The sequence below is a fragment of the Eptesicus fuscus genome, chromosome 3 (genome assembly GCF_027574615.1).
Source record: "Eptesicus fuscus isolate TK198812 chromosome 3, DD_ASM_mEF_20220401, whole genome shotgun sequence".
In the NCBI taxonomy this organism is placed as follows: domain Eukaryota; kingdom Metazoa; phylum Chordata; class Mammalia; order Chiroptera; family Vespertilionidae; genus Eptesicus; species Eptesicus fuscus.
In genome coordinates, this window is record NC_072475.1 from 37,033,898 (window position 1) to 37,105,986 (window position 72,089).

The following is a 72,089-nucleotide window of genomic DNA, read 5'->3' on the forward strand; positions in this document are numbered from 1 at the left end:
ACAACTGCATGTGAAGATTATGCAATTTCCGCACTCTGCTGGGTGAAGCCCAAACCGCAGATAGAAATGTGCACGACAGGTTGTGAGAAGATGGAACTTAACACGTTACTTGGAGAGGGTGTCTAAGGAAACTGGGTCAGTGGCAACCTGGGCCTTCTTTTGGTAGCTTTCATTCTCTCAGCTCTGTTTCTGAGCCAGAGGGCATCTCGAACCGATGCCCAGCATACTATTTTTCTCCTCTTTGACCCTCTTTCCCAACAAGGAATGAAGATAAAGAGAAGGATTAGTGGGGGTACATATGGTGGTTTCCTTTTAATTTTTAAAGTCCCATCTCAATCCTAAAAGGTAGCTTTCTGTCCATATGACATACACATCACTTGGATCTTTTTTAGAAATGGCCTACTATGACAAACAACTATAGGTCAGTATTCTACTTTTTATTGAGGTCATAATAAATCACTCCTGTTATTTAAAGAAGATAGCTAAAGAAAACAGTTTTAAATGGGCATATGGGTTAAAGAGATGCTTTCTCAGTGGAAAATAGACAAAGTGATTTAACATTTTGAAAAATCGCATTCTGACCTAATTTTACATGCCATCAGTAAATTAAAGATGCATTCCATTTGTGCCTGATTTGCTTGCAAAGGACACAAGAACCTGGATATATATTCACAGGTGTTGTTTTTTGTTGTTGTTGGTTTCTTTGCAGTTGGACCAGAGGGGTGAGCACAGGGAGGAGAAAGACAGCCCAGTGTGGTTAGATCACGTCCTTCTCCTGCCTTGTGCTTACATGTGGCATTTACTAGTATGAATTATATGAGGAAGATAGTGTTTAGATGGATCATTGGAATACAGGTCAACATGTTGTTGGGAAAGTTTGCTTCTAAAGAACTGTATAACTTGGCCAAAGAAAAGGTTACTGGATTTCAGCCATCTTTGCGATGAGGAAGTGGCCTCCGTGGTCACCAGCTTGGGCACAGTTTTGATGGGTGGGAATGCTGTCTGGTTTCCAGCACGTCTGGACAGAAGAGGACAAATATACTGGGAGAAAAGAGGATGAAGACAGTGTCTGTTTTTCTGGTCCTTACTGGTAAGGGAAATTGGGTGTCTGTTGGGGAGCTCACGTGTCATCTTTGTGGCAATGGCCATGGTAGGGAAGAACGGGCGGCATCAGAAGTGGGGAGCTTGGGGCCAGGGGAAGTGCTCCAGACAGTCCCAGCTACGCCCTGGCACTGCCTTTTGGTAAACCATGGCATTGCCACAAAACTGTTGTGCCATAAAACCATGGGGATACTCAGCTGTGTCAATATATTTTTCATATTAACTTTCACACTTTTTAAAAGTAAAAAAAATACCTTTTGTTGTTGCAAAAGCACTTTTTAATTTTTGAATTGTTAATGTGAAAGTACAGGTAAAGAAAATGATAACACTTGTAATCACACTTGTAAGAATTAAGCATGACTAACACTTTGGGGTGGGTATATATTTCCCAATATTGCTTTGAAATATTCTTCATTTAGTAATACATTGTGGACGTAATTTATAGCTCAGTTAGATCGGAGTGCATTTCTATGGAGGAGGAGCTTTCCCTTTCCAGAGAGGAGGTTTGGGAAGAACCTAGCTAGTCTCCCTCTTCACCCTCATGGCAAAGGGGGCTTATTGAAACAGAGCCCAGGAGAAAGGAACTGGATACAGGTGGTTCTGACTCTCTCTGTTCTGGGAAGAATAGGACAGAATGGAGAGTCTTGTTTTCTTGGCTTTCTATAGTCCCATTCCTCAGTCACCTTGCTGTTCTTGGCTAATGGATCAATATGAAGTATTTTGCTGAGATTCCTTACTTTTAAGGTGATAAATGCAGTGAAGCCCTTCCCCACTGTGCAGCTCTAGGGTGTAGGGCCAGGCTCTACAGTATCTTTTTTTCTTTTCTTCTGCAGAATTCAGAGAACGTGACTAACATTGTCAGATTGAGAGTAATGTAGGTAGACCCTGGGTCAGGCCAGAAAGTTGGAATCGATGGCCATTGACCTGTGAAATGGTAATGCTGGCTGGTTAATGTGAAGGTGGAGATTGTGGATTTGTCTATACAAGACAAGAGCCCCGAGAAAAAGCAAAAAACTCTATCCCAAAATTGGATGTTAGGTCTTTATTGCCCATCAGGTAGATATTAGGAAACTTCCAGGCAGATGTCTTGGAACATCCAGTGGTTGATCATATAGACAAAATATTCAGGCAATTAATGAAATACTTGTTTTTCCTCTTCTTTTGAGGCACTATTTACACCAGTGCTATTTGAATAATATCAGAATTTTCCACTGCCTCCAGATGAGGTGAGGAAGGAGGGGCTGTAGGAAAGGGAAGTTCTTCTTCTGGGTTTCGCCCTTTGCAATCCATGCCTTTTCTCCATCTCAGTGGTACCACCTTTATTCCTTATCTCCCAGACCATTTATCAGCCTGTTCTCTATAAGCAAATCTGTCCTTTGACTAATTTCCTAGTTAATGTGAAGCTCAGGTTGTTTCCCTCTCTCGGTGGTTTTACATGGGAAGACTTCACAGTGCTCACATACATAAAAACATCTCTCATTGTGACATTCAAGGGCTTCCAAAGCCTGTTCTCTATCTGTCTTTCCCAAATTAATTCATTTACCCTACATGTTCTTGAGCATCCGTTATAAACATGGAAGACAGGTGAATGAGCATGACTTGGTTTTCGTTCTGTTTCTCTAAGGTCCTCAGAGGCTCACATTCCAGGCTTCTGCTCCTGTGGACCTTGGAAACCTACCATTCCCTCTCCTTGGATGCTCTCTCCTCCAGCCTGTTGGTTAAAATCCCTGAGGGCTCAGTTTACATACCACCTCCTATATGAAGCCTGCTGTGATCCCTCTAGCCAGAAGTCCTTTTTCCCTCTTCTGAACTCCTTAGATACTCTTCTTTCTTGGGTGATGGACTACACTCTGCTTTGCATTATAGACATTTTTGAATATGTGTTATTTCCCTCATCAACTAATAAACCCTTTGAGAGAAAAAAAAATCTATTTATATTTCTCTTTTTCTTGTTTTTGGAGGATAGTAAAGAACAATGATTAAGAGTTGGGGCTATATGGTCAGATAAATATGGACCTAAGTCTTGGCTCTACCAACTTTATCAACTGTATGACCCTAAGCAAGCTCCTCACCATCCTCTGTTTTTTTAATCTGACAAATGGGAATAACAGTTGCTCAGAGATCTGCTTGTGAGAATTAAATAAGATAATCTATGGACAGTGATTAACAGTTCCCGGCACAAAAATAAGTGCTTAGTAAACTTTGCACCATTGGCCCTCAATATCTATATATTTGCTAAATAACTGAATTGGTTCTTAAGCAGTTCAACAATCAGTACCTGTTTTGTGCCCAAAGGAATCTTTCTGTATTCATCTCCACTTATAAAGTTTTGTTTGGAAAGTTGAATTATCTGGAAAACCATCTTGTTTTTCGTTTTTGCCTCCTTTAAATAGATTGTCCAACTATATCCTTTCTCACATGTTCCCTTGTGTTTGGATATTAATAGCAGAACCAGTGCTAAGTAGTGACTCTGAAATGAATGTAAGCAGCCAACATCTCCACAGAAGATTTAGAAAGATCATCTGATAGCAGAGCTTTTCCTGCACTTCCCCTGGGAAGGGAACTCAGCCTCAGGAAGGACAGGCTCTTCTGAAGCCCCAGAGAAATAATAGCTCAGGCAGAAATAGACACAGGGTCCCTGACACAAATTGCTTCTGTAAGAAAGCTGAGCAAAAACCTCCTTTTCCCAATTTGTTCTTGAAACACAAGAAGGCCTTGTTAAACATATTAAACAATTTTCACCAATGAAAAGGGGTCAGGGGGACCGGGTTCTGTGTCCTGTGAATACAAGAGAAGGCTGAGGTGTTGAAAATGATGATTCCAATGAGAGTTTGTGCCATTAAGGTAATAGACACAGGGATGTGAACAAGCCTGAATGGGAAACTCAGTGTCAGTGTGGAAATAGGTGGGAGAAGGTGGAATTTAATTCCTCAGTTTGAAATGAGGAGAGGCTAAGAGACTAGCTTCACTTGCTGTCAGCAAAGGGCTGTTCAGTGTGGGGTCGAAAGCACATGGTTGGAGGCCAGGCTGCCAGACTGGGCGAGCCCTGCCACCTGTCAGCTGTGGGCACCTGAGTAGAGATGTACGTTTCTGTTCCTCAGTTTCCTTACATGTAAAATGGGGGTAATAGTACTCCACAAGGGTGGAATGAGGATGAAACCACCTGATGTGTGTAAAACATTTAGAATTTAGGCCAACTGATGGTGATCATTCAGTAAATTTCAGCTGCTGTTAATGGAAGAAGAAGAAAAGCCGGACACCATTCCTCTCCAAAGGGAGGTGCGTGGAGAATTGCTGTGGGTTCACATGGAGGTGAGGGGCTAAGGGGGAGGGGGATGGGCGGGATGGGTGGGATGGACTGAGGCAATGTTAAATGGGCTGAGAGCTGTGCACATGGTGTACTTTTGAAGCCTGTGGGAGATGTCCTCCCAGCAAAACCTTTCTGGCATGATAGTTTCTGAAATCCTATCTCTGAAAAACCTCTTCTTTAGGCCAGTCATGGCCCTTTCTTCTGCTGTTATCATTTAAAATGAAGACATTTGGTGATGGAGTTGAGGATTACCTCAGGTTATTAACATCAGCACAAAGCCTGAATTAGTTTATTTAAGGCTCTCAAAGAGGGGGACCTCTGAGAGGGAGGCATGGTGAGTTAAAAGAATACAAAAAATGGATGTGCCAAAGTCAAACTTGACTTTCATCCAATTTTGTTGTCCTGAACCTGCAGAGCTGAGAAGGGCATGGGTGGGGCATGACAGGCCTCCTGGGCCTGGACTTAGCCTTTCTTTTTTCTTTTCTTTTTTTTTTTTAAATCCTCATGAAAGAGAGGGGGAAGGAGGGGAGAGAGAGAGAGAAGAGAGAGAGAGAGAGAGAGAGAGAGAGAGAGAGAGAGAGAGAGAGATACATTGACTGGTTGTCTCCACACACACACTGGGGTGGGGGTGAAGGGAACAAGGAGTGAACCTGCAACTGAGGTATGCGCCCTTGACCCAGGAATCACAGGGAATCAAACCCAAAACCCTTCTGTCCATGGGCTGATGCTCTAACCACTGAGCAACTGGCCTTTCTTAATGTTGACAAGAGATGGCTTGGGGAGGCTCCCGACTCCAGCCATGGGCACCACCTGCAGCTGAGAGCAAGACATCAACTCTTGAAGTCTGGAGTACCAGAGATTCTTGGAGGGGGGAGAAAACTAATTGTTTGAGGTGGGGTGGAGGAGGGAATGCATGGTTCTACTTTAAAGCTTGCTTGCTGCCAGTGTGTTATCTGTGAATAAATTCACATTACTGCTTTGTGGTACACAAAATAGTATTTTAGCTACCACACAAGGATTAGAAACTAAGAGTCTTCTTATTTATTTATCCTTACAGTAAATTTTTAAATTGCTAAGTCAATGCATACTCTAAATTAAGACTAGAAAGAAAAGGCTCTTTGGGTAAAATTCTGTATGTCAGGCTTGATCAAAAATTGGAATTGTATAGAGAGATTTAGAAACATCTGGTAATGCGTTATTAATAAGCTAGCAGAAATGAGTCAACAATTTCAACTGAGAAACATTAATTTGCATAGAGTACTCAATAAGAAAGAATGCATATTATACATTTTTCATCATATATGGTAATTGTGCAATCCAAACATTTTAAAACATATCAGCCAACCAGGAAATTTAAACATTGTTGAAGACTAGATTAAATTGAAAAATGGAGAAAAAAATCTTTTTTAACTTTATGTTTATTATGTCTTACAAATAAATTACAATATCGACTATGGCACACACAGAAGCAGATAACAGAAATAAATCAGTTCTAAGTCCTGGTGAAGTAAAACAGTGATTCCCTCGACTAATAAAAAGAAAATGGATGCAGAGTTAATAATGTAGCTCAGACTTCTATTCAGACTCGCACATTAAAACAGAAGCAAAACCTGAGTTTTGAGTTTTTAAAATTAGATGCTTTATAAGGAGAATACGTATTTATTTTGCATTCTAAACTTGAGCTGTAGGAGTGAAAGATGTGAGCATGCTGTGAAGAAGTCAGCTGAGTGGCTCTGGAGGGGATGGCTCACTCCACAACATTCTGACCATATCCAGATGCCTGTAGAGCCACTTACCTTAGCCAGTTGTGCTCACCTCTTCCCAACTCCGCATTCAGTGATACCACTTTGGTAGGTTGTAACTGGTGGAAGGATTTAACCATGGCCAATGGCACATTAGGGCTATTCTCCCCCTGGAGAGCTGTTTGTGAAATATTAAAATATGTGTTTTGTGTGACCATGAGCAAATTGTTAAACCTCTTTGTTCCTCAGTTTCTTCATCTGTAAAACAAAGGAAACTATTTCAACCCATATGATTTTGATGTGGTTTAAATGAGATAATTTATATCATTTCTTAAATGATATCAAGCACATAGTTTTCAATAAATAAGTGTTAGTGTTGTTAATTTGGGGCCACCAGTGTTTCACGTCTTCAAGTGGGGAAATGAACCTGTAAGTCCTTTTTTGATAAATGAAGATGAGTCATAACAATCAAATATTTATTGAGTATTTTCTATGAGCCAGACACAATTTTAAGCACAGTCTACATATGATGTCATTAAGTCGCCACCCCAACCTAATGAGATAGGTACTCATTTTACCCTCATATTACAAATGATGGAACTGAGGCTTAGTAAGGAACTTACCCAAAGACATAAACAGTAAGTAGTAAGTCTGGCATATGGACCCAGGTAATTTGCTTCTGGATCTCATGCTCTTATTTTTCTAGTGAAGTTTCATAGAACACTAGAAAAGGACAGGGCCTTATATCAACCTGGTCAGTGCTTGCTTTTACAGATGAAGGAAATGAGAGAGAGAGAGAGAGAGAGAGAGAGAGAGAGAGAGAGAGAGAGAAAAGAAAGAGAAGAAGAAGAAGAAGAAGAAGAAGAAGAAGAAGAAGAAGAAGAAGAAGAAGAAGAAGAAGAAGAGGAAGAAGAAAAAGAAGAAAAAGAAGAAGAAGAGAGGAGAGGAAAGGAAGAGGAAGAGGAAGAGGGAGAGGGAGAGGGAGAGGGAGAGGAGAGGAGAGAGACTTGTTCAAGGTCATGTCCAAGCTTTTTATGTTTCTTGATTCCAGTTCACCCCCTTTTTTGCTTAACAAGGATATAGCAAGACAGTGCTTTCACTCAAAGGTAAGTGGGAAAAGCATGTACACTGGAAGGAAATTTGAAAAGCACGGAAAGGCATATGTGGAAAAGAAAGTATCTGTTGTTTTGGGGTCTGTCTCTTATGAGGATTGATTTCCCTTCTCTGGGCTTGACAATGACTTTTTTAATAGCCATGGGATGGAGCTTTTATTGCAAGAGTCAGAAGCTTGTCAATGGGCTTCATATGAACTTTTAGTGCTCATTCAGTGCAATACTCAAACCATATTTAGATAAGAAATGCATTGCTTTTTAGCCCTTCTGCTTGGAGGTGAAAAACTTCCAAGTGTCCAAGCCCTCCCACTCTGCCGCCCTTGTCTTTTCCCAAGCTACTTGTTCATGTTGTTCACATGCATGCATATCGGTGTGCACATGCACCTACAGCTAAGTCCTGAAAGGAGTGTCCAGTCTCCATGTTTCCACAGTTGAAGGGTGGCCTGGACTCAGGGCCCAGAAAGTAGAGGTTGTGACTTGCTGAAAAGATGTTGCTCCCAGTCTAACCTGTAGATGAATCTTATTAATCCTCACTAGGCAATTGTTCTTGCTTGGGTAATCTTACTAGATATTAAACCAGGGCAGGCCTGCTCTTCAATGCCCTAAGGGAATAGAGTGATGCAGAAGGCTTCCTAAACCAAGGAATATTCATTCTTCTTCGTACACAGCCTGCAGCTATGTTGGCAGTACAACATCTAATAAGTTTTTGGGATAACTTGCTCAGGAAAATAAGTTATGAAGATTTTCTATTTCTACCGGTGGGGAAAACATCATAGGGTGATTGAAAATCCCATAACCCCATCACAGAGAAGTTTGGAATGAGCCAGACTGAGAAGTGTCTAGGCAGGAGGGAGGATCAGGGTGACTGAATTGAAAACTGGTTTGAGGAAGGATTTTTTAGGGGCAGGGGGTGGAACCAGGGCCTGGAGGAGCAGCTAAGGTCATTGTCAGGTTCTGGAAGCAGAGCCTGAGACAGGGATTCTTGCATAACTGATTTATTGAGGTGGCGCTCTCTGGAGAAGGGGAGCAAGGGAAGCTGGAGGGCAGGGAAAGAAACCTCAGAAGGAGGTGGTCTTAGCTGGATCTATGAGGGGTGCTGAGTAGCAAATTGCACCCCAGTTAGTTGCCCCTCAAGGCAAGGGGCCTGGCTTTTGTGCCTCATGGCCACTGGTATAATTCCCAAGGGGAGGCAGCTCCATTGGGCCTAGGGCAGTTCTCTGAGGATGAACATAGCTGTGCTTTCTTTGTAGCCAACAGCCACTGCAACCGGGGCTGGGTTCATCAACCTGGTGCAAGAAATATGGGCAGGCAGCCACGCACCCACCATGTTGGAGTAATCACCTAGGTGTAGGATGAGGAATTAGTGACCAGTCAAAATTATGCTGGGGCAAAGGGTTATGAGGGCCCCACTAAATTCTAAGTAGGGGAACAGACAGGTTTCAGAGCAGCCTGCAGCAGCTGGAACCGAGTAGCCCTTGAGAGGATCCGACTTACCTGGGTGCTAGCAGTGAGGGGCTTGAGGTCCACATAGGACTTGAGACTTGGGGGTTGCCCACTTTTTTCCTGTTCTTCAAGTGCTGGCTGGAAAACCCTCTTGGAGTTGGCTTGGCTGCTAAGGATCATTTGGATTTGGGACTTTGCTAATGTTCTGAGGAAGGCAACTTGAGGATGGCGTGGGAAACCGAGAGGTTTGGTTTTTCCATGGGGCTGTGATGGAGACGGCACAGAGGTGACGGTGATGATACTGTGGCGATAGAGTGGAAGTGGAGGAAAGAGGATGGAGTTCCAGCCCTGGACTTAGGCAGCTTTACTGTTGTCCTCCTACACAGAAGCCCACGTTCCTGTCCTGGCTGAGCCCAAGTCCGAGCCACGGCACCTGACTGCAAGGCCTGGCAAGGTGCTTACCCTTCCTGCACTTCTCCTTCTCCATCAATAAAATGAGGTTGATAATACTTGACTCATGATTTTAAGGACTCTATCAGATAATATATTTAAAGTTTATTGCATGTAGTCAGAGCTAATAGATTGTGTTATTTATGGGAGATTATTACTAGATGTTAATGGATTTTGTTACTAGCAAAAACTTGAATCTCCTTTTTATAAATCATACTAGAGGCCCAGTGCATGAATGTGTGCACGGGTGGGGTCCCTCAGCCTGGCTGGTGATTGGAGCGATTGGGACATCTGGCCCAGTCCCGATCAGGGCTGGTCAGTGCTGGCTGGCCAGGGGGGAGGGACCGAGGGAGGTTGGCCGGCTGCGGGAGGTTGGCTGTGGGAGTGTACTGACCACCAGGGGGCAGCTCTTGTGTTGAGTATCAGCCCTCTGTTGGTCAGTGGGCATCATAGCGACTGGTCAACCGGTTGTTCGGTCATTTGGTCGTTCGGTTGCTTAGGCTTTTATATATATATGGATACTTTGAATGTGTAGTTTGACATCTAACTATAAGGGAAATTTTAAAAATGAAGATTTGGGATGTCACAAAGCAGCAGATCTTTAACATACATTTCCTATGTTATTACCATTCAGTGTTATTTCCTTTCTTTTGCACTCTTGCATTTGTGGAACCAGTGTGGGGATAGTTGGAGCCCAGGAGAGGGAACAGAGTGGAAGTAACAGCTCCTTAGTTACCATGTAAGGGGCTTGCGAAATTTGACTTTCAATTAGGCAGGTTGAAATGAGCTTGTATTTTAACAAAATAACAATAAGACAACTAGGCAGTTGAGGATTGGGAATTGTTTTGAATTATATAATATTCAGAGAAAAAAGAGCTATGCTCAGGATGGCAAGGCGTTACTGTACATCGCATATTGTATGAATCCTCTTAGACATACTCTTTGTGCCTCGATTCTTTTATGATTGCCATGCCATTGTGGGAGCTACTCCATCTTTTGTGTTATTCTATTGTCAGCCATAATGAAATAATTGGATGACAATTATTTGCTTATTTGGTTTCAAAAGTTTTCTGTGTTCCATTCCTTCTTTTGTCTGCCTCATGGTACCATAGTGTGATATATCATGCCTGCCTAGATTCCAAGAACAACAACAAAAAAATCTTGATTTTTGTTTTCTTTAGGAAAATACATCCTTAAACACAGCGTTTAATGGAGATATAGTAAAAGTACTATAGTGAGCATTAAAAATAACTGCTGCCATCCATAACTCAAATAGTTTAAACATACCAAGATGTAGGTGAGGTCACGTCTCCATGGAGTTTAGCAGTCTAATTTTTTAAAGCCCAAATGAAAACATATAGACTGACAATGAGAGATGGCATTTGAGATTAGACTTGTTAGAAAATTCAGGAAACATGGCAGCTCTAGACCCTTCTGTGCCCAGCCTACCTCAGTGATCCCAGAGGCTGGTGCGTGGCTGTGAAAATGGGGTGACACTGGCCCCCCCTCCTGCTCTAATCCTGCAGGAGTTAACTGAGGTTCTGGTGGTGAAGGTTTGGGTCAGCATGGGGATGGTTGTCACTGTCACTCTATAATCTTGCCAGGAGGGGCCTTCCCTCCTGTGCCACTTTGACTACCCTCTTGGCCTGGACTACCCTCCTGGCCCAGAATGACATACTTTGAATTCCTGTGCCACTTTGAGGAGGGTGTCCAGGTGTGACCCAGGCATGACAGTGTAGCTCAGTATTACAAGATGGGTTTGGAAGTCAGAAGAATCTTCAGATACAAACAGTGCTACTTGCTAGTTACTTACCTTTTCTGAGTCCCCTCATCTGTATGAAGGAGGGGCAGGGAATAGTAGTTCCTGCCTCATAGAGTTACTGTGAGAATGATGCAGGGAAAGACACTAAGCCTGGTGCATAATACGGGGCCCTTAAATAGTAATGTGGTGTTACTACGTGACTCCTCCAGCCCCTTCTGCATTCTCCTAGAAGTGCCTCATCACCCACATTTGTGTGTGTGCCTGTGCCCAGGGTCAGAACTCTTGGCTTTGGATTGTAAGGTATGACAGTGCCGTCTGCTTCCTCAGCTTCATCTGGGCTGACCTCTCAGCTTTGCTCCCTGAGGGTTGCAGGGGCCCAGATGGAAAAGAACCATTGATTGTTAGAACGGATCAGCAGGAGGTGAGGGAAGAGACTGACCTTGCATTTTGTATTTGGGACAATTGCTTAAATCTGTCATTTTAGAAACACATGTGCGAATGTAAACACATGCATATACGGTGTACATCCACGTGTAAAGCTCAGATAGTGTCTACAGGAGAACAAAATACCTTGATGAAAATGAGCAATTCAGATAATCGCCCAGATGTTTTAGCTGTATGGTGCCACACAGCTGGGCGAGTTGAAGCAGCTAGCTGCTTGGTGACTTGAAAATAAAGCATGTAGATAATAGAATCTCCCTTTTTTTTCCCTCCAGATTTTTGGCATCACTTAGACATAATCTAAATGATATGGCAACATATGGTAAAATATCGCACATTCAAAAGCATGCAAGCAGCTAGCTAACACTTTCTACTAAAAAAACTTGCTCCTAGGTATTTTGATGAATCTCAAATTCTCACAAAGCACATTGTTTGAAAGAAATATGGCAGCAAAACAAACGGCTGCATTCGAAGCAGGGGTATTGAAAAGTGTCAGGAAACATTATTAACCTCGTGTTTGTGTGCAGCCTGGTCAAAACAGAACAGATTTTCTTTTACGAAAGTAGTTTAAAAGGGGGCTAAAAGACAAAGATTTAGTGTTGGTAGGAAATCTTTCAAGTCTGTCTAAGCTTCAAGAATTCCCTGGTTGGCATCCAGCTATTATTTTCATTGAGTAAGCATTTTTGGTTTCTGAGGTGTTTTGTTCGAAGGAGCCAGTTTAATGTTATGCTTTGAAATTAATTACTGTGGAAGGTCTATGTAAATGTGACTGTAAAACAGAAATCTGGATGGACAGGTAGCAAAGTGGATGAGCAGGGAGATAAAATAAACACCATGGCAATGTGGGGGAGGTAGAAGGTTTAAAGAGTTTTTAGGTCATCAGTATGTTAGTTTCAATTTTTGATCCAAATCTTCAAACTAATAGGATGATTGAAACGATACAGTAAGAAGAGAATTTATTGCGCTGGAGTATTCATTGTAGGTGCCAAGTTTTAAAGAATTATGGAGCCTGTGGACTAACAGGAGGATAGAGAACAGGGTCACACAATGTACATTCTCCAGAGCTGAGGCAGGTATGAGTGAAGTGAAGCAAGGAGGAGGTGTGTAGGCATATTTAGAGGCTCCAGGCACCCCTACAGGAACGGGAGAGAATCTTGGCAGATAACCAGCTCCAACCCATTGCTTCCAAGTGGGAAGTTGACTCAACGTTAGGTGCTACTCTAATATTTCAGGAGAATCCAGCAGTCTAGATTTTTATATCATCTAATGTTTAAGTTGGGCTCATTCAGTGATCAGCCACCTGATCTTCAGTTTGCTACTTTTGACCTAATGTAAAAACTCATGCGATAGATGTAAAAACCAGGCCAAAAGAAGTAGAGTGGCTTGCAGTTAAGTGGCAATACTGGGACTCGAACCCAGATCTCCTGCATTGCTCTTTCACAGAAGCCTAGATGTCTACCCTCTTTCACAGAAGCCTAGATGTCTACCCTTTAACAAGTTTCCATGAGGGCTTGTTAGTTGAAATCTATGGATTCTTGAAGACTTTAATAATGTAAACTCTAGTGCAACCCTGATAATTTCTCAGATAATTATCTACTCAACAAATGTTTGTCATTGGTCTTTTTCAGGTTGTCTAATTTTTTTCTTTATTTTACTTCAGCTCAAGTTACTTTTCTTCATCTATATTTAATATTTTCTCTCTTCTTCATTGAACAGTGCTTCCAGATTCTCTTTACTTCACATTTATCATCTGTCTAAGTTTCGATGTAGTAATAACCTGGGTATCTGCAGGGGATTGGTTCTAGGACCTCGGATACCACAGTTCCCAGATTTGAAGTTCCTTAGTGGGCCCTTTGTGTCTATTTACACAGAACCCACAGATGTGGAGGGTCAACTGTATTTGATTTTTACTCCTTACAACTCAGTCTCTCAAGGTCTGGAAGTAACTTTGATTATATGTTGGTAAGTACTCATCAAAGGGAATAAAATATAAATCCAAACATTGTACTAACTGGGACAAATTAAGAGAATCCATTTCCATGAAAGATCTCACTACTTAATCCCCACAGAATATGAGAAGAAGGTCCACCTTCCTTAGCCCCCAGATCTTGAATTCCGTGCCGGTAATTCAAGAAGCACTTATCCAGAGAAGCAGGTATGCATACTCTGGCTGGGACTTCTTTCTGTGACTTCAGATAATTTTTTGAAAAGTTGATTTTCAAAGGCATATGGTGCAGGGAAAAGAAAACTATTCTTGTGAGGACACAGGGGAGAAACACAGTTAGAGATCTATTTCCATTGAACTCTTAGCCACACCCACAACATAGCATCAGATTTGGGACTGTGTTGCTCATATCTTTATTTAGGCTTGATGGGAAACTATGCTATGATTCTACTACTGATCATCTCCTGCATTTGGAGGGTACTTTAGCTCCACATGTTACTTTCCCCATTTTATTATGAGGAAATGAAGGCCCAGAGAGGGTAATTGACTTGCCCAATGCCTCACAGCCAGGTAGAGGAAGAGCTAGTTTAGAACTTGATCACTTCCAGTGCTCTTTCTACTGAGTACTATCTTAGTGTTAGGAGCTCTAATGATGGTCCCTGTTAGATGGCCGGCTGGAATAATTTTGCACATTTTCCTACCCTAGGTAGTTGCTGCTATGAAGACAATGACTATATATGGTAGCAATTAAAAATATTAATAGAAGATCTCTAACTCTCAGGCACTCTGTTATTTGTACACGAGGGCCATTATAGTAGATAAGAAAGAAACATTTTCCTGGCTGAGATTTTCATACTAACAAATAGGTTATTCTGCCTTAAATTCATATTGTTACTAATTGGTGTTAGAATTTGTGTTCTGGGCTGTGCACATGCTAAGTAGTGATTTCCCTACTTGTTTGATTATGGAATAGTGCACACATTTTACCTTCTGAAGGAAGGAAACAGCTTGTGCTGCCTCAGGAGGAAATTTCTCATCTAATAATTATGCTTTGAGGCATTGGCATCGCTCGATGCTGACCCATGGGCAGGCCGCGGAAAGAATCATGAATAAAGCAGCTTTGTTCAGGGCTTCTTCCTCAACTGGATTTAAAAAACAAATGTCCTTAGAGCAGAGCATTGAAGGGTGAGAGGCAGCAAACAGGCAGATTATTAAAGCATTTGTCATGAAGTTCCAGGCGGGCCCAGGAAGGGTGCCAGTGCTGCTGGCAGCGCTGCCTTGCCGAAGATTTCTTGTAAATGATCAAGAGTTTCTAAAAAAAAAAAAAAAAAAAAAAAAAAAAATCTCTAGGCAGGAGAAATGAAAAGGCAGAGTTACTTCCTTGCAACTCTAGTTCAAGCTACAGTCTGCACTATAGCTTCAGAAACTTATCAAGGAAAGGGTTGGTTACATGTGGGAGGCTGAATTTTGGGGATTGGAAAGGAGACATTTAGGTTTACTGCAGTGATAGTTCCTGGAACATGTATATTTATAGACTTGTTTGTATGAATGAGAACTATACACGTACTAGTATAATGTCTGTGTTCTGTGTCTCTATCTAACCGTATGATGAAGCATCTATATCTTGTATTTATAGATTCACTTCTTATTTACAGTCTGATTAACTTATACCATAATTTAATTCCGTTTATGCCAATTCAGGTCATATTGGAATGCACTACAATTTTGCTTCCACCTCAGGACAGTATTGGGCCAAATTGCCCATTTGGCTTTAGCCTTGACCTTAATCATGGCCTTTAAGGCTGAGTAACCAAATATCCTACTTCAGTTTTATAGAGGGCATCTCTAAACTTGGGATGATCAGTGATTGAGCAATCGTAGTTATCATCATGCATAATCAGCATAATAAAGTCAGTAATAAAAAGAAAGCCTGTTCTTTTGAATAATCACATTAAAATTCAGGTAAATATGCTACATGTAATATGCTTTATATATTGTAATCTCTGTCCATTTAAAATTCAAAGGCATATATGTATTGCCAGGGTAAAAAGTTACAATTATTAATGATTATGAACTGATAATTTTATGAACAAAACAGTTAAGAAACTTCAGGTAAATAGTGTTATAGATTTATAGATTGACATTTAATAGTAATAGATAGTAAATAGATTAGCTGCACAGTTTTAAAGATGATTATACCCTTTTTGAACCAGCAAGTATTTATAGACAATGAATAATACAGAAAGGTAACAATAGAGATTGCATTATATCACGATTACCATCCTCATAGAACTGTTTATTTGCATTGGAAAAGCTAAATAAAATAAAACTTTAAGATTTTGAGTTATTTAATTCTATTTAAATAATGCATTTTTAACAAATAGTCTTAGTTATGAAATTATTTACACAGATTGTTATTCTCACCAAACTTTTAAAAAAAATGACTGGTAGCACTTTTAAAGTCAGGCTTATTAGGTATGATTTATATACTGGTGTACAGTTCTACAAGTTTTGATAAATGTAAATAATCATGTAATCACCATCACCATAAAAATATGGAATATATCTGTGTTAGTTTCCTAGGGCTGACATTACAAAACATCATAGACTGGTGACTTAAACAATGGATATTTATTTTCTCACAGTTCTGGAGGCTAGAAGTCTAAGATCAAGATGTTGACAGATGTAGTTTCTTCTAAGACCTTTCTTCTTGGTTTGCAGATGGCACCTTCTTGCTGTGTCCTCACATGGTCTTTGCTCTGTGTGGGCATTTCCATGGTGTCTTTGGTGTCCAAATTCCCTCCTCTAAGGATACCAATTAGATTGGATCAGGGCCTTCCCTAATAGGCTCATCTTAACCTAATCATCTATGTATATACTAGAGGCTCAGGGCACGATCAAGTTGTGCGCGTGTAGGGTCCCCTAGGCCTAACCTGCCATCAGGGCCGTGTCTGCTGCCCTGCAAAGCCTTGCACGTCTGTGGATGCTGCTGGTGGCCCACAACGCTCCTCAGACACTGCTGGTGCCCCGCGATGCTCCAGAAGTCCCGCCTGCCACAGCTGCCACAGGACCCAGAAGTGCCCCCCCGCCCGCCACGGCTGTGCGGGACCCAGAAATCCCACCCACCATGGCCGCCGCGGGACCCATCATGCACCTCCTGGTGAGTCCGGTAGCTGGTCGTGATTCCATCATGGCGTCATGACCACAGGCCTTTTATGATATAAAAGATATACTAGTAAAACCCTACTATGCAAATAGACCGAACGGTGGAACAACTGAACAACCAGTCGCTATGACGTGTGCTGACCACTAGGGGGCATGCGTGGAACATGGTGGGCATCGGCCGCAGTGGGATGGTGGAGCAGGTGAGCAGGGGTGCCAGACCAAGGCAGGGCACCTGTTGCTATCATTGGGACGAGGCTCTGGAGGTTACTGAAAATTCTTTGCTCCTGCGCGCCACGGTCCCGCCTGGCGCTTGCACCTGCTGCCAGCGCCAGCCCTGCTTGCACCCGCTGCCTACGCAGGAGCCACTGCTTGCACCCGCTGCTGGTGCTGGCCCCAATCACTCAGCGCTGTCAGCAGGTGTGAGTGGCAGCTGCCAGCCCTGATCACCCCTGAGTGCTTCTCCACCTCCCCCTGCTCCTGAGGGGCGATCAGGGCAGCAGCTGCTGCTCGCACCCACTGCTGGCACCAGCCCCAATCACTCTATGCATGGGAGTGGTGGTGGTGGGAGCAGGGCTGCCAGCAGATGGGACCAGGGTCCATGATGATAGTGGCCAGGTGGGGGTGGGGAGGATGGGCCAAGACCCGTCCCTGTGCCCACCACAATCTCACAGCCCACGGTTCCTTTCCAGGTGCATGAATTTGTGCACTGGGCCCCTAGTCTCTTTATAAGACCCTATCTCCAAATACAGTCACATTCTGAGGTATTGAGGTTAGGGCTTCAACGTATTTGTCAAGGGACAGTTCAGCCCAGAGCAATTTCCATCATCTCAAAAAGTTACCTTGTGTCCCTTTTCAGTCAATTCCCTTCTTGACTCCAACCCCTGGCAACACTGTTAGTTCCCATCCTTAGAGTTTTGCCTTCCAGAATGTCATGTAAATGAGATTTACAAGCTGTCCTGAGAGATGCCTGCTTGCTACATAGAAGGGGTGGGATCATCTGGTGCAGGGACCTCCCTAGTGCAAGACCAAGACCACTCACATGGAAGTGGTAGATCCAGACCCCAGAACTGTCAGTGCCTTAGGAGTTGGCTGGGTCCCTGAGCTGAACAACCCTGCTCCCCCTACCCCCCGCTACACCGCACACACAACAGGAGCAACTGCACAACCATGAGTCCACCCTCTGGGTTACTCAATGCACAGCCTCACTCCCTGGAAGAGCGAAGGGTCGCTGACAATCAGGTTGCTGGGTGAGGCTGATTAGCTGATTCTGATCCAGGCAAGGAAAGCCTAATGGCCAATGCTTCTCACAAGAGTGCCCATTTCCAGTGCCCAGAGGGCTGGATAATCTTCCTCTCCTGCCCTTTTCCTAGAGGCCAGAGATATCTTCCTCCCTTATACATGGTCTTTCCTGAGGTAGTTTACAAGGCAATTGATGAGGTTATGACTTTAATATTAATGGCTACTGCCATGTGCAGAGCACTCCTAATGGGATACATATCAGGCTAAATGCTTTAGGTAAGTCCTGGTGGATTCCCATGGTAATATAACTAATTATCTCTTCATTCAGCTAGGCCTTATTTAAAGTAAGATGGATGTGATACTCCAATTTTGGAGGTACATAAATGGAAGTTTAAAGTACTTAAGGTATTTGCCTAGCTCCTACATCCTTTCTACATTCAAACTTATTTTCCAGCGACCTAATGTGGTGATTGGACCTCCCAAATTTTCTCACCATTTAATTAACAGGGCAACAGAAAAATCATCTCCATGAGCTTCTCCCATCCTCACCCTCAACACAGGTCAAGCTGACCTGGGCCTATGAGAAGGAAGGGAATAGAGAATGAGATGATAATGACAGTAAATAGAAAACACAAAATCATTCCCCTTCTTTTTTTCCCCCTAGAACATATTAAAACCAAAAAAATATTTAAAAATTCATGGTCTCTTTTGATTACCTAGCCATCTATTTTTGATCTTTCCTTTCTAAAGAAAACCCTTCCATATGGGTTCATAGAACCACAGTCCTGTGGTTCTATGAAGATACCAGGGAAATAATTTTTTTATAACATTTTAGAGAAAAACATCTTAGCCTAAGGCCATGGATTAATGAAATTCTTTTTTTTTTTTTTTTTTACAAATGAAGAAGCTGAGGCCAGGAAAATTTCGGTAACTTGATCCAAGGTCACATAAAAGGATTCTTAACTGCCTGATTCTCAATTTACTGTTTGCTCTATGATTCAACCCCACCTCTTAGAAGTCAGGTGATTTTCTCACTATTAAATTTACATTTTTTTTCTGGCCTAAGGCAGGGTTGACATATGGGATTCATTTTATGTTCCAACTCTAATATATTTGAAGTGGTTACCAAAAACACTGTGTTGAGCAGGATTTTGAATGCACATCTGGGCTTAAAGGGAACAGAGTCGTAATTGATTACTGATGTCTGCCATGGGTGTAGATTGGGGATGGTAGCAGCATCCATATCTGCCAACCTAAGGCATTGCCACCGCAGGGGTCTTTTATTTATTTATTCATTTATTTTAAAGAAACATCTTTTAGAATAATGCATCACTATTAACAACTTGTGGTAAGTAAATCTTATCAGCAATTAGTTACTGGAGATAGGTAAGATTTGAAGATATATGTGTCTAGCATTAGGGATATTGCTCATAGAGGGCACAGTTAGATGGGGAGCTGAAGTGGTGCGTGGGTGGGGTTCAGGGCCAGTAAGAATAATCAGTGGCAGAATGAGGGACGTCTGTGGCAGAGCTATGGCTAACACTGACAGGCAGGACAAATTCAAACATCAGAGGTGGGGAGGCACCAGCATGACCAGCTGTCCCAGTTTGTCTGGGATTCAGGACTTGCAGTTTTAAAACAGAGACAGTCCTGGGAAAATGGGGAAGATTGGTCACCCAGAAGGCACTGACAAAAATTTTGCATATTGCCCAGCTGGTGTGGCTCAGTGGTTGAGCATTGACCCATGTACCAAGAGGTTACTGGTTCGATTTCTGGTCAGGGCACATGCCAGGGTTGTGGGCTCAATCTCTAGTAGAGGGCATGCAGGAAGCCAATCAATGTTTCTCTCTCTCTAAAAATCAATCAAAATATATTTAAAAAATTTTTGCATACTTCATAGTTTAAGGTGAGTCATACCAGTGCTCAGTGTATTAATAAGCTAATTCTGCAGTAATGCTACAAAACAACCCCAAACTCCTAGTGGCTTCCAACCACAAGCATTTCTCTGTTTTAGCTCTGGAGGTCTGCTATGCCTTGACTGATCAAGGTTGGGCTCAGGTAGACTCTAGTTCAAGAATTCAATACAAGTTTCCTCCTATGCTTCATCATCCTGCTGGACACAATGGTTTTTAGGGAAATTTCTTGTTATAGAAATGGTAAGCAGTAGGGGCCAAGGCAAACTGTGCCCATACACTTACAGCCATGGCTCATGTCAGTGCACTAACATTCCATTTCAAGGGCTGTCAGGGCTGTCAGCAAGTCATATGGCCAAACCCAACATCAACAAGGTTGAGAAATATATTCCACTTTCTCTGATGTCATATTCTTATTAGGTGATCTGGCCAAGGGTATGGGTAGATATTCCTTATATAAGGAGGGAGTGAGGAATAGAAACAATGTGTGTCTATGAAGTCGGTAAGTAATTTGAGTGTCTGGACCCAACCAAATGTATCTGTATGTCACCAGTGCTGGCATAATAGGTGTCCATAAGTGTTGGATAAATGCATGAATGCCTCTAAAATAGGATTTTATATAATAAAGTGGTGCATGTTCCCATTTTGAAAAGTCGTTTGGCTCCTTTGTCATTAGATATTAGGAGACTCTTGAGGGCTGCTGAAGATGGATGTGCTCAGTGGCTGTTAGGAAATCTTTCCTTCCTCTGACCTACCATTACCCCTTTTTGTCTGTGAGGGTTGTTTTAATTTTTCTCTTCTACTTCTCTGTTTCTCATCCTCCAGCTAGACAGCAGGCTCCTGAAAGCCTGGAGAAGAGACGTCCTTGGCCCTCCCCTCACCAGGGAGACACAGTGCCTGGCATATCCCAGGGCCCCGTGTTAATTGCCTTTGATCTCTCTTGCCCCCTCCGGCTCTCTTTCCCTGCGTCTCACCCAGTGGTTGGCACCTGGCTGGCTGGCATTCCAAAAATATTTCTTGACTTGAAAATGAGGCATGTGATTTAAAAACTCTTTTCTGTGTTTCAGAATTAAATGCAGACATTACCACAGCCCTTCCTTCCCCCACCTCTCTGTCCCCTTGTTCAGTGTGTGTGTGTGTGTGTGTGTGTGTGTGTGTGTGTGTGTGTATGTGTGTGTGTGTTTGCTCAAATCATTCTAAATGTTTTCTATGATCCTGGCATTACATTTCCAATTTTGGATACATTTGAAACTTTCTCTCTAAGCAATGAAAAGGACAGCTAGATGTGGGGTAAAAAAGGTAGAAAAAAGTTGGCCTAATATTAGATGCGCCTGCCTGGGAGCTGAGCCCTCTCTGGCACCCGGGGCGTTCAGAGCCTCTTTCCCGGAGCGAGAACTTAGGTGTTCTTTTACACTTTGGGCCCAGAGTACGCAAGGAAGAGTGAGGGCGCGGGGCACTTCAGGTCAGAGCTGAAAACCAAAAAATAACGCCCGAGCTTATTGCAGAGCAGAAGCCACAGTTTCCTTTCAAGCTAGAGCATTTCTTCAGAGGCTCAAAATAAAGCCACTGGACCAAGCCAGCTGTGCTGTCTGCACAGGCACGATGAAACGCTTCCCCCTTATACAAAGTTGAAGGAACACAACCGGACACAGATAGCTCTCCTTGTTTAAAATAGGAGACATGTTCCTGAAGACTTGACTGCATAATACATTTTGTCATGTAGAATTGTACTTTTTCACTGACTTCAATAAAAGAGTGGAAAATACTTTCCAATAAAAGAAAAATGTGGCCTCTAAATGCTATAATACCACATGACAGAATGAGAGACTGGGAGGAAATAGGATGTTAATTCCACTTGGAGAGAATTACAAAGTATGAATGCTGTAACAGGGTGCTGGCCCATAGAAAGCATTTTGTGACATATTGCTAATAGGTGAATGGCAAGGCATTAAAGTGCCTAGGTTGAAATTGGTGTGGGATATGTTTAGGGATTTGCATTCCTTATTTTGAGGTGCTTTAGAGTTGTAATTTATCCCTCCCTATGTCTTCTTCCTCTTTCCTCTCTTTACCTCCCACTGTTTTAGCCAGATACATTGAAAACAAATCTTTAAGAGAGTTCTTTTCAGCACTATTGACCTTTTTCCAATCTTCAAACCCTGAGGAATATAGCCCACTACTGTCATTAACAATAACTTACATTGACTGATTTTCCACTGGGGTGAATGTCTATAGGGGGTTCATGTATAGATAGAAAAGCATAACTTCCCTTCCCCCATCCACTTGATCACTGTGTGTGACACATAAAGTATTTCCCATTTTTAAATAGACTTTGATTGACTTCAGAGAGGAAGGGAGAGGGAGAGGGACATAGAAACATCAATGATGAGAGAGAATCATGTGTCGGCTGCCTTCTGCACGTCCCCTACTAGGGATTGAGCCCACAATCCGGGCATGTGCTCTGGCTGGGAATTGAACCACGACCTCCTGGTTCACAGGTTGATGCTCAATCACTGAGCCACACTGGCTGGGCTCCTATTTGTTTTTACTGTCTGTGTTCTCTGAGTAACTTGGTCAGTCACTCTTTTTACCTTAGTTTCTTCCATTGTGAAGCGGACAGAATGATACTTTCTCTACCTGAAAGTCTGAAGTGGGGTAGTTGTATCTCCTATGCAGCAATTGGAAATGTGTGGGTATTACTTGGCTTCTTACAGTGACAAGGTGATGCTGTTGGTATTAGTGGGAGTGGGCCAGGGATGCTAACTGTCCTGGCATGCATAGGACAGGCCCACACAGTAACATCTCCTACCCACAATGACAAACAGTGCAATCAGGTTATGAACGTTCTGTAAAAAGTCTAAAATGGCAAACATATACAAAGCCGTCCAAAGCCTATGTTAGTGTGCCCTTATCCCTGAGAGTGGGCTGGTTCTGAGAGGAGCTGCTGCCTTGGGATTAGACTGGCTCAGCTCTGCTCTTAGCCATTTGCAAGAAGGAGACTTTTACTTGCTACTTGTGAGACTGGTGGGTTCATCTTCTATTTAAAGCCCATTGGAAAAAACAATATTAGCTATTGTCATGATAAAAATAACTACTCTTACATGAGCACTTACTATTCTCTAGGTACAGAACCATGAGGTGTTCATGCTTTATCCCTTTATTCTTTTAAAAAATATATGTTTATTGACTTCAGAGAGAAAGGGAGAGGGAGAGGGAGACTGAGGTAGATTCTCTCAGTGATAAGAGAGAATCATGATTGGCTGCCTCCTGCATGCCCGACACCGGGGATTGAGCCCACAACCCAGGCATGTGCCTTGACTGGGAATCGAACCGTGACCTCCTAGTTCACAGATGGATACTCAACCACTGAGCCATGCTGGCCAGGATATCTCTTTTTTATTTTTTATTGACTTCAGAGAGGAAGGGAGAGAGAGAGAGAGATAGAAACATCAATGATGATGAGAATCATTGATTGGCTGCCTCCTGCACGCCTCCTACTGGGGATTGAGCCCACAACACAGGCATGTGCCCTTGACCAGAATTGAACCTGGGATCCTACAGTCCGTAGGCCGACGCTCTATCCACTGCGCCAAACTGGCTAGGGCATATCCCTTTATTCTTAACAACAATCCTTGGAGCAGCTCCTGGGATGATCCAGCACAAAGATGAGGAAACTTGGGTCACCAGACCTTGCAAGCTTCACTTTGAATTAAGAACCAGAGTTTGCAAGTGGTGGTGAGAGTGGCTTGTTCCTTGGGTAACAAAGTGTGCTTCCTCTCCTCTCTACTCCCCTCAGCCCTTCTTCTATTCAAACAACATCAAGCAAATAAACAAGAAAACCAATGTGTGAACTCTTTAATAAAGGCATTCAGGACTGCCGGTTCAGTTTGCATACACAGTGTACTTTCCATCTCTGGAGATCCCCAAACGCGAGGCCTGCATATGACTGCTGCTCCTGGAGCAGCAAAGTAAGGCACTGCCGGGGATCCTGGGGGTATCACTTCTCTGAAACGTACAGGGCCTCCAACCCCACTTGCCCCCATGCTGTACCATGGTGATGCTTTGGGACACTCCCCACCCAACTGTGGAGGTTTCTTTAAGCTTGGCCCTGGTCTGGCAGGTGGGGTCAAAATGGCACCTAGAATCTTCACGTGTTTGGGATAACACACATCTGTACACTTTCTTCTTTTGAATGTGTTTGTCCAGTGGTCGGCAAACTCATTAGTCAACAGAGCCAAATATCAACAGTACAACGATTGAAATTTCTTTTGAGAGCAAAATTTTTTTAAACTTCTTCTAATGCCACTTCTTCAAAATAGACTCGCCCAGGCCGTGGTATTTTGTGGAAGAGCCACCCTCAAGGGGCCAAAGAGCCGCATGTGGCTCGCCAGCCGCGGTTTGCCGACCACTGTGTTTGTCCTACAAATTTGTGAAGTGGGAGATGTCTGTAAGATGAGAGTTATTTTACATTGTAAGTGTTTCTCTAAGAAGAGGAACCACTTTATATACAGATCAACTTTAATTATAAGAATATATGATGTCATTAGGTTCTGGGTTTGTTGAAAGCCTAATAATTGGATTATCATTTGGGCTGTCGTTAAGTAGAGCATCACTCTAGATTACAAAAGCAGCCCAACTTGAGTCATGTAGCAGTTTCTGCGTTTGTTTCCCCCAGAGAGTCAGGCCATCTCTTGTCTGAATTTATTTTTTCCCTCATGGAGTTTCATTCAAGGATGTGCCATGTATACATTTGCCATTTTTACTCCAATAAATAAGAAAAGCTGCCTTTTAATCAGTTTAATTCATTTTCACAGATGAGTGCATTCTGAAACGTGGAGAGCAGAGACATGAGGTGAAACAGGAGTCCTGACAAAAGCCATTGGCAAAGGCACAACTTACAGTAAATGAGAATCTTGGAATTCGATTGCCATATTATGCAAACCTTTCCAGAAAGGGCAAGTCCTAGCAGATCAGATAACCAGCTCACAATTAACACTGACAGAGCAGCGTGGCTCCTGTCCTGCCCCTGCTGTTTGGCTCCCTGTGGGTGTCCAGGGTGGGAGATTTTGTGGGGGGATTAGTGCCACTGAAAAGGGAGGGACCCTCATTGTTGAGACACCCATGAGGACTTTATTCTGTTGCCTGGCTGCCTAAGGTCTATATAATGTGTCAAAGCCAGGAGGTGCTGCAAAAATACCTTTAACACAAGTGAACTAAAATGATTAGTTCAGTTGCTATCAGGTCTTTTGACAACGAAAATGGGGCTCAAGGGCTGGCTGGCCCACAGAAACAAAGAATACTCTCCGGCAAAAGGACACACATCTCAGTAGCATAATCCCTATGTTTCACCAAAGAGTTCAAAGAATCTATAATAATAAAAGCGTAATATGCTAATTAGACCGGACAGCTGAACGACCTTCCGGACATCCTTTCGGGTGACGTTCTGGACGAAGCCGGGACTGTGAGGGCCAAGGCCAGCCGCCACGGCTGGGAGGGCCAACCCCTTGCACGAATTTCATGCGTTGGGCCTCTAGTGATAATATAATTGAGTCACACATGCCTCAAAGATGTTCATATAATCAACCACACAAATGCGTATCCTGGGGGCCTGGGACCAACCTTGATATGTGAGGTTGTGGCCAGTCCAGTGTTCCAACCCTGGCCTGGATCCCTGCCTCTGCGTCCTGTTGGGCTTCCGCCCGGCTCCATTCTGCCTCCTTTCATTCCTGGCACAACCTTTTAGTTTTCTCATCCAGAACCCAGTGTGGTCCTTGCAAATCAGAGCCCCAGATGGGTAGGGAAGGTGGTAACATTGAGCCATCTCATTTGTCCTCACAGCATCCATTTGCAGTAGAGAAGGACAGGCATTAAAAATGACATTATGGGGATACACAGTGAAACACTGAGAATTCAAGCAGCAAGATCAGGTGATAATTGGGGATGAAAACACAAGGCTTCGTTTTTAAGAATATGTTTTTATTGATTTTTAGAGAGAGAGGAAGGGGGAGAGAGAATTAGAAACATCGATGAGAGAGAAACATCAATCAACTGCCTCCTTTATGGCCCCAACTGGGGATCGAGCCCACAACCTGGGCATGTTCTCTGACTGGGAATCAAACCGGCAACCTCTTAGTGCATGGGTCAGGGCCCAACCACTGAGGAACACTGGCCGGCCAAACCCCAGGCTTCTAACAGCCAGTATTAGACTCCTGGAATAGATGAAGCTGCTAGCATACAACAGGGAAATAGAAAAGCTATGTTAATAGTTCCCGCCCGCCCAATAATCAGTAGGCCACATCCCAGCTAAAATTAATGGGCAAAGAGATTTTTTTTCTCTCTCTTTGTCTCATTTGTTAAGCAAGATTAAAAAAAAAAAAAAGTAGCATGCCTAGTCAAAAGCATCTGGAAAAGAGGCCAAGTCAGTTCTCACTGTTTCCCTTTGGTTCTGACAAAATAAAATCACAAAGTGAGATTGTGCATTGTTCCCAGAGCTGCTTCAAAGCGCTGAGCCAGCCCTGGGTGCCTGCCAGACTCTGCCAGGGAGGGGTCTCAATGCAGGTCAGGCAACTTGGCCTACCATCCCCAAGGGCTCAGGGGGTGGGTTTCAGAAAGACTCCTGGGGAGGAGCATTTTCTTGCAGGCATATTGCTGGCACCAAAGAGCCAGAGCCAAGGTTTTAGGATCCTTATACAGCTGACGGCTATTACAATGTTCTTGGATCTCTTCCTCCCAATTGTTATTCACTGTCTCTCGCTAGAAGCCTCTTACACTGAACCTCCTGATGGCAGAACAATTGTAACGGAGAGAAACAGTCTCTGGGCTGGGAGCTCTGAGACCTGGTTTCTTTTTCATGGACTTAATATCCTCTTTCATCGTTAAGGCCATTTGTCCGGCAGTATGAGAGATGTCTCTTGAATGTGTTTGGGAAATTTTATTGTTAATTTAAAACATGGGTCCTAGCCTCAAGGAACTTCCCATCTAATTTAAGGAGAAAAGACGTGCATTATTGTTCTTTAGACAGTTAAGAAATCATTATTGCAAAATGGCCCTTTTGGGTGGTCAGTGGAAGGGTTGCTTTTGCTGCCAAATTAATCCAGTTTCAGTGATTTTTTTCTCCCCAAACCTCTTTGAATCAACTTGGTTAGTCTCTGTGGCACAGCCACTGCTAATTGTAGGCTTTCAGAGCTAAAGGGACTGGGAGTTCCATTCTCTCTTTTTGTAGATAAGGACATTCATATCTAGACACATCACTGCATTTGGTACATAAGACACATCCTTCCCCCAACGTATCAAACCTCCCTTGCATCTGAGTCATGGTTACTGACTGAAGGAAGACGTAAATGCTGACTTAGCGTTCTAGCATTTGTATCATCAAAAGAGAAATACAATTTGTCCACCTAAATATAATGTAGAGCATTTCCAGTAGAAAAATAGAAGTTGTGGATATATAGAAATAAAATACAGTAAATTTTAAAGAAATACCACTGTCATGGTTATGCATGGAGTATAACTTCTCACATTGAATAAACATGTGATAAAAGTACATACTGTGCCTCCTCCCAGAATTCTGCAGTAGAATTGTCTCTTACACATGCATCATGCACAGTAGCAAATATGTTTAATAACCTTTTCACATCTTACACAACCCACTTTCCTTTGCAAACACTCAGGCCTCTTCAGAAAAAAAAAAAAAATCACTTCTAAACAATTTTCAGAACTGCTGCAGGGATTTCAAAGTTTTCGTCTGCATCACCAAAGAAAGCCACCAAAGAGTGAGGAAGGGATTTGGGTCGGGGTGGGGAGTGTCAGAGATAAGAGCTACTGCTGCCAGAACCCCACACCCAGTGGCTGGTTAGTGACTCAGTGTGGATGGCAATTGAGAGAGAGGCTCAGCTGGTGCTTAGAGAAAGAAAAAAAAAAAAAAAATAGGAGTGCAAATCTGTTCTCAGCAAGTAACAACCTCCATTTTTTAAACCTGGGCCAAGTGGACAGAACGGCCTCTCCTCCCTGCCCCCCACAGTCCTCTGGCTGGCCTTGGCTTTCATTTCATTATGATTTTACCAGCACAAAGCAAAGATGGGGGCTGGGAGGGGTGTACGGGAACTGCTGCAGGTGCACCCCAGGCCTGGATTGAACGGGACGTGTGCTGCTAGGCCCTAACATGGCTCTCTGGGTTTTCCTTGGCATGTTAAGTTCTTTTTGTACGTATATACTTTATTTTTTTTGATGACTTGGTTTTGAGTTGGCCAGCAGACCTGTCTGTTTGCTCAGCTTGATCTAAATTGGCTTTTGGTTCAGACTTCAGGTGGTTTTATCCCTTTGCCTGTGTTCCTCACGATCCAGGGAGACAAGCTCACCCCTATTTAGCAATTTTGCCGACAAAGAACCAGTGGGCTTGCTGTTTGAATCTACATCTAATGTACTGTTTGGCTTAAAAAAAAATCACTCTCTTAGATTCCTTGAATTTGACTGCCTTTAGTTTTGCCCCCCAAATGCTCCTCTGTCATATTGTTTTCCATTTCTCAGGAATTTACTCCTCTTTGGCTCTTTCAGCAAATTCTCCCTGCATTGCTGGCTTTTATGAGCAAATGGGAGACAGTTTGAGTTCTGAATAGAGTTCGTCCATTGCAGTGCCGTGACAGGAAGCACCTACAGCACGCACACTACTGCAATGGAGGAGCACACTCTGAAAACAAGATTCTCTCTACTGCCTGCCCTAAACCAATCAACCTCCACACTTAGTAGGAGCTGTTTCTCTGATGCACACATGTATGCTCCTAACAAAGTAATACTAAATCACTAGTGTGCAGCTGCAATATTATACATGAAGATTATCATTTCAGAATTACTCATGAGATATTAAGAATAGAAGATAGGCCAAAACCGGTTTGGCTCAGTGGATAGAGCGTCGGCCTGCGGACTCAAGGGTCCCAGGTTCGATTCCGGTCAGGGGCATGTGCCTTGGTTGCGGGCACATCCCCAGTGGGGGGTGTGCAAGAGGCAGCTGATCGATGTTTCTAACTCTCTATCCCTCTCCCTTCCTCTGTATAAAAAATCAATAAAATATTTTTAAAAAAAAAAAGAATAGAAGATAGTAGCTTACCTTCCTATCAAAACTATTAAAATATTTTTATTTTTAGAGAGAAAGGAAGAAAGAGGGATAGACAGATAAAAACATTGATGAGAGAGAAACATGGATCAGCTGCCTCCTACATACCTCCTACTGGGGATCGAGTCCCAACCCTGGCATGTGCCCTAACTCGGGAATCGAACCGGTGACCTTGGTTCATGGGTCAGTGCTCAACCACTGAGCCACCTCAGCCAGGCTTTCCTTCCCATAAATTAATTCCAAGTGACATTTTCCTTTAAACTTAATTTTGGAATTTTATATTTGATTTAATGTTGCTAAACAAGTTTGGGAGGACAGAGGGGTTCATTGTAATTGTCCTTTACAGAATTGCCAGGGTAATTGTGGCTGAATATTGATCTAGCTTAGGAGTTGTGAATGAAACCAGGTGGCATGGGTGGATGGACAAAGAAAGAGACAATATAAAGAATTACTGCTGTTCAAAAATAAATAAATAAATCCAGAGCTTGAGAGGAAAATGGTCAAATGTATACATTCAGGAACTATTGCAGTAGGGCAGAAGACACCGCCGTGGAGAGCTGGGCGCAATTCCAAATGCAGCACCGAGAACTGGGGATTTAGAGCCAAGGAACAGGGTGGGCTCAGTGGATGGAAAATTACTCCGAGAAAACATGGGGTCGGGGAGCATATTGGCTAAACAGACCTAACAGGATTCTTGTTGAAGGCACGCCAGGGTGATCGAACTTCACCCAGAGGGTTGTGGGGGGTGAGGAATTTGATGAGATATGGAGCGCGATCAGGTACTGAGGATGGGAGATTTCCTCTGAACTGACTGAGCAGGAGTCTCGCTGAAACTAGGTGACACAAGCCCAACTGCTATGAATGCCAAGACTGAGGCCCAGAGGGCTGAGAGGAGCCTAATTAAAGTTTAGTCAAGGACAGAGTCCTCGTCACTGCAAAGATGTATGGTTATTGCTTTAATTGGACTAGGCTAGGTATAAAAAAAAATCTTGCTTTTGTATGTGAGCAGAAAAGGAAAGTTTTTGTTATACAACCATTCACAGATCCTGGCTGATATGGGCATCAACATCTTATAACTGCCCTTTCTGGAACAAACTGCTCCTTTTGGGGAAGAGACAGACGAGCTGATCAAGGCTTTCTATTGCCTCAACCCAGAAGTGACACACGCCACTTCCTCTCGCAGCCCGTTGGCCACAAACAGTCCCACCGGATTTTAGACATGGGGGCTGGGGAGAGGGCATAGAGACGATGTTCTCTACATTTCTACTCACAAAGGTGTGTGCAGTACACACCTTCTATTTCTTTTAAAAACAAGGGCAAGAGAAATGTTGCAAATATGGAGTACACATAAAGGGAAATTCTTAAACTGCCTGGGATGTTTCTTAGTGTAGTTTCAAGTCAGCATAATTAATAAAATGTATTTAAAGCATCAAGTAAAACAGTTACATGGAATTTCCTTACCCCGGGAACAAGCATTCTCACATAATGGACATGGAGATCTCTACTTCGAGGTGTTAAGTGTCCTTTGGACTTGAGTTCAGAAAACACTGGGAAGGGTGACATCCTAGGGACATATTTTTTTTGGAGTATCCCCTTTTTGGGCAAGTCCTGGAGGAAGGGGTTATGAACTAACTGCTCCATTAGCCCAGCCAGAGTGGTTGTTCTGACCATATACTAGTACATGCCTGTTCATATGTAATTGAATGTCTGTAAGTGGGTTGTGCTCTCTGCCCTTCGGCATGGGCTCCGTGACTCCCTGGTGTTCACTCCAGTTCATTTCCTCGCTTTATATTACCTGATGGGACTCCTGCATGTTATCCCTGAGGAAAATGGATGAAGAAAGCCCCTCTGTGGGCCTTTGTCAACCACTGGAAGTTGCAAAAGAGACCGCCTGCCTTTTAGCAGTTTCTTAGCAAACAATAAGGAGATTTACTAGTTATTTCAGAGAAATTAGTGAATCAAGTGGACATGCAGTGCAAATTCTGCCAACTCTGGCAATATTGGACATTTAAAAGGTCAAAACAGCCTCTGTTACAGCAAAAGGAAAATTGCAATTATGTAAATAGGGGGTTTTGCTATATTACTTGTGTTAATCTCTTCTCCCCAAAGAAGTAAGTGGTTTTAGTGTATGGTGTACAACACAGAGCCATTAAGTCCATAAAAGCAGTATTTATTGAGAGAAACTGAAAAGTGTAATTTAATTGAAAACTAATGCATCATGGGGAGTGACTGGCTTTTCAATATCAGTGCTTCAGAGCCAGGAATGTGGAGCAGATGAGGTCCCCCCGCTTAGGGTGAGCCCTGAAGACTTACAGAACAGGTGTCCATATTGTTATCATGGATTTGAAGCCAGACTACTTTCTCTTTAACCAAGACCATGATTGGGAAAAGAAAATTTTTGATATCTACATGTCAAGTCGGTTAGAATTAACTAGTTTACTGAACAGCTGAACCGCATTTTACAAACTTGAGCTCATTTGGGGTCCTAGATTCCTTCTCGGCAGGCTGGTTTTCAAGCTGGTGCCCATTATGCTGCTTATATTAAAATGCTATGAAAGCAAAGCATTTTGTGTTGAGTAGTTGAGCAAACTCTATTATACAGTAATTATACTATCAGTATAGAATCTAATTTTATATGGAGGAGGGGGTTTCAATCAATTGAAATAGGAAAGCTCATGCACAGTGCTTTTTCATTATCACCATGGGATGGTAAAACTGCAGAACTATGCTAACTTGGGAGGCTATTTTTAAGCCTATTTCCACTAAATAAAATTAACTCAAATTTTGCTGGGTTTAAAAAAAAATGTAGCCACTGTCCCACCAAATGTAGATTCCAAGGGGTTGCCTATATTTGCTGCTTATTGAGCATGCAAAGAAGTCTCTGTCAATGACCAATCAGAGGCATGCTTGCTCCATTATCCATGCTATTTTAAGCATCGTTGAGACACTAGGCCTCAGGGTTACAAATGAGTAGGACCATCTTAGACATAATTCTTGTTGACAATGGGGATGTTGGGATGTGAGGGAGGGAGAGAGGAAGACCTAGTTAGCTTCAGTATCAACTGAGATACTCAAGTTACTTACGAAGTATAGATTGGTGATTCCATTTATGGAATTTAATTAAAATACCTATTATTAAATGCCTACCAGGTGTAGAGCATTCTGTTAGGGACTGTGGATGAATAAGAGTAGGGTCTGCACTTAGGGAACATATAATCTACTCTATATCAGTTGCATTTATTTATTGATTGTTGTATAAATATTGGTAATTAAATTAATTATCCAGTATGTGGGTTATCCAGGCTCTTTATTCCTCCTTTTCCTCTGACCACTTTACAGCTCACTTCTATCTCCTCAAGGAGAAAGATGAAAAAATAAACGGAGACAAAACACAAAAGCTAATTTGCTGCTTGTTAGCAAATCTGGAAGACTGGATAGTTTGGAGTGAGAAAATGTGCGAGTTAGGAATTATAGACTCAACGATTTTTGTTTGCTGTCTGATGCTTATTGACAGATAAATAATACATGTATTCATTTGCTATACACGCAGTATCTGTACAGACATTTATATCTACAAGTAAATGAATACTATGAATATTTATACAGTGTAAGTCCTGCACACACTTAGGTTGTATGTGTGTGTGTGTGTGTGTGTGCATAATGTCTATGTTCTTTCACCGCCAGAGCAAGAGCAGCAGCAAACGCAGTAACCAGGTTTCAGTCTGCATTTCCATAGGAACGGGTTGTTATTTGTTTGAGGTTCTGCACTTGAATGAAAGATCAGCACCATGAATTGGGGTCTGTGAGGTGTGCAGCTTGCGCAATAAAATAGACTTGTGGAAAGCAGACTTTCCCTTATTTAATGGGTAAGAATGCATTAATATACATAAAAAACCTTAATCAAAAGAAAAAAGAAATCTTCATAATAAAATAAAATCAGAAACTGGGTGAACTTGTTGCTTGTGGAAATAGGGCTCTTCTATGGAAACACGAGAAAAGCATTTTGGGGACCCACACGGGGAAGATAAGGTGTAGTGGGGAGATTTACTGGAGCTGGAGGAAACACAAAGGACTGTCCCAGGTGCCCAGTGTCTCATCCCCGACCAGGTGGCTCAGCTCCATCCCGCTGTGGAAGAAGTCCAGCCTTGTCTTCACCAAGCCCAGAAAAAGGGCCAGGGTCCAGAAATTCTGTGCCATTGGCCTGGCATCGGCAGGATGTCCAAAGCTTTCATAGTTCAGTTCAGTCCATGCCAAAGCTTAGTCCAGCTCAGTTTCTGTCTTCATCTGGCTAGCTTAGTCTCTGTTCCCGGCTGTGCCCTGGCTGGCTCTGTGCTGCTGCACCCAGACCTGTGCTTGGGCCTGCATGGCTGCTGGCCCATGCGACTGCTACAAAGAGAATGTGCTACCAGGAGAGGCCTTTGTTAAGCTTTGATTACATTACCCTGAGCTTGTGAAAGAACTTGCTTGCTTTTCAAACTAACCAATCTCTTTCCTGGCTCTTCACAGATTTGTGCTGGGCCTTGCACCTATCCAATCTCTTTTCTAGGTCTCCCAGGGTCTGTGTCCCTTATCCAATTTGATCCTTTCCCCAAGCTAGACATGTCCCCTTTATGGTAGCTATCTTGGCTTCTATTGTGCATGTCCCAAAGTTCTGCTGTATCATCTGGTTTCTACTGTGCAGGTGCTTACCTACCCAGGTGCCATCTTGGCTTTGATTGGGCATGTGCCCAGCAGAGGAATTTCCCCTTTATTGTTTATCTCTCCTCGGTAATCCTGGATAATGGCCAGTTGTCCCCCAGGGAGCCCGCTTTGGGTATTAGGCCCCTGTGGGGGAGGATGTGACTGCCCTCTGGGTGTCTTAAACTGTAATTTCCAGACTTAATCAGGCTTAGGTTTAGCCAGTTTTTCTCCCTTCTCTTTTATTAATGTCTTGCTACCTACGTTAACAATCTCATGTGCTATGTTGTCTTTTTCTGACACACATCAGTGGTGGCGAGTCTTCTGCCAAGAAACTCGCTATTTTTATTGGTGTCCTTTACTCCGGGTTCCACTTTCCTTTTTCAAACATGAGAAGGAAAACTCAACTGCCAGCAGGAGTTCTGGCTTCCCAGTTGCCCAAAATACCAGGGAAGAAGGCGCTATCCCCGGAGAAAGGTTTGGAAAGAAAAGGGAGAATGCTGTTTCCTACTCTTTCCTTTCACAGCATCTGGTCAAATCCTCTCACAGGGGAATTGGCAAGTCTTACAGCCCACTGCTCTTCCCTTCAAAATGTTATCCTCTTATCTTAATCCAGTAGTTTCCAAACTTTTGGGATATGACTGATAGCATTTTTCAGCCTAAAAGCATTTACAGACTCCCAAATGATAGCAGGTTTTTATTCTTCTTTTAGGTCGTGATTCTAGAGAAAGAGCTTTCCCCCCATGCTCAGGAAAGTTATGGGGGATATATCCATTCATTCCTCACACAAACATTAGGTCCAGCCCTCTGGATGGGATCAGCCCCATCTAAACCACACGAAATGGGTCCCTCATAGAAAAGAGCAGCTTTATAGCTAGATTAAAGGAGATGAGCTGGCAAAAAAATAAATGTTTTCCACATTTACAAAAGTACATACTTTGAAAAATCATGTACCAGTTTGCAAAGGTATGGCTTTGATTTTTCTCTTGTTCTGCTATAGATTTGAAATATTGCTTAAAAAGTGGAACCATTATGTTAACAAATATAGTATACGTATAAGCAGTGTGCCCTACTTCACCGGTTTTTAATGCATGTTCAGTCAAATCTCTTACCTTTCTATTTAGTAGCTCAAATGCCCACCTGCCTTTATCAACAGAAATTCCAATGCTTCTCTCCTGGACCTCCTGTTAACCCTGATTTGTCCACAATGTCCCAAAATTGACTCTGTCCAAGAGGTTTAATCCCTGATGTCCTTAGGGGTCCTTTCTTGCTATGGCTCTCATTACCATGTAGTGTCCCTGTGGAAAGCTGGTCCTGCACTGTCCCAGTGATGCTGGGAGAGCCCTGCCAAAGCCTCAGTGGGCTGTGTCTTCAGCTCCAGGGCTCCAGCTCACAGGTACCGATACTATTCACCAACACCCAGGCCAGGAAGGAGTGATTTCCAACTTCATGCAGGAGCTGGCCATTTCCCATGGGTTTGGGGGCCAACAGGATGGATTGCAAGACCAGAGGACCCTGTTCCTAGTGTTTTCTCCTCTAGAAACCTTGGGGTTTGATCTTGACACCAGACCTTGGCCATGGTCTGCAGTCCTTGCCCAGTGGTGTCTATAATTTGAGTCTTGGTTAGAATGGGAATAATTGTCTCTCAGAAAGCATCTGGGCTCCTTAAGCAAATTGGTGTATCGTCTCATCTGTTAAAAGGAGGGACTGCTTTTCCTTTCCAAGCCTTTGGGAGGAAGAAGTTTTTGCCTCAGGGTAAGGGGGTACTTTTTAACTTTAATTTTTACAAAACAGCCAGGGTACTCTTCCAAGGACAACAAAGTCTTCTCCAAGGAGACTTTCTTTCCAGATGGTAAAAGGCAGGCATAATTATTTAAAAATCTCTCTCCCTGAGCATCCTGGTAACATAAATATAAACCTGGGTTTCTGCCTCAAGCTCACCCCTCCCAAAGTGCTCCCCATGTTTGTGAATGAATGGCATCTCTTTTTTCCTGATGACCAATGGCTGGAAGTCCTGGTTGTCTCCTTTTTACTCCCCTACTATATTTGAGCAATTGATAAGTATTGCCATTTCTACTTCCTAAATATCAACTGATTCTGTCCCCTTCCTTCCATCCCCATTCCCACCAACTTCCTTAATTTCTTCTCTCGATTTCTAGGGCACAGCACTCTGACCTAGTGTCCACATTGCAGCCTAGGTGTTTACTAAAATGAAGATGTGATCATGTGACTTCCCTGTGTACAGTTTACAGGTGGCTTCTCTTGTCTTTAGGCAGAATTCCAGAAATAGCCCCACATCTTTCTTACCTCTCCAGCCTTGTGTCTCACTATTTTTTCCTTCTTCACAATCTTTGTTCTACCCATACCAGAGCCCTCATACTCACTTGGGGCTCCAGGCTCTCTCACTTTTGTATCCACCCACCATATATTTGCTTCCTGCTCTCTGGAAACTCCCTCTCCTCCCCAGTGCCTCTTCCTCCATGCTGTGTATACATCTAATGTTCAGATTGATGACATCCCCAACCTGGTTTTAATACTCTTGCCATGGATCCTCTGTATTCTCCTCCATGTGTCATTGCTCTATGTGTCATTGCTCTGTGAAATCCTCATTCCTGTTGATAAGACACTAAGCTTCATGAAGAGGCCTGCTATGTCTGCTCATGCACATTCACCTAATATGTACTTATCCTATATAATAAAAGCCTAGGTGGCATCACGCGACGTTGTCACAAGATGGCTGCTACAAGATGGCCACCACAAGATGGCCAACAGGGGAGGGCAGTTATGGGTGATCAGGCCAGCAGGGGAGGGCAGTTGGGAGTGAACAGGCCTGCAGGGGAGGGCAGTTAGGGGCGACCAGGCCAGCGGGGGAAGGCAGTTGGGGGCCGTCAGGCCAGCAGGGGAGGGCAATTGAGGGCAATTAGGCCAGTAGAGGAGCAGTTAGGCATCAATCAGGCCAGCAGGGGAGCAGTTAGAGGGTGATCAGGCTGGCAGGCAGAAGTGGTTAGGGGCAATCAGGCAGGCAGGTGAGTGGTTAGGAGCCAGCAGTCCCGTATTGTGAGAGGGAAGTCCTGCTGGTGTGGGATCAGGCCTAAATGTGGGATCGGACATTCCCCAAGGGGTCTCAGATTGGAGAGGGTGCAGGCCAGGCTGAGGGATACCTCCTTCCTGTGCATGAATTTTGTGCACCGAGCCTCTAGTTTAAGTAATAAATCCATTAATTCATCTTAGAAGGCAGCCTGGTCTAGGGGAGCTTTTACTGGGAGTCAGAAGTTATGGCTTTTGCCATGTTCTCTGACTTCCTGTATGACTTTTGTGCTACCTTACTTAGATGGGGGATAACACTGTTGGGAAGAATCTGGTTCTCAGTCAGGAATTCCTGGCTGAGAGCTGGGCTTCTGGAGGTAGCACTCGGCAGCTCTTTTTTTATTAACTCTCATGTTTTCTACCTGTGACTCTCACTACCAAGGAAACATGTGAATGGCACGAGGGCACCTTAGAATATGAAAACATGCATTTGCAGGTCCCGTGAGTCAGATGACTGATTAGGCTAACTCTGAATTTCCAGTACACTGGAATTGAAATAATAGTCCCAGCGGTAAAATTACACAACAGAAGTAATGCTGCAAGTTAATCCAACTGTCTGCCCATGAATGATCCCTGTTCCTTCTGAAAACCGTATTTCTACCCATAACATTCAGAAAGCTGTTTATCTGGGCTGCAGGTCATGTGATTAGGTTGGATGTGGGGTGTGCTGGCCGTGGCTATTTGTACTGATTTTCTCCTCTTAAAAAATGCATTTAGAAAACGATTCAGTTCCTGTAAAGAAAAATACACATCTATTTTTTTTTGCAGTGCATTTTTAAAATGGCAAATCATAAACCAGTGACCTTAAAAGAAATTCAATAAATCATTAAAAATGCTGGTGCTTGCAAGCCCAGCTCTGACTAATTCCTCACACTTGGCATTATCAGATACACCAAGACTTCATTCACCCTCCCCAGCCACCTAAATGCTGCATGTTGGCAGCCTTCTGCTGAACGCAAGCCTCTGAGTCAGGGCGATAGGGTTTTCTTTTGGCACCAAATGTATTATTTATGTGTTTATTTTAGGGGTGGAGCAGATGGAACCCAAATCACTGGTTTCTCAGCAACCCATGTGCTGGAAAGTTCCTGTTTGCAGAAAGGCCCCCCACAGAGAACATGAGGGTCTCCCTCAACTTAATTATTCTTCCCTGAGAAAATAATAGAGGGATTGGCAGAGCCATAACCATCACTCGCATACTTAAAAAATATTTTACTTTTTTTGTTGGTGGTGGTTTTTAAATTTCAGTCACTTGAATTAGAAAATGAATTGTCTCTCATTTTAACAATTCAAATCATACAGATACATCTAAGATAGCAATGAAAAGTCTTCTTAAGTTACCTCTACACCCTCCCATATCATCAGATACTTAATTTTATTTTTGGGGGATTAGATAAACATATAGGCACATGTGTTGGAGCTTTGTTTTCTTCCGATTTAAACATTTATATATATATATATATATAAGAGGCTCATAGTAAAATACTGTACCATAATTTCTTCTTTTCTTTTTGTTTTTTAAACCCAATATGTCATAGATTTCTCCAGGTGTCCTGACTTCTGAACTTGATTATAGGATGTCTGCTTGGTGCCATAAGCCCGGCACCCCTGGCATCGTCCTGGGTTGGCCACGCCTGTGTTTTCTCTTTCTGATTCGATTTAAAGACAAAGATGGCACCATCGTCTCTCGGTGCTCAGCACTAGGTAACTGATTGTTTAGAGATGTTTCTAACGAACTCTGTGGGCTGAATTTCAGATTAATCTAAACAGACTCCTTTTTGTGGGTACACACTTTGGGGCCATGCATTTCGTCTTCTCTGGCCTCTAACCCATGACCACACCTACATGCAGAGCTTAGATATCTATGCAACCAAAGACAAGCAGACAGTGACGCAACCACTCAGATAATTCAGGGACAGAAGGGAGTTCTGCCCAGATGACTCAGGTAATCCTGGCTGTAGAAACTGTGTATGGGAGGGAATCATTCTTTCTTTTATGAAAACATTTCAGAGCGGTGTGAGTGAACCCTGGACACTGTGGGAGGGTGAGGATACTGCTTAGAGGCTTCCCAGGTCATTGTGAAAGCCACTTTTTCTATTTGAAGATTAATTCTGCAGAAAGGGATAACATGACCAGGCACTGTGCTGGAGGTTTGAGGGCACTGGTGAGTAAAAATGCATAAGGCCCCTGTCCCTGTGTGGCTCAGAGTCAGTATTAGTTTCCTAGGGTAGTGGTAACAAAGCCCCACAAACTGGGTGGCTTAAAATGTATTCTCTCACATTTCTGGAAGCTAGATGTCTAAAATCAAGTTGTTTCATGGCCATGCTGCCTCCAAGGCCTCTACGGAAATACCTTTTCTTGCCTCTTCCAGCATCTGGTAGCCCCAGATGTTCCGGGCTTGTGGTAGCATAGCTTCAACCTCTGTCTCCATCTTCAATGGCCTCCTCCCTCTGTCTGTCTTCCGGGTGTTCTCCCCATATGCTGGTGTCTCTGTGCAACCTGGATTGAGGCCAACTCTATGACCGTATCTTAACTTGCTTAGATCTGCAAAGACCCTAGTCTCCAATAAGGCACATTTAAAGGTCCTGGGGGATTAGAACCTTAGCATCTTTTTTTGTGGGGACTCAGTGCAACCAATAATAGAGTTGATGACTTCACTCAAGTGGGCAGACAGGCATTTAGTCAAGCAATTTAGGGGAAGAATTCTGGGAGAAGGGCTCTAGTGCAGGGAGATAGGCTGCTCCAATGTCTCATTCCATGGGGGTTGGGCCTGGCCAGGTTCTGGGGTACGTGTGCTTGGGCTGAGGAAGAGTTGCCTAGATGCAGAGGAGAGGGAAGAGCAGGTTCAGGCAGAGCATTCAGCACGTGTAAATGCCCCAGAGAAGAACGCAGGCAGGACTAGTGCGGCTGGAGTAGAGAAAGCAGCGGGGTGTGACAAGGATAACTAATGCTTGAGAGGCTGTGCAGGGCTTCGAGATCAACTTCGGCCATTTGTAGCCTGATCCTCAGAGAACCAGGAGGCCTTTAACGGTTTAAGCTGACAGTGATCTCATGTGATTTACATGTCACATGGATTATTTCAGCTGGAATGTGGCGAACAGATGGGGACAAAGCAGACTGGAGGAGGGTGCGTGGGTCACATGGGATGCTCTAGCAGGTGAGAGATGGCCGTGGGGAGGTAGAGCTGGAGATCCAAAGAAGAAGGCAAATTTCAACAAATATTTGGAGGATAAAACAAAATAGAAATCTGTGGTTGATTGGCCATGGTGAGAACCTTGCCAAGGATGATGTGTGTGTGTGTGTGTGTGTGTGTGTGTGTGTGTGTGTGTGTGTGGCCAGGAAAGGCTAAGAGATACCACTGAGAGAGGGAGCCCTGGGCGACAATGCAGTTTGGGGAGGGCACATTGTCAGAGCAGCTTCCTTTGAAGTGACATTAATATATCCAAGAAGAGATGTGTAGTAGGTGCTTGGATATATAGGGTTCTGTTCAAGGCAGCTAACACTTTGGTCAGTAACTGACATGTCCTGCAGCCCTGAATGAACACATTGGGTGGGGGGTCTGGTCTGGACTGCCCTTCTCATGTTGAGGGGAGAGTTCTGGGGTTTGAGGGCTTCCAAAACAGGATCAAAAACTCAAGGCAGATTGTTTCCTTCTATCCATAGTAGCTATAATTTTGGTAGCTATCATCAATGGCAGGGGAGCCTGCTAACTGGTAAAAAGGCCCAGTGAATGTAGTCTTTTTTTGTTTTTATTTACTTTATTTTATTTTATTTTATTGTTTAAGGTATTACATATGTGTCCATATCCCCCAGTTGCCCCCCCCACCCCATTCCCATACATGCCTTCACCCCCCCAGTGTCTTGCATCCATTGGTTATAGTCTTTTAGACAAAGTTAACTCAGGGGACAGAAATGGCACATGAGTCGGCAAAATTTAACTTTTCCATAAAATATATCACTAAAATAACAGTGCTAGTAATTTTTTGTTGCAGCAGAGATCAAGATTAAACATGTACATTTTAAGAAGGAGCGTGAAGTAGTATCATTTCTTTAATCTATAAACATCCTCTCAACCTAATATAACTTTATCTCCTTTTCTGTCCTCTTGAAAACCTCTATTTTCTCTCACCTGTAACAGTGCTCAGCATTTCCCCTCAGCTTTCTTGGGAGGCACTTGTAAGTGGAGTGTTAAACATGCTTGTAGCCCTTTCTCTTGTGGTTGAATTCATCCAGGTTCATGGCCCAGTGGCTTCCTCACTCAGCTGTTCCTGGGACCTCACTAAGGACCTGGGTCCCCCTGGAAGACAGCCCTCGCTTTTTCTTGAGGCTGATGTCATTCTGCCCTGGGAAGCTCCTCACTGCCTCTTCCTCCTGGACCCTCTTCCTTGCATCCCACCTTGCTTTGATTATTCCAACTCTGTCAAAGACTGAAAGAGAAAAGCTGATAGTATATCTCTTCCTCGAAAGACTGGCTCTAATCCTGAGACAATTTCTTTCCAACTGGGAGAAAAGTTACCTTAGCAACTAAGTGCCTAATTAACTCAAAACTTTCCCCCTCCTCCTTTATCGATATTCAATTAACATCAAATCACTTCTTTGCTATGCCTGTAGTTTTATAATCTTCTGAGCAAATAGCTGAAGTGGACCACGGCCTGCAGAGGAGCGAGGTGAGGAAAGTGCCAGAGGGGGGCCCAAAGGCACAGATGAGGACCCAGAAGCCCCCCTCCCCCACCTTCCTGTTGAGCATTTTAGGATCCCTGGACACAATTTAGATGCATCAGTTGGGGATGAAGGGGCAGGGACAAAACTCTGAGTGACCAGGATTAAGTTTCTAGTATTCCACAGAATGGGACTCAGGAACAGAAATAGGTAGGTATATGGAAAAATAAAATTACCTTTTTTTTTTTTTTTTTTATTTTTAGTTTATGGACAGAGATTTGTATTACAGTTGTCAAAAGTAATGGAGGGCAATGAAGCAGCACCTACCAAATTCATAAAGTATTTTTTACTCTAAAGGTAAAGTAGGAGGTGGTCTTTCCCTAGAAGAATCAAGGGAGAAATGAGTGGAGGCTAGCTTTCCTCCCCCTCTATTGCTGCAAGCTGGTTTGGAAATCCAGATATTTCCTTTATCGTCTCCAAATGTAGAAACAAGTTGCTCTGGGAAATTCTGAGTGCTCCATCCATGACCACAGCTGCTTCCTTAACCTCATTATCACCTGCCCTTAACAATTTCTCCATCCTGAACATGGCATGTATATCTCATCTATATCATCCACTTTGGGAACAAACGGGCGTAAAACTGAATGCATTTATTCTGTCAAATTCTCACAAGATGAGTGAATTAATACATAAAACCATAAAATCATCTCAGTGACCCTTGTTGAGTGTTTACTACCTATTGTGCATGGGATACATTGGTAATCTCATTAGGAATGCCCTATGAAGCAGATGCTATTGTCCCCTTCTTGCAAAATGCATATATCTTCGTTAAGGCCACGTACTAAGTCACCAACAATCTGGGATTTGGATCCACATCAGTTTAATGCCAAACACTTACTCAGTTATTAACTATGCTGTTCACATGAGCAGAGAAGAAAAACCATTTTATTTTATTTCAGCACATGCCTTCAAATGCCACATCCAAGGATGCTCTGACCTTGACAAGTTATCAAATAAAACTGATGCTTCCAGAAGTGCAAGTCAAGTGTGTATACAAGGAGCTGGTCCCACACACAATTCCCAGTGGTCAGATTCATTTCTCTCTGTCCATTGTGTAAAACAGCTCTGTATACACTGTGTTGTTTTATGAGCAGCTAACCCTGCAACTCAGGGCTCTCAAATTTAGCAAATAAAATGAAAAGGTGTCTAGTTGAATTTTAGATAAACGGTGAAAAATGGTTAGTACAACTATACCCTATGCAATATTTGGGACATATTTTTATCTTGCAACCTTTCAGGGACTGGGTCCTATCACTGCAAAGCATATGCTTATGTTCTTCACTGTCCTACTATTGGGCTCCAATAGTTAGCTCCCTGGCTAAGACCAGAAAAATTGCATAGACTTAAACAAAATGCTGTCAACTCATGCATTGTGATTCAGAGTAGCGCCCAAGAGGACATCCCGTGTGGGCATCTTGCTTTGGGCAGGTCTTTCCCAGCATCTCTTCTTTCCCACTCGGAGCTCCTGTGCTGAGGAGGAATAGCCCATAGTGAGCCATGCTGAGTTCTCCTCCCTCCTCTTTGTCATCAATATTTGCCTCTCCGATCCCAACACGCCAATCACCATCTTTACAATCAGTACCTGGGCACACATGATTTTTGTTGTCAGAATATCAGAACTAGAAAGACTGATGGAGAGGAAACTGACAACCTCACAGACAGAAATTCATGTTCAAAGTCACACGATTAAACAGGAGTCAGCCCTGGAACTGACCCTCAGCCAGGACTTTTCCCGCCCTGGTGGCTCTGCCTTTCCACACTGTGGGATGGGATCAAGTTCCAACTCCCTACCCACCTCCACAACGTGAGTGCTTCTCTTCGCTGATGGTGGTGATGATAATAATGATGGTGACAATAGTTGATTTCTTCAGTTCTCAGCATTGTACTAGTGTACATACTATTTCCTTTAATCACTGCATACCAATAAGGTAGCTATTATTTATTGATAAGATTGATCCACCAGGTTTTCATGCCTCTAACTCTAATTTTCACTCTGCCCAAGAACAACAGTACCCATTTTAAATTACAGTAACTCCCAGAGAGTTTGGGAAGTACATATTTGTACTTGGTAAACATGGCAACTCTATTTTATTTGTTTCTCATTTCCAAAGAATGGGTTGATACTGCAATTGGGGAGGCAACCTCTGGTACTGATCCAACATACATAGCCCTCAAAGGCTGCCCAAATTTCCTCCTCTTCCCTTTATACCAATCCCAGCATTCTTTGCAACATGTGTTTATTTTATTGCTTCGAGGAGGTGGAGATATTTGGGTGTGTTTTTCCTTTAAGGAAGTATGAAGCAAGACTATTATGCAAACACTCAGAGAAATTTTCTTTATTCTACGCATTTGGAAATAGTTGTATTTAATATAATTAATTTGAAAAGAACTTTTAATTCATTGGAACATGTGGCAATATAATAATTACTACCATTTATGAGCACTAACCTTGGGCTAGATACCATGTAAGGTGTGTTACGTACTGTATCTCTAGTTCTCCCAACAACCTGGGAGATAGGCATTATTATCCAAGTGCTATAAAAGTAGAAACACGAGTTTATGAGAGGCTAAGAAATTTCCCAAGGTCACAAAGGAAGTGAAAATGTTGAATATGGATTCAGGACTGTTCAACTTGAAAGTCATTATGCTTTTCAAATGTCACTGTTTTAAAAAAAGTCACATAGTTGTATATTTGGGAAATACTTATCATTATTTCCTTTTTTTGGAGGTTCACAATGACTACTAGCATATTAAAGACTAAGAATTCCTACAACAAAGAAGTCTATTTGACTTTTTATTTAGCTTAGAGTTTGCATATAGAGCTTATTTGACCATGGAATCTTCTCCTCTCCCTCAGCCCCCATACACACACACGCACACACACACATACACACACACGCACACACACACACACACACACAACTTAACACCTTAAGGAACCAGTGTTTGGAATCACTTTACCCATTCCATAGTAGAGGCTATGGATATAATAAGCAGGATTACAAAGGATTTAACACAGTGCCATTCGAGACTCAGTTCAATGACCTTAAAAGGAACTATTACAACATAAAGGAGAAAACCAAAGGGCAGGAAAAAGATGACAGTATTTTGAAATATCTGAAATGCCATCATGTGAAAGAAAGATTAAAATTGTTTCAAAGGTCCAGAAGGGGTCGGACTTGAATCAATGCATAGAAAACACAGGAAGCCAGATTTCGCTTTTACTTAGGAGAGCCTCCTAATAGATCTGCCCCAAAGTGGACCAGACCACTCATTATTACAATGATTGGCCAGAGACTCCTTGGCACTCTAATATCAACTCAGTGCTTGAGTTAGATAACCTTGAAGGGTTTTGCCAACTAAGATTCTGTTTTTATTTAAACTGACTAATCCCATCCAAAATAAAGCAATTTAATGATGAACAGTTGGTCCACCAGTTTATATTTTTATAGAAAAGAGTCAATTGCATAGCAAACAGCAAATTATGTGCCTGGCTTTTGAAAACTCTCTAATTTTTTTTGGCAGCGCATGCTGCATGATATCTATGCAAACGTCTACGCTTTCCTTCAGAGATGGGCATTCTTTCTTAGTGTGTGTTTCACTTTCCAGGGGACTGCTTACCAACTCGGTCAGGCTTGGGACTGGTCGAAGGAGCAGTGCTGATGGGGTGAAATGGGAGTGATTTTCGGTGGTGCTGGTACATCAGTGGTGCTTTTCTTCTGTGAAGATAGCAATGCATTTCTGAGAGGATAGGTCTAGGTTAACAGGTGAAATTTAAAATCTCTAAGTTACGTGACTTAAGTAAATCCACACTGAATATATTTACAGTGTTTATAATTACATATGCTGCCCACACTATTAGATAAGAAGTTGTGAAAACATTAAAACTCTGTAGTTCCCAGGAATGTAAATACCCACCATGACCTAAAATGCTACAATGCCTTCAGGGCACAGAATATAGGGAAGTTTTGATGCTATTTATGGAGTACAGTGATATGGTGATGCACTTGATTCTATTAGATAAGCTATAAATAATTTCAAAGTCAGGAAATATGACTATTTTATATGCATGCATTATAAAACCATGACCCTAAGTAGGAAAAGAACCCAAGCTACCAACATAACTATAGTTTTTCTATTAATGTATGATTGCTGCCTTTTGGTTTTTGATTTTGCTTATTTGCCCATAGATAAGCAGTAGTACGCACTGAAGCTTAAAAAAAAAAATTATGGAAAGACTTATGTAATCCCAGTGCCAGGTTTTCAACATTGAGTCCCCTTACGTAAGTGATTTAATTCCCTAAGGAGTAGCTAAGGATTCCTGGAGAGTGCTTTCATGTCCTGATCATCCTGCCGCCTCCCATACCTCTGAGCTGCTGCTCCAGACTCAATTCTATAGATTCTTGTTACTCAATGTACCCCACCCCACCAGTGGGTAGGCATTTCCTGGCCTCACGCCAACCTTCTGAATCAGAATCTGAATTCAGTGAGCTCCCCAAGGCTTATACCCATAGTAAAGCTTGAGAAGCTCGGTTTAAGTTACCTCTTGGCACCTCATAAAGATGTTCTTTACTTGTCCTTCTTTGTCCCAAGCATGGTCCCAAGGCTTCCTTGCCCCTGTTGTATGTAATACACTGAACTAAAGGCTTCCAGGGTCCAGGAAAGATACAAACCAGAAAGTAGATCTAGGACATCTCTGCTTGGCAAGCCCGAGATGGCATATTATTGGATCCTATCATGGCCAGCTACCTCCTTAAGCCTTAGGCTAATGCTGTGTTGTTAGGGCCTATTTACAGCTTCAGTTAAAGTCACCTTTCTCAGGTATTTTCACATTAAAACCTCGGGGCTAAGTCTCCTGCCTCTGGTGCCCTCAGAGTAGGCCCCAAATTAACATCCTAACCATCTTTGTCCCCAGTTCATTCTACTGGGAAATTTAGCTCTTCTGGTTCAACTTCTCCCTCTAGGCCTCTGCAGCCTTTTTATAAGCATAGCCAAAAGTCTCATTAAAACATTTTCCCAAGTAAAATAGCAGACTTCCTCCAAAGATAAATCATATACCACCACTGGGAGATGGAAATAGCTGCAGGAAGATTTATTGGTAAAAATGAATGTGTGTGTGTTGCTACACTTTAAATAGAAACCTGTTAAATGCTCTAATTTTTAAAAACAAATTTAGAAAAAGAATACTATTATTTGGATACCAAGTATTTATGGGGGGTTTTGTTTCAAAATGATCATCTTGTTTTTCCTATTATGTTGCCTTAGTTTCAGTTTAGACTTCCCAACTGATATTTCAGGTGATGATGACAAATTATCTCAGGGTTTCTTAGGCAGTAGATATTATTTTGTTATAGAAGAGATAAACCAAAGAACTTATGTACTTACTAGAGGCCTAGTGTATCCCTCGGCCTGGCTGCCAATTGGGGTCCCAGGAGGTTGGCCAGGGGGAGGGGCCATGGGAGGTTGGTTGTGGGAGTGCACTGACCACCAGGGGGCAGCTCCTGCATTGAGCATCTGTCCCCTGGTGGTCAGTGCATGTCATAGCAACCAGTTGACCGGTCATTCAGTCGTTCGGTCACTTAGGCTTTTATATATATAGACTAGAGGTCTGGTGCACAAAATTTGTGCATGGGTAGGGTCCCTAGACCTGGCCGGCAATCAGGGCTGATCTGTGGAGCGACTGGCGGGGCAATCAGGGGGCCCCCGCTGGCACCTGCCTTGGCTGGCCTGGGGCCTGTGGGCTGGGGGCGGCTCCTGCATTGAACACCTGCCCTCCGTGGTCAGTGCACATCATAGCGACTGGTTGTTCCACCATTCGTTCTGCCGTTCAGTTGATTTGCATATTAGGCTTTAATTATATAGGATATGCATAGCCCATGGACACGGGCAATAGGGTAGTGAAGACCTGGGGGATATGGATAGGGGCTGGGAGGAGGGTGGTAAAGGGGGGGAAATGGAAGATATCTGTAATATTATCAACAATAAAATATAGTAAAAAAATAAAAAAGACTTGAAGGCAAAATACAGCCTACATTTCTATCATCTTTGCATCCCTTCTAGAGATTCTTGCACTTTATTCAGTTTCTCTTTAGCTAGGCAGGGGTGGGGAACCTTTTTTCTGCTAAGGGCCATTTGGATATTTATAACATCATTTGAGGGCCATACAAAATTGTCAGTTTAAGAATTAGCCTGCTGTATTAATTAGGTTAAACATTTAATAAACTCACCCCCAATGCTTTGGCCAGGGCCAGACCAAATGATTTTGAGGGCATTATATGGCCCAGGGCCAGATGTTCCCCACCCCTGAGCTAGAGTATGAGATATTTGAAGCTGACTACCAAGTTCATTCACTGAGTCCTTTTTGGGCTTTCTGTATGTATCTCATTTCCCATTTAATCATTGAAATGTGTTTGTGATGTTGGTATTATTTTTATATAAAGTTAATCAGTCAATAGATATTAACCAAATACCTACTATATGCCAGAGAGTGAGTAAGACAGCGTCCTGCCCTGAAGGAGCTTATATTCAAAACATATCTGGTCCAACTGTCCTATTTTATAGACGAAAACACAGGCTCCACGAGTTTGTGTCTTGTCTATGGTCAAATAGCTAATAGGTCAGAGCCAGGACTGGAGCTAGGCTCTCACAATTATGCCCTCCGTATAGTGCTGTACAGCCTAAAGCTCCTCAGTAGATATTTGTGTAATGAGTGGTGAAGAATTTGTTTGGAAAAAATATGATTATAAGCTGTTTGGGGTGGCAACTGAGAGACCTTGGGAGGTGGAGGGCATGTTCGAGCAATAAAAGTTTCTAACTATTAGATTAGGAAAAGCTTTTATTCTCTCCCGAGAAGAAAGAAAAAATAAATGGGGAATAAGGCATGAAAGGGAAATAGAGGAAAGAAGGAGGGGAGCCAACAAGGAGGCTTGAGATCGCCTCTAGGTCAAATCAGTAAGTTCTAATTCCTGAACTGCTGTTTCAATATCCAGGAGTGCTTGGTGTGAGTGGAGCCAGGTTCTGAGAGGCCGGAAGGTTCTACAGTTTCAGAAAACTCATTCTGAAAAAGAGCACAAAGTTGCAAATAAAGCAAATAGGAACAGACTCTTGGAAGGGGCTTGCATAAGTGAGAGGCTCTGAAGTTTAAGCATCATCATAAGCTTATCACCTTTATGTCAAATTCATCTCTGATTGGATCTGGTGTGTTTAGGAGTGTGTGAAACGGTGAAGGGACTGAACACATCTGGGTTGAGGGGGCAAAGCAGAGACATTGTCCTGCTACTGGATACAGGAACCAGGAGGTGGGGAGAGGAGTTGGCAAGAGAACATAAACTCTCCTGAATTAGCAGAAAGTTTAAAAGGGCTTTGCATCTTACAAAGTTGAATGGGGGTGGGGGAGTAAGTGTGTTGGAGGTGGATTGGGATTGAGTCAATCTTATCTACAGCTCTCAAGAGACCCCTTGCTATCATCAGAGTTTCTTTTTAAAATAAGTTAACTAATGAAATACTATTTGTTTTCATGCCTTCTCTGCTCCAGTCAAATGGAAATGCTCATTGTTTTAATAATGTGCACTAATATAATTATACACCCGAATAATTCAGAGCTGATAACAAGGTGCATCATAGGAAGGTCCCAGTGGAGGTGGGAGAATTATTAGGGAATTTGAATTAATGGGAGGGATGATTGATTCTCAAAGTGAAGACTGGCGTATCTTTAATGGTTAGGAATTTAATGGACCAATCATTGTTAGGTGTAAAATTAATTTATATAGAAAATCTTTTTGAGTACTTAGCTGTGTTCTAGACACTAGTAATAAAAAGAATATCCTATCTAATAAAAGGGTAATATGCAAATTACCTGTCACTCCATCACAAAGATGGCGGTGCCCATAGTCACAAGATGGCAGCACCCAGTCCTCTCAGCCCTGCTGGAGTCCCCAGTCCTGGGGGAGGGGGACGGTCACTGAGAGTGGGCAGTGTGAGCGGTGTGGTGGAATGCTTACTTTGTCGCCACGGCAACGAGGCAAGCGTTCCGTGCCAGGCCAGGGCACAGATGGGCCTCTGGGCCACAGAGAGCCTCTAGGCAGCAGACACGGAACGGCCAGGCCCTGCAGAGAACTACTGGTGCACAGATTCATGCGCAGGGCTACTAGCTGTAAAATAAAACTTATTCCCTCAAAAAGAGCACAAATCAGTTAGTGGCCATCTCAATATTTTGGGGAGAGGCAGCAAGATAGGATGGAAAAATGGTTATGGCAAGAAGATCTTAGTTCTTTTAGAAATCCTGCCATTAAGGAAAGGCATGAGCTTGGCAGAGGCCCATTTTCCATAATAGCTTCTTAGATGGAGTGACAAGGGAAGTGAGAGAGAGAGGGTGGGGCTTCCAAGCCTGAATGTGTCATGATGACTCTTGCAGGAATGTGAATCTTGTGTTGAGGAGCTGGGAACACAGAGGAAGATGAAAGACTAATAGGCTGTAATTATCATAGAACGATTGAAACTCATCTGGCATGTTATACATGGTACCAACGGGTTGAATAATATCCTGGCAAAGGATATGTATATTTTAGATAATTGGGGCATGGCTACTTCAAATCCTTGGACATTGTAATGAAGATTAGCTAGCTGTTACCCAAGTCTATTTCCTCTTCCTCTTGGGCACACGGCAAAATGAGGTTTCCCAGCCTCTCTTGCAGTTAGACGTGCTGATTTGAACGTGTTCCGAACAAAGTAATGTATAACCACAGGGACTTACAGGAACCTCCCACATGCAGCTCTCCATATTCTTTCTGCCACAGTGGCAATCTTGGAAGCTTTGTGAGACAATGAAGGAGGACCAGATAGAAGACCTCTGTGTCACTGAGCCATGACTGGGAGAGTAAGAATAGATGCCTACTAATCAAGAATACCTATTTTGGACACGTGTGAGAAACAAATGCTTGTTGTCATCATACACTAAGATTTGGGGTTTGTTTTCACAGAAGCTACTTTATCTTAATTCAGAGGTCAACAAACTATGGCCCCCGGGTCAAATCCAGCTCATGGCTTTTTTTGCACAAACCGTGAGAATGGTTTTAAAATTTTTTGATACCTTTAAAGGGTTGCTAAAAATATGCAATAGACACCATATGTGACCCAAGAAGTATAAAATACTTACTGTCTCTTTACAGAAAAAGTTTGCCAATCCCTGTTTTAACCAATACAGAAATTTCACATGACAGAGACCTTGGACTGCAGGCAGATATAAAGTCTTCTAGTTGTATTACAAATAACTTTTTCATATATATATGAAAAATATATATATTTCCAGAAAAACAGAATAACTGGGACTGTATTTGCCATTTAAACTCTAACAATTAAAAAAACCCCACTCCAAATATGTAACTGTTTTTTAAGACATTGAATTATCAGGCAATGGAGAACAGTGATCCCTGAGAGATGGCAAACAAATGAGGCCAGTTCTGCAATGGCCCCGGTTTATTGCCTGGAGAGAATTTCCAGGCCTTGTTTAGAGAGTGGGGACCCAGGAGGGGCTTGTAAGCTTTTCTGAGTGGAGGAGACAGAGCTGGGCAGCTGAGGAGGCCAAGGCGGCTAGCCTTCACAGAAGTGTACAAGGTTAGATAGGACTTTGGAAGGGACAAAACCCCCTGAAGCATGTTGTTGAGCACTGATTCACACATGCATTTGAGGACACCATGGAGACAGAGGGAAAAACCATTCAAAAGAATCAGAGGAAACACTCTCTGGAGCTAATGTAGGCAAATGCTCATCAAGAGGGTAAAAAACCAAATGCCCATCAAGAGGGTAACAAGTTCTATTTCAAACAGAGTAGAAAACCTCATAAGACATGGGACCTCTGAAGTACTCAGAAGGGGTTTGCCTTAACCTTTTGCACTCGGATGTTGAGTGTGACTCGACAAGGTTAGCATTAGAATAAAGGAATCGATAAAAAAGCAAGCGAGTGCAAAGGGTTAATAGGAGGGCACAATAGCCTGAGACTACCTGTTGCTCTAGTCCTACCTCACAGAATTGAAAGCAAGATCCAACAGGATTAAACTTTTCCATGTAATTTACCTGCAACCCAGACCCAAATTCAAAAATATTTGTAGGAATACACAAATAATCATTTTTTAAAAGGTAAAATTTGCAATGCCAAGCATCCAATAAAAAATTGTTATGCCAATAAAGAAATGACTTGAGAACTGTAAAACACCTCATCACAGAAATAGGGATGGTAAGTAAGCATGTGAAAAACGTGTCAATTCATTAGTCATTAGGGAAAGGCCAATTTAAGCCACAACAAGGTGCTATCATATGCCTATTAGGATGACTAAATTAAAAAATTGCCTATCTAAGTTTTGGCAAGGATATGGAGCAACTGGAACTCTCATATGCTACCATATTTAAAATAGTGTAAAATACAGAATGTAAAATAATAGCACCCCTTTTGAAACTGTTTGGTGGTTTATTATAACACCGTGTGATCCAGGCTTAAGTCCTAGGTATTTACCCAGAGAGATGATAGCTTATATCTGCACAAATATTTTCTCATGATTTTTATAGTAGTTTTATTTGTAATAAAGCCAAACTAGAAACAAATCAAATGCTCATCAAGAGGGTAACAAATACTAGTAAATTATAGCAAATCTACATGTATTAGTTTGCTAGGGTTGCCATCACAAAATACCATAGAGCTGGTGGCTAAATAACAGAAATTCATTTCTCACAGCTCTGGAGGCCTGAAGTCCAAGATCAAGGTGTTGAAAGGTTTGGTTTTTCTCCTTGGCTTGCTGGTGGACCAGCCTCCTCGCCATGTTCTCACATGGCCACTCCTCTGTGTACACACACCCTTGGTGTCCTCAGTATATCTTAATCTCTTCCTCTTCTAAGAAAACCAGTCATATTGGGTTAGGAACCAATCTAATGACCCTATTTTAACTTAATTACCTCTTTAAAGGCCCTATCTCCAAATAAAGTCATATTCTGAAGTACTGGAGGTCAGAGTTTCAACATATGGATTTGGAAACTGGGGACACAATTCAGTCTACAGCACTATAGAGTGGAATCCTACTCATCAATGAAGACAATGAGCCATTGATACATTCTACAACATGGGTGAATATCAAAATAATTATGCTGAGTGAAATAAATCAGACAAGAAGGAGTACATACTGTTTGACTCCATTCATACAACATTCTAGAAACTGCAAACTACAGTGACAGAAAGATCTTTGATTGCACTGAGATGTTAGGGGAATTTGGAGGAAGGTAAAAGAGAGGGCCTAGAAAGGGGCAGGGGGAAACTTTGGAGATGATGGATGGGCTCATGTTTTTGGTGTGGTGATGGTTTCATGGTTGTATATATACATCAAATGTTTCCCATTGTACATTTTAAGTACGTGTAGTTTATTGCATTTTGATTATAACAATGTTTTTTTAAAGATCTGTAAACATGTTGCAGTCACGTTTATAACCTGTGGCAGGCTTGAATTCACACTGCCACTTTATTCTAATATAACAAAGACATCTGTCGAGCACCTGCTACTTTGCGCTGTATCTCCCTCCTTCCTTCTGGAAGAAGAGCTTCCTGCCCTTGGTTGTGGCTCCTTTCCTCACTCGATCATGGGGATGCAGAAGGACTACCTGCTCATCTAGACATGTGGATTGGTTGATGGAGGGGGGGCACTTGAATCTGGTTGGGTCATTGAAATAACTTCCTCGGGGTTTTTCCTTACTGAAGCTGGGGCAAGTTCACCCTTTGTAGAGATAGAAGCTATAGGATGAGATGTTTTTGACTGGTCATATCCATGTTCCCCTCCATATGGGGGAAGTCAGTGTAGCAGTGAGCGAGAATGAAGTCAGCACAGGGAGAAGCTGAAATAGAGCTGGAGAGAGAATCAGCATTGTGGGCGGTTTGGGGGCTGGTTCCAGTGGTTCCTGAGAACCAGGGATATCTCTGGCCTTTCCACGCTTTTCTTTTCCCACTTTTCCTTATGCTTTGCTAATAATTTCATCCTCTATCAAGTTAATTTAAATTAGGCTCCTGTCAAATTAAATACTGTCAACAGTTTACATGTATTTAAGATAAATATTTCTAATTTCTCTTTCTTTCAACGCCTGAGATCTTGGCATAGCCCTCAGTAAACGATTCGTTGTAGGCCTGACCAAATCAACCATTTCATTTAATTTAACACATTTACCAAATACGTACTAAGCCCAAGGCATTGTATTACCTGCTGAGAGACATTCTTATCAAGAGTACGTTTAAACAGCCACTCAAGTTTTGAACCACTAAGTGATTTTGAGGCTCCCCACTGTAAATAATTTGGTGGCAAAACTCCCAGGTGTACAATGCTGAAAAAACTAGATGGAGCCCCAAATTGAACTCATTAGACACAGGTGACCACAGGGAAATGGAAACTATTCAATGATAACTTTTTCTTTCTTACAATCCTCTGGATTCTAAATCAATCAAGGACTAGAAACTGGCTCCCAGATGTTATCTTTTATGGTAATGTACAGGATAATCAACAGAATGCTTTTTTGGTTCTAAGGAATTTTAATTTAATAAAATACTCTGAAGTCAGTCATCCATTTCTCTCTATTGGCGCAAGCTAGTAGGAAGTAAAGAAACAGAGCAAATGTTGTAGCTCTTCATTACAGTGTATGCTTAGTTTTGTTTTTAATTTGCCTTTTGTGCTGTACATTGCAGCCAATGAGTTATTTTTCTCAGGAGTTTAAGGAATAAAAATAGGTCTTCCTATTTGTTGTCATTGGAGGACTCTTTTTCTAGAGTGTGGTGGTGCTTCTTAAGATATGGTTGAGTGCTATGTGCCCTCCTACCCCTCAGATAGGTTAAATAGTCCCGAGGAAATGTCTTAGGAATGACTGGATCAGGGCATAGTAGAGTGCTAAGCAAATAATAGGTACTTAACAAATATCTATGAATAGATTACATAGTGAGATGTATTCAGAAAATCTGTAATATTCACATAAGCAGCCACTACTGTCTCTAACCTTATTAAGATACTAGAGGCCCAATGCATGAAATTCGTGCAAGAGTAGGCCTTCCTTCCCCCTGGCTGCCGGCACCGGCTTCCCTCTGGCACCCGGGACCCCGGTTTCCCTCTGGCCTCTGATAGGCACCTGGGACCCAGGCTTCCCTCGCAGCCTTGGCTTTGTCCGGAAGGTTGTCTGGAAGGATGTCTGGTCTAATTAGCATATTACACTTTTATCATTATATATTCTTTAAAAATTAATAACATAATAATGTGTATGCTTTTGAAAAAGATTAAAGGCTTTTTGTGTGTTTTGTGTATTTTCCTATTTAGGAGTAAACACAAATTTGTTTCTCTCCCTTTGCCTGGGTGATTGTCCTTCACTGGAATTCTCCCTACCTCATTAGTGCAGGGGAAGAGCCCAGTATTTTCTACACCAAAGTACAATGTATGCAACATTTCTCATGTTATCAAGCTGTGACTCTCAGCCCCCCTAAGACTCTTAGATACATTAAAGTACTTTCTTCCATCCATCTTCTTCTTCAATGAGAACCTAGCTTTAACTAATACCTTTTTTTCTTAACTCCAGTGGTTTTCTATTTGCAAGTAACACATTAGTTTTACTGTATAAATGTGCAGAAGTGAAGATAAGAAAAGAAAAAATAAATAAAAATTCTTATTTTCCTGCCCAGAGATGTCTGTTGTTAACCTTTTGGAAGGTTAATAACATTATATTTCTTTTCTTCACCAACTCCTCCTGCTTTCTTTCTCCTATTTTATGCTCTCTATTTCTTCTTCACACACACACACACACACACACACACACACACACACACACACACACACACACACACACTTCCACACATATATAAAAATAGGTCTTCCTATTTGTTGTCACTGGAGGGCTTTAATATGTGCCTCCACATTTTAGTGGAATTATACTCTTCATCCTGCATCATGAAAAGTTTTAATGTCAATAAAAATGAATACACACAGTTATCATTTCCAATGACAGCACAACAATTTATTATGCATTTATATTTCCTTATGACTTTAGAAAAACTTAAAAAATCAGTGAGATGAGATATGGTTTTCAGAATGCTGGCCAGTCCTCCTTACTGGATCATATCTTCTAGTCTCACTGTCTCCATTTCCACCTATAAAGAAAGACACTCTACATTTACCCAGCACCTTACACAGGGTGGTGTGTAAAGTATCAATAAATACTTTAGAGAATAACTGAGGAAGTGAAAATAGAAGGGTTGGCCTAAGACAAAAATGTGAAGTGGGAGAGATTGACTTTGAGGCTGGGTTTATCATCTGTAATATGGATTTCATAGGATTGTAATGAGGAAAAAACCCAAATCAACCACTGAGTCTGACATCTAAAAACAAGCCAGTGAATTTTAGTGTCTGACTGGGAGCCCCAGTTCAGAGTCTTTCTTGTCCCTCCATCTAGCTTTGTTGGTTCTTTTTTCTTTTTCCACCTCTGATCCCCAGGAACCTTATTCTCTACCCTTCCTGTCAAAAGCCCAGCTTTCAGATTCTTCCTTCAATACTATAGATGTCAATAAGTACTGGGGTGCTTAAAGACTATTTTAACAGGTAGAGGGTAATCTTCTAAGTGGAATTTCAGCTGTTTTCCACTGGGTGAGGTGAGATAAAACCCAGTGGGTGGGTATGTATTTACCTTGCTTACCATGTGTGAGTACCATGCTGGCCAGTAATAACAGGGTTGATATTCAAATATTGAACAACTGGTTCTTCCTCATCAGAATGGATGATGAAAGAAAACAACTGGTTTGGCCAGTTTGTGCTGTATGTATGTTTACCTTGGTAAATCATTTTACAGACTCTTGAGTTCTTTGCTCTGTTACCTGGCCTTCCGTGGTTGCCACTTTGGGGGTGGTGGAGAGGATCTGGAATTTGAAAACATAAGACTTCCATCCAAATCCTGGCTCTGTCATTGCCTCGCTGTATAATTTTGGCCTCGGTTTTCTCATTTCTAAAAGAGAATAGTACTATCTCCTTCCCAGGGTTGGTTTTTTTTTTTTTTTGAGGTTCAACAGAGATTTTGTATGGAAATGTTTTGTAAGGAGGAAAGTTAATTGTTGTGATTCAGGAGTTCCAGTTTTTCTTTAGAGCAGATCCTGGAATAGTGTTGTTTTTTCCAATGTCACTATGTTATAACGTTGATGAGATGCCATAGGAACTTAACTCTTGTTTTTAATCAATAGCCTGTGGTAAAATTGCTTTTGTTACATGTAGTTTTCCTAACATTACAGAACTCATCAACGATGTTAAGTGAGGACTTACTGTGTGTGTGATCAAGATAGCACCAACAAAGGACCAAAGCTATAGATTAGGAAAGATTCCAATCCTATATAATAAAAGCCTAATATGCTAAGTGTCCAACCATTTGACTATTCAACCAGTCGCTATGACATGCACTGACCACCAGGAGGCAGATGCTCCAACCCCCCTTAGGTTAGCTTGCTGCTAGAGTCTGGCTGATTGGGACTGGGTGAGACAGGCCGGACACACCCTGGATCCTTCCTGCAGTCCCTCCCTGGCCCCGATTGTGTACTGGTGGGTTCTCTTGGCCTGGCCTGCACCCTCTCGCAATCCAGGACCCCTCGGGGGATGTTGGAGAGCTGGTTTTGGCCCAATCCCCACAGGTCAGGCCGAGGGACCCCACTGGTGCACGAATCTGTGCACCAGGCCTCTAGTTTTGGTATAAAATAGTATTTCATATTTCAAGACCTCATGAGATGTATCTTTCTGGGTGTTTGAGGCTTTTTCTTATCTATAAAATAAGGGTTTGTCCTACATCATTGCTAAGGTCCTTCTAACTCTTCAAATCTGTGCTTTGGGCCTTATTAGGCACTTGCTTTGCGGGATTGAGTCTTCTTTGCTAGGCTGGCCAAACTCATTTTAATTGAGTGCAGCTGCTTCCAGGCCAGGCTCAGACAATTCTGGTCTGAATCCACGAGTGGCCCAGAGAATGAAAGATGTGGACAAAAGGTTTCAGGTTTCTCAATCAAAGTTTCCATGGCCCTACCAGCTCTTGTGTGCATCTTTTCTCAGCTGACTCAAGTTGACCTGTCATGCTGTGCTTAATATTTGTGTTTCTGGAAATGGTTAGCCACATTACGAGGTAATAAGGTTGCAGATTCCAAGTCTTCCTTGTAATCCAGGTCAGATATTGTCCTGGGAGTGGGCGGGAAGGCAGAGAGGCCAAGATGAAGGCTGCTATGCTTCAGGGCTGATGACGAGATCATGCCTGGCTGGCTGCAATATAATATTCCATGGCAGTTATTTGTACTTTGGGGAAGGACCTAATGAGCTCTTAGTTCAAGTTTTCTTGTTTGTTATTTAAGCTTACATTGCATTTGAATTTTTTCTGTTGTTGTAAGTACCTCATATTCAATGGAATTTGCCTTTTAAAAAATAGAATCTTAGTAAAGAAAGAGAACCAAGAGGTTAAATAATCCAACCCACTCTTTAGAGGTGAGGGAATTCACCTGAAGAAAACGTTCTTGATTTGCTCAGGACTACAGAGCTGATAACTGAAAGAGTCAGGTCTAAAGGGCCCAGTTTCCTGATTTCAGGTCAACCGTTGGTTTCAAAATCACTTTCCCATGCTACTTCCTGTTACGTGGTTTGTCCTTGAACATGTCTGATGTTCTCAGTTTGCTTTATCCATCTGCTTGTTCCAAATAAGCACTACTTTCCTCACATATACATTTTACGACATTATCCACATATGGGGATCTACCCATGCTCAGGGTGTGGCAAATAAATAAGTAAATAAACATCCACACAAATCAAACCCTGGGAAAAAGAGGAAGCACCAGAATAAAAAGGATCAGAGGGTAGGCTGCTCTGAAGAGTCAGTGGATAAGTCAACACAGTTATGTGTTTTAATATGTTAAGTCCTTCCTTGGGTCCCCAGAGTGGTAGGCGGCTGTCTCCTCCCCTTTGGTCCTCCCATACTGCCACCTGGGGTGGTATGGTTTGCCTCTTATAAGGCCCCACCAACCCTTCCCCTCTGGCCTTTCAGATTCTGGCAGGGACTGATGTGTAATTGCTGGAGCCAGTTAGTCAGCTGCAAGTTCCCGACATCTGGTAATGGGGAGGAGCAACAATTAGGAGGCCAACTCAGAACAGTCGAGCCCTATGACTGGAAAGTGAAACAGGGCAGGAGAAGTGGCTCCAGCAGGAAGATGCAGAGACACACACTCAGATGACGTGTGTCCAGACACATGCCACACTCACTGGCAGTCGCCCACACAGAGTGGGAGGTGGTGAGGACCCTCCTTCCACAAACTGTGCTACTCCCAAGCCCATCACCTCCCCTGGTTCCTGCACAAAGTTGACTAAACTGTGCCATGCACTCCACTGCCATGGAGACCCACCACCTTGTTGTGGAAGAACTCAGGGTCTAAAGGAGGAAGAGCATGGTGTGGCCGGGCAGGAAGTCACCTGGGCCTCTTGGTCATGGTGTTGTTTCTGCAGGTTCCCAGGTCCCAGGAGAGCCTGATGGGGCTTGGGCATCTCTTGAGCTGTAAAAGAGATCCTTAAGGAGAGATGTTTGGGCAAACCCTAATGGTGAGGGAGGAACCTGGATTTGGAATCATGAACCTGGGTTTTGACCAGCTCTATGGTGTACAGACTAGCTTTGTAATCTTGAGCAAGTGTTTTCTGAACTGTAAACTGAAAGAACGTACAGCGAAGGGATGAAAGGTGTAACCTCTGGAACTAGAACACCTGGATTTGCTTATGAGTCCTGTGACATGAGGCAAGCCATTTAGCTTCATTTCACTTCAATTTCCAAGCTGCGAAACAGGGATAATTATAGTACTTTTCTCATTTTTATGAAGACTGGATTATTACATTAATTTACTTGGAAAAGTACCTGGTTCATTGTAAAGACTGTATAGGTACTTGCTGTTAAACAATGGATAATGATGTGATTTTTTTCATTTTTTTAAAGATTTATATAAGGTGATATAATATATATATATGTATGTATATATACACACACACACACACACACACACACATACACACACACACACATACACACACACACACAAATGTAGCTAAATTACCTGTTACAAAGTTGATGCTCAATAAACAGTATCATTTTATTTTAATTTTCATTAAGAGCAGGCTACATAAGAATGTTTACAAACACTGTCTGCATGAGAGCATATTATCATATTGTAAACTGAGTACTCCAGAGACCCCAGGTAAAGAGAGATGCTAAGAAGATCAGAGTCTTCCTTAAGCAATTTATCAGGCAGGGCCCTGAGACCACCAGCATTGCAGTTCCTCTCATGGAGACACACATCCATTGTCTGAACGATCTTGTGGGTGAGCAATCCTGAGGACAGTTTCAGAGGCCTGGACAATTGTTAGCTCAAATCAACTCAGATCCTAGTGAAAAATCAAATGGATTTAAAAACCTACCTCATTTGAAAGCTGCTAAAATGCATGAGAACATCTCCGGAAGTCCCATCTGCTTCATTATTTACAGAACTCCTTGTTCCTTCGGTCTGGGCACAGCTGACTCACTCTTCATTGTGTTCCTGTGGCAGAGTGTCTTGTCATTTCCAAAGAAACCAGACAGCAGGTTTTGTGTATGTGAGAAATGTGCATTTCCACCCTTCATAATTGGTAAGGCTGTCTAAGGATTTGATGACTTGTGATTTACATGGGAAAGAGATGCTATAATTTAATACATTTACTAATGCATTTTTAAAAAATGTAAATCAGTGATGTCTGGACCCCTTTCATTTGCTCCCATATACGCAGTGGCACTGCAGTATTGCAGAGAGGGTAAGAGCTGAGCACTCTCTAGTCAGACTACCTGACTCTATCCCAGTTTCCAGTTCCACCACTCAGGAGCCACGTGACCTCGGGCAAGTTAATTAAGTCCTCTGTGCCCCAGTTTTCTCATCTATAAAAAGTTTGAGTAAGAGTGCCTATCTGTATCATTTAGCGTAATTAGCACTACCTGTTGTAACAGCCTCCCAAATGTCAGAACAATAAATGTTTATTTCTTGCTCACATCACATTTTGACAGGCATCACGAAGTTCTCTTGGGTGGCTGCCTTCCAAGCAGTGATGAGATCTAGACTCTTCCATTATGGTACTTCATTACCCCCCAGGGTTGTGCTGTCTAATATGGTAGCCCACTGGCCACATTTGGCTATTTAAATTAATTAAAATAAAATACCAAAATTCAGTCACACTAGCCACATTTCTGGTGTTTGAGGGCCACGTGTGTCTAGTGATAACCATATTGGATAGAACAAATAGAAAACATGTCTATTATCACAGGAAGTTCTATCGAACAGTACTGCCTTAGGGCTTCCTTGGAGTTCGCTACTATACCTCTTCCCTTTAGTCAGCAAGAAGGAAGAGAGCCCTGCTAGAATCCTGCAGGACAGAAGGAAAAGGTTTCAGGATCTTTCCTCCTCTAGGACATTCTAAGCTCAGGGCCTAGTTAATAATAGATCAAGGGGTTCTATTTTCTGAATGTAGAGCCTATAGGATCTGAGTTCTTTAGGTTTGCTTTTTGATATTTTACAAAATTACAGAATATGCTCTCTTTTTCTTGACATTTCCAGCTCTCAAGCCTACTGCCTTGATAAAAAATCCTATTTTGAATATCAGAAGCTGAATATTACCTCATTTTTTTTTCTTTCCTTTCCTTTTGTAGTGATCCCCCTGCCACTGCGGGAGAGGATCATTTACAGGAAATGCTAAAGAGGAAAGCACATTGATGTTTTTCATACTGTTACCCTGTTCACACATCTTGCCTCTTTTGATGGGTACCTCCTTCTTTCACAGGCGTCCCTAATAAGTGTCAATATTATGGGAACAGAATTTAAATATCTTACTAAGTGTGGAACAATGTGACTAAGACTAGCACCATATAATGCAAATGACATTGTCTTATTTAATAAGTGACAAGGGATCAATCAAATTAGTTTTTTTTGGCAATATGTATCCAGTTTTATGACTATTATATCATTGGGATTATGTCATTTTTTCAGGAAGTTACATCCTGACATCAGGGAGACAATCTTTGTGTTCTTTTCAACATTATTTTCTGCCTTTTCAAAATCATGACTAGAGAATATATTAGGAATTTTCCATTTAAATCATAATGTTGCCTCAACAATAATATAATAATGTCTTATTTACTTTTTATACATCGTGGACTCTTCTGCCCTTATTATTTTGTCCTAATTTGATTGTATATTTGGCTTAGGCTGATGGGGAACTCTGAGTATAGAGGCTTGCAATTATTATTTTGAGGGTAACCAGCTGGCAAAAATCAATTTACATCTGGTGGATCCCAACTGCAGAAGAGATGGTGAACTTGTTATTGAATCTTTTATTCTGAAGTATTGTATAGTTTTGTGTGACCACATGTTTAATTAAATTGAATTGAGTACTTGCTCTGTGCAGCGTTGCACAGTGGAGAGCTAAAAGACCCTCAAACATGTCCTGTCACCTTCTTAGTTGCTTCCTTCACAGCACTTTTTGGATTATCTATTTATCTTGTTTATTTACTTGTTTTCTTGAACATGGTCCATCTTGTCCATTGGAAACACAGAGACTCTGTCTTTTTTTTTTTTATTGCTATAAATCCAGCATCTGGCACATTGCCTGGAACATAGAATGTTCAACATAGTTTGTTATCTGACTGAAAAAGATGCTTATATTCTCTGATAAAAGAATATAATCTGGTTCTTTCATTTCTCCAATTTTCAAACCTCCTCTGTGCCTTTAAACTTTCCTTTCCAACTTATCCTGGTCTTAAGCAGCTCTTCTCTTTTCTGATATCTCAGTGTTTACTATTGGTGCTATTCATTCACTGTATTATTAATAGTAATCAGTGATCTCTCTCTTATTCTCACTTAATTTATGCTCTTATGTATTTATCTCACTTATATATGCAACAGCACCTTTATAAAAGGCAAAACACCTTTGTAAGTATTATTTATTACTACAGGCCCAGTGCACGAAATTCATGCACTGGGGGGGGGGTGTCCAATCTGGGACCCCTCTCCAATCTGGGGCCCCTCGGACATCCCTCTCACAATCCAGGACTGCTGGCTCCCAACCACTTGCCTGCCTGATTGCCCCTAACCACTTCTGCCTGCCAGCCTGATCACCCCCTAACGAGTCCCCTGCCAGCCTGATTGATGCCTAACTGCTCCCCTGCAGGCCCAGTCACCCCCAACTGCCCTCCCTTGCAGGCCTGGTCCCCCACAACTGCCCTCCCCTGCCAGCCTGGTTTGCCCCTAACTGCCCTCCCCTGCTGGCCTGATCACCCATAACTGCCCTTCCCTGCTGGCCATCTTATGGCAGCCATCTTGTGACCACATGGGGGTGGCCATCTTTGACCACATGGGGACGGCCATCTTTGACCACATTCTTGTGCAAGGGCATGACAGTCAATTTGCATATTACCTCTTTATTATATAGGATGGTTAGTGTTGTAAGCTCCTTTTGATCAGTGAAATGAGAGTACAGTTTCTCAAGTGACTGACCTCTGTATGTCCTGAATAGTTGTATGAATAATGACTTTGTTCATATCTCTAAAGATGAAGACCAGTCATGACTGCAGGCCCAATTTGGAGTTTTTCCTCAGCTGTATCCTTATGTAAACCTCTGCTATCAGCATCATCCTGGAGTTTTCACCCCACCTTGGATTTCAAATTGAATGCATTGCCCATTGTTTGTAGGGAAGCCTTGTTGTCCAGGCTCAATAATGTGCTTGAGATAAAAGTAGGAGTAATTCACTTGATGAGGAGTCTGCAGTGTACCCGCCTGACACTTTGGTGGCCTGGTCACTCATCCGGGCCACAGGCTCTGACTCAGGTTTGGCTCCATCTGGGTGGATATGTCCAGTGTATGAAATGCTGAGAGTTTTCCAGGAAGAGAGCACTCTGCTTATCTAAAAATGATGCTGTGATCATCTCTCTATATAAAAGGCTAATATGCTAAGTGTCCGTCCGGGTAATGATGTCATGTAGCAACACCTGGCTTCCTCTCCCTAGCGACTAGCCTCCTTTCAGTTTCTTCAGCCCAGGAACACGACTTGCTTTATAGTCAGGTGGAAACATTTTACACTGTAACCAAACGTCTGTAAAGTATTTTCCCATGCTTCATCTCATTTGATCCTCACAGAAGTCCTGGAATAGATAGATAGGAGAGTTGGTGGAATCCTATTTTCTTTTCATTAGCAAGACAATGGAGATTTAGAAAGCTTAGAAACTTGATCTGACTGAAAAGAAGTAAGAAATGGTGGACCTTGAAAATGACTTCAGGTTTTCTCATTGCACAGAATATAGTCAAACACTGCTGCAGTTAAATATTTTACCCTTTGTTCTCCCTGAGTGATATATAATAATAATCTACTTCGTGTTGATATTTACTGCTGTGTTGCTGACAATTACCTGAAAGAGAAGTTGGGGTGCTTCACTGGGCTGGAAAAAGTTTAGCTAAAACAGAGAGGAGGTCTAATTAAGCAAGTTTATTCTATATCTATAAAAGGCTAAGTTGACTCATGCATGCACAATACATATAAAGCTCTCACTGGTGCCAATCTCAAGTGAGTGTTTCCATCTCTCATTGTCAGTTGTGAATTTTGTTGACACTTCTATTATAGAGAAAGGGCAAATAATGATATTAAAATATTTCTTCTAATTAATTTCCTTACAATGTGCATGAATTCATGCACTGGGCCACTAGTCCCAGCATATTCCTGGCTGCCCAAGCCTGATTCACTGGGAGAGTCAGATAGAATCTGTGTGCACATTCATTAGCATATGCAGTATACTTGGCTATACTATATGGCACTAGGAAAGGCGTCATGCCAGGAAAAGGTGCTGGCCCCAGCACCATGGCATTGCACGGGGGTTTCCATAGCAACAGCACGTGGCAGACCCTTCTGAAAGAGAGTGGGCTTCACAGAGTGTTCCTGCAGAGTCATACCGGTAGGCATGTTCTCCCTGAGTGCTTGGCACCTAGAATTTTGTACCAACTTGTGAAACCCAGTGCCAATTTCTGTTGTCTGGAAGCTCCATAAAGGTTTGCTCACATGTTGGCAGAAGCAACCAAAGGCATGTTTTCTGTTGTTTATTCTTTTGCTTTTGTTTTTCTTTTTTCAAATGGGAACCAGAGGTGTAAATGTTCCATACTAAAGGAGCGCGATTGTATCAAAGCCACACCTTCTCCTGCCCACGCACACAACTCCCAAGCACATCCATTAGTGTGACTCACACAGGCTTTCTGTGCTGCTGAGTATTCAGTGCAATTTGCTCTGCATGTCTGTGTGGCTTCAGGGCACCTTTCAGATTAGAACTGGATGGACTCACCTGGCTGGGTGACTCAGGCATTTGTGGTTTGCAGTGTTCCATTCAGTGTGCTCCCTGTTATCCCTGCTGTGGTTTCTTCCCAGGAATTGGGAGAAGACTTTTTCTAATTGTATTCTGATGAGAGACTTTGGGGCCAGTACAGGGTTGCAATCTAACAGGATTCAATATTGCCTAAGCAAATTTGCATTTGTACTCAGTGCAAATAAAGTTCACCCAGCCCTTTAAAGCTCAGTGGCCTGGGAAGAATAAATTCTTGTGAAAATCCACTCATAAATGTGGGCAGTGGCTTCTCCTTTCATGCGATGGCTTCTAGAAATGCCCCAGACCTCTGAAAGCTGAAAGCTCCAGGTAGAAACTTGCCACTTAGATGGAGGCAAATCCAGACAAGTCTTTTTGACTCACTAAGTTGATTTCTGTTGAGAAGCTGCAAGGCTGGACTGATGGCCCCGAAATGTGGTTTTGTTTTCCCTTAATTATCTATCTGGCTTTACAGGAAATGGATGTTTGGTCACGGAAGGCAGAAAAGCTGCTCTCTAGCCTCGTGCCTCATGGCTGGAGCCGTGCCATGTTGCACAGTCCATTAAAAACATGCCAGGGAGTGGGGGCTGGGTGGATGTGGGCAAAGCAGGGGAAATGGGGGACATCTATAACAGTGTAAACAATATAAAAAATTAAAGAAAAAACCAAAACACCATGCAGACTGGGCTGGGATAGGATCTGGGTAGCTACAGGTCTTTCAAACGTAGGCAGCCCAGTGTGCATCTTTGGTTTATGGGGCTGGCTTTGTGGAGTAGGGGGCCTTCTCAGGTGAAATATTGACAAGAAGCTCTGGGACCTACCCTAAAGCATTCAGCTAGACATTTTCTTAGTGTCCCCTATAGGGATCTGGCCTCCTTTACATTCAGATGACCTTTGAAACCACAGTTCATTTCCTGTTGGCTTCTAGCTTCCTGAACCACCTCAAAGATTTTCTCTTCAGGGACCACTCCTCATGAATAGGATTCTCCCTGGAGTGTCTCCAGCCTTCACATTTCCCCCTGGGCTTTTGAATATCCTTTGCCCGCACCCACCCTCCCCCCCCCCCCCCAAATCCTTTCCCCTAGGTTTTCCTTGTCTTCTCTGACCCTGTAATACCATGGAGAAGAACTACATTCTGCCTTTGCTCCTTCAGAATAAGGTTTTCCTGCTTCACACTCTATTTTCCCACTGATATAGAAAAATGGTGTTGGCACCTTTGCTCTGGTGCAGTTCAATAGCATTTTGGCTGGAAATGTTTTACTAGTACACATTAACATGATGAACAATGACTTTATTTGCCAGGCCAGGCAAAAGATCTCTAAAATGGAGCCGGGGGGGGGGTGTGGGGGGGAAGAAAGGGGGAAAAAAGGTCTTTCTGAAGCTACTGTATGAAAAAGACTCTTGAATATGTAAAAGCTTTTAGAACTCAGCAGGGTGGGGCCTTGCTGGGGTACCTGAGCTCAGGGAAGCCTCTTTATGGCCACCCTTTCCCCAGCTTTAAAAGGTGTTAATTTTCCTCCCCATTTCTGAACACTTCTGTGGAGTCCTTTCCTCTATCTTAAGAGGCAGGGCCATTTCCAAAGCTCCCAGTTGAAGACTGAGATCATGGAATAACTTACCCTACACTGATTTTTAAATAGATTTGTAGTCTGCTACCTACCCAGACTGCTCAGTGCCACACCCTGATTCGCCCGTTGGTGGCAGGTTTTGGTGGACTGGGAGTGAGGCTGACTTCTTCACTCGTGAGGTGCAAACTCTGGCTCCTCTAATAATATCTTGTGGCAAATATTTCCACGCTTAAGTTGGGATGTGTTTTCACTTGATGCTTTGCTTCACTTTGGCGTCTGTTTAGCAAAGGGCAGATTTGTGGTGACTTGTCACGTCGGTCAGATTTTTAAGAGCATGCCTCTCCAGGAAGCCTGTCCTCAAAGATAGAGTAACTTCTGCCCCCTTGGCCAGGGCCGATTGCCAGAGCTCAGCAGGTTTCATACCCAATTTAGAGACTGCCAGCTCAGCCAGCTTTGTACAGGCAGCTCGATTCCTCACGGCTTCCTCTCGTCAATGAGGTGGTCTGTTTACACTGTGCACATGGGTGTCCACCAGACAGGGCTTTCTGAACATGCTAGCTTATTTAGGGCCCAGTTTTGTTTGTTTGTTTTGTTTTTAACATATTTCTATTGATTTCAGAGAGGAAGGGAGAGGGAGAGAGAGATAGAAACATCAATGATGAGAGAGAATTATCGATCGGCTGCCTCCTGCATGCCCCCAACTGGGAATCGCGCCTGCAACCCGGCATTGAACCTGGGACCCTTCAGTCCTCAGGAGGACGCTCTATCCGCTGAGCCAAACCGGCTCAGGTTAGAACCCAGTTTTTAATGATGCTGCAGCCTTATGAAACCCAGAGATAATACTGAACTTCTATTTGAATTCAATTACATTTCAATTTACATGACATTGTCGCCTTTCTGGAGCCAGGTGCCAGACTTGTGTTAGGCACAGGTGATGGGGAGAAAAAAGCATTGTCCCCCCCACCCTTGCGGAGCTTAGAGCCTCGCTGAATGTTTATAAACATGACCCGATGCCATCCTGTAGTGCTGAAAGCAACATTTCCTTCCATCAAGAATGGTTCAGTTATATTACACGAGTGTCTGAAACCAACTCAAGCCTATCTGTTCCACAATCAGAAATGCAAAATAATTCATATTATGGAAAATAGTATTCATCTAATGAACTGCAGGAACACTTTGCCACTAATCAAATGTGAGCGACTCTTCTCCAACTGCTGGAAGCAAAGACGAGGGAAGAAAGGAGGTAAGGACTGAATGTCAAAGCAGAGAGCATATTGAAAAACCCACTTCAACTAGTCATTACAAGGCTGGAAACAAAACAAAAAGCTCTATTCTCTTTGGCCTCCGAAACCACCGCTGGCCAGGCGGGTGAGGTAAGCAGCCAACTTGTTCCCTCTCGCCTGCTTTCCAGAATGCAGTTAAGTTGGAAACCATTCTGCTGATCAAGTTTTTAAAACCACTCCCTTCTCTGAAGGAAGAGGCATATTTTATATACACAAGTCAGAACCTGCTCATTTTATGTTTTAGCACTGTAGGCGCTTACAGGTCTTTGAAAATGACACACTGTATCCTCATTTAGGATCCTGGACAAGTGAAACTGTAGTTAGAAAAGGGTGGTGGGAGAGAAGGGAGAAGGTGGAGGGAGGGTGGGAGGGGGAGGAGGAATGCTCTGTGTGGGTCTGCCCGAGAGGTGGGCATTAGGAAGGCTTCAGAAACATCACAGGAAATTTTTGGTTTATAGACCTTTTACTTTTTGGGGTTAGATTTATTCCTAACTATTGAATTATTTTTGATGCTGTTGGATGGTTTTCTTTTCAGATAGCTCATTGCTAGTGTTTAGAGATGCAACTGACCTTTGTGTGTCGATTTTGTACCCTGAAATTACTGAATTCATTATTTAGTTCTGTTTTGAGTTGGAGCCTTTAGGATATTCTATACATAAAAACATTTTTTCTATATAAGAACATGTCAGCAAACAGTGACAGTTTTCATTTTTCCTTTCTGATTTGAATGACTCTTATTTATTTTTCTTGCCTAATTGTCCTGGCTAGGACTTCCAGAACCATATTGAATAGAAGATAGTGGATACTTGCATCTTGTTCTTGACCTTAGAGGTAAAGCTTCCAACCTTTCATCATTGACTATAGTATTAGCTGTGGGCTTTTCACACATGTCCTTTATTACTTTGAGGTATATTACTTCTATATCTAGTTACTTGAGATTTTTTTTTATCTTGAAAGAATGTTGAATTTTGTCAAATGCTTCTTCTATATCTATTGAAATGATCACAGGATTTTTATTTTTCATTCTGTTAATGTGGTGTATAACATTTATTAACTTGCATATGTTGAAACATCTTTACATATCAAGGCTAAGTCCCACTTGCTCATGGTGTATGATCTTTTAAATGTGCTGTTGAATTCAGTTTACTAGTATTTTGTTGAGAATATTGGCTTGTAGCTTTCTTTTCTTATAGTATTTTTACTTGGCTTTGGTATCAGGTAATGCTGACCTCGTGAGATGAGTTAGAGAGTGTTCCCTCTTCTTCAAATTATTTTTGAGGAGTTTGAAAAGGATTGGCATGAATTCTTCTTTAAATGTTTGTAAGAAATCACTTAGGGAGCCATCTGGTACTTGTCTTTCTCTGACTGGCTTATTTCACTGAGAATAATGGTCTCCAGGTCCATCTACACAGTTGCAAAGGGTAAGATTTCCTTTTTTATGGCCAAGTAATATTTCATTGTATAAATGTACTACAGCTTTTTTTAATCCACTTATCTACTAATGGACACTTGGGCTGATTTCAAAACTTGGCTGTTGTAAATATTGCTGCAATGAACATAGGAGTGTGTGTATTTTTTTCAAATTATTGTTTCAGGTTTCTTTGTATATATTACTAGAAGTGGAATTGCTGGTTCATAAGGCAGTTCCACTTTTAATTTTATTTTTGAGGTAACTCCATATTGCTATCCACAGTGGATGCACCAGTCTGCATTCCCACCAACAGTGCATGAGGGTTCCCTTTTCTCTACATCCTCGCCAGCACTTGTTGCTTGTTGGTATGTTGATGATAGCTATTCTGACAGATGTGAGGTGATATCTCATTGTGGTTTTAATTTGCATACCATATGATTTCACTTACATGTAGAATCTAATGAACAAAATAAACTAAAAAACAAAATAGAAAGAGGCTCACAAATAGAGAATAGACTGACAGCTTTTAGAGGGGATCAGGGTTGTGGGGCTGGGTGAAAAAAGTGAAGAAATTAAGCAGAAAAAAAAAGAAAAGAAAAGAACCTCATAGACATAGACCACAGCATGGTGATTAGCAAAGGGAAATGGTTTGGGGGAGAGGTAGAAGAAGGTATAGGCGGATAAATGGTGATGGACAGAGACTTGACTTTGGGTGGTGAATACACAATACAACATACAGATGATGTATTACAGAACTGTACACCTGAAACCTATATAATTTTATTAACCAATGTCACCCCAATAAATTCATTTAAAAAGCCACCGGGGCTTTTTTTGTTGCTGTTGGGAGGTTTTTTGATATTGATTCAATCTCCTTACTTGTTCTTGGTCTATTCAGATTTTATATTTCTTCATTATTCAGTCTTGGTAAGTAGTATGTTTTTATGAATATTCTCATTTCTTCTAGGGTTGTCCAATTTGTGGGCATATAATTTTTCATATTATAGTTGATCCTTGAACAACACAGAGGTTAATGGTTCTGACCTCCCACACAATTGAAAATCTGTGTACAACTATAGTCGGCTCTCCACATATGTAAATTCCCATCTTGGAGATGACTCATGAACAATGTTGGTGTCAACTGTAAAGGCCAATTGAAAAAAATTCACATATAAGTGGACCTACACAGTTCAAACCCATGTTGTTCAAGGGTCAACTGCAGTCTCTTATGATTCTTATAGTTCTTTGGTATCAGATGCAATGGCTTCTCTTTCATTTATAATTTTATTTTATTTTTTCTCAAGGTTTACCTATTTTGTTTATAGTTTATAAAATAGGGCTTAGTTTTGTTGATTTTTCTTTTTTATTGTTTTCCTGTTCTCCATTTCATTTATTTCTGCTCTGATCTTTTTATCTCCTTCCTTCTGCTAGGTTTGGGCTTATTTTAAACTTCTTTTTCTAGTTCCCTGAGGTGTAAAATGAGGTTGTTCTTTTTTTTTTTTTTTTATGTGGCATATTTTGATCTCAAGTTTCCTCTTAGAACTGCTTTTGTTATATCTTATAAGTTTTGGTATGTTGTGTTTCCTTTTTCATTTGCTTCAAGATATTTTTTCAGCTCCTTTTTGTTTCCTTCTTTAACTACTATTTCTTTTTAGGACCTGTGTATATCTGTTAGATCCATTTGATCTAAGGTATAGTTCATGTCCAATGATGATCTACCCATTGATGAAAATGTGCTATTGAAGTCCCTCACTATTATTGTACTGTTGTGTATTTCTTCCTTCAGATCTGTTAGTATTTGCTTGATGTATTAGTTGCTCTCATGTTGGGTGTATATGTGTTTACTATTGTTATATCTTCTTAAAGAACTGACCATTTTGCCATTATATAATTTGTCTCTTATTACAGTTTTTGGCTTAAAGTCTATTTTCTTTCATATAACTATAGCTATCCATAAATGAATCCTGAATAGGCAGCATATGGTTGGTTATTTTTTTTTTTTCATCTACTCTACATCTTTTGGGTGGAGAATTTTATCTTCCTTGCTATCTCATGCTGTGGCTGATATTGGTAGCTCCTGTCCTTCCTCCTTATTCCAAGCTAAATATGTCTCAGCTTTGCTGGTCATGGGGTATGGTAACACTAAAGTGGGTTCCTCAGGCGGCACCCTGAAAGGCTGGGAAGCTGGTCACTCACTCCTCTTCCTTTCCTGGTGAGGGGACCTCTTTCTAGCCAGGAAGTTCCTTCTTGGTGCTGAGCACTACAGACCTGGGGGTTTGGATGAAGCAGGCAAAATGAAGCTGGCCTTTCTTCCCTTTTTTGCAGTTATTCTCAGGTTTATGCTCCACTATTTTGGTGAATTTTTTTTTTTTTTTTTAGTGGACTCCTGAGTTCTCCCAGAGTTATTTTTGTTCAGGGGTAGTTGTCTAATTGTTGATCTTTGGGGAGAAATGGAGGCTAGAGACTCTTACTATACCATGTTGATGATATCCCAATCAGCTTAATTTTAATATCACAAATCAGGGATTCTATGAAAGCACCAAAGTTCCATTGCATTTATTTTATTATTTTCTATTAACTCTTCTTTATTTTTTCTAAATTGATACATTTTTACCTTGTGAGGCAGTAATAAGATAAGTGAAGTAACAGTGAACTTGGAGTTAGATATCTGAGGGTAAGTCCTGGCTAAGTTTCTGAATTGCTTTATGACAGAAGCTATATGAGCATGTTTATCTGGGCTGCAGATTAACTGGGGACAATAAAGTGGAAAGGGGGGAAGAGGAGGAGCAAGTGAGAGGACATATGTGAGTCACATGCAACTGAAAAGTGCTGTACCAATGGAAAGTTTGTTCTTGTTATATCCTCCTATGAAAATGTAAACACATTTTTCATTGGCGATGTTTTACAGTAGATGAATTGCTCAAAAATACTTTATTCACCTTTTGAGTGATGATTCCCCATGTTGCAACTCTTTCTAGGAAATAGCAGCCATTTGATTCCAGGAGAATTTCTGTGGCAATTGGAGTAACTCACTTAGGTTTGACAAGCTGAACTGGCTCAAGGGTCTATAGGCACTGCCAAGGCAAGTAGTCAGGCATGTCTGTGGTACCAAGGGACTTGTGAATTCTTGTTACTGGGTCCTCTTTTCTATGAACAACCATTGTTCCTCTATCACAGTCAGCACACACCCCTGCCAGCAAGT

General features: G+C 42.2%; 1 long non-coding RNA gene across 1 annotated transcript; it reads right to left on the reverse strand.

Annotated features, from left to right (window-relative positions):
* Positions 1–15,952: 15,952 nt before the first annotated feature.
* LOC129147806 (uncharacterized) lies at positions 15,953–49,173 on the reverse strand. Its single transcript, XR_008555018.1, has 3 exons — positions 49,065–49,173; positions 44,831–44,928; positions 15,953–16,111 (listed from the first exon to the last, which is right to left on the reverse strand). It is a non-coding gene; the product is annotated as an uncharacterized LOC129147806 (long non-coding RNA).
* Positions 49,174–72,089: the final 22,916 nt, after the last annotated feature.